Source organism: Heterocephalus glaber, unplaced genomic scaffold (genome assembly GCF_053883595.1).
Source record: "Heterocephalus glaber isolate CG9 unplaced genomic scaffold, H.glaber_assembly_v1.0 deba00000546, whole genome shotgun sequence".
Lineage (NCBI taxonomy): Eukaryota > Metazoa > Chordata > Mammalia > Rodentia > Bathyergidae > Heterocephalus > Heterocephalus glaber.
In genome coordinates this window covers 4,412,581-4,484,669 of record NW_028258147.1, presented here as the reverse complement: position 1 = coordinate 4,484,669, position 72,089 = coordinate 4,412,581, and the positions used below count along the sequence as shown (strand labels likewise).

The following is a 72,089-nucleotide window of genomic DNA, read 5'->3' as shown; positions in this document are numbered from 1 at the left end:
TCTGAGCAGGGAAGGGCAAAGGAACTCATAAGGATTGATACTTCTTCAGTGCCCAGGGTGGGATTGGCTCTATCTGGGTCACTCGTCATGTAACCCTGTTCATTATTCTGTCCAGAACAAACTTAGGCTTAGGGACAAGATTCCAATCAGAGTCAGGTTTGCTAGAATTATTTTCAAATGAAGGTACAGTGGCCCATGCACAGGCCCGGAACATAAGCAACTTGCCCCCAGAGACAAGGTTGTCATCTCCAAGAGGATGAGGCGGAGGTCAGGGAGAGAGGAGAAATTGAGGTGTCAACAGGAGCTGTGAAGGAGGGGTCTCCTTACAGTCACCTCCTGGGCAGACCAGGTGCTGCAAGCTCCATGCAGTGAGCTGGTAACTTTCTGCGGTGGCCACAGTGATTCTGGGCTACTCTGCTGTACCAGTGGCTGTTTGTGCCTTGTTTGCCTCCTTGGGATGGATCTGTGTCTTCCACATCTGCAAATCTCCAGTGTTTGGAGCCCAGTAGATGCTTGTTAAGTCAAATTTAATAAATTATGGTACAACCTCAGAAATAATTTATCAGTCAATTGCAAACTGGGTACTGTGGGGAGGGATGCAGATGATGAGTAAAATGTGCCTCACTCTCTTCTCAAGCCTTCAGTCTCACAGGGAGATAAAATTAACCCAGAAAGACCCACAGTGCATCAATGGTAAATGGTGCAGCCAGACCATTGACACCTGGAGCTTTCAAAAGTAAGGCAGATTCATAACAGCTGGAGCCATTAGACAAGTTGGGCCATGTTGGGATTGTTTGGGTTTGGTTAGGAGGTGAGGAAAAGGGAGGGAGGGAGTGATGGTTTCCCAGGGGAGGGGCAGGCTGGAACAAATGGCTAGTGAGCAGAAACAGTGGACTCATGCTAGGAAAAGGCAAAGGTTTACAAACCGCAAGAGATTCTGGTGCTGTGAGACATGGGAAGCCATGGAAGTTTTCTCAAGCAGGGGAAGCAGATTGAAGTGGTGCTGTGGATATAAGAATGCTGGAAAGTGGTAAGCAGAGAAGACTAAGCCCTGAGAAGGAAAGGGAGAGGCTAGTGTTGGGCTGGGCAGCTGAGAGGCTAACTTCCCTGTTGCTTTTCTCCATATTTGCTCCGTCTCTGAATTTAAGTGGCCAGCAGCTTAGACGTAGCTCATATATGTACTACAGGGACTTCTTTCTTTTGTACATTCACTCACTCTTTCAAAGATATTTCTACTGTTACCTACTGTATTCCAGTTCCTGGGTTAGGTAGAGACTGCAGAGGGGCCCAAGATCTCTAGGGGCCCCCAGAGATCTCTATGATTGAGACCAGACTCCTCGTAGATGGAGAACAACCACCTGGTGATGTCTTTCACATGTGCCACTCCATTTAAAGAAATTGTTTTGTTGTGTGCATGAGCTCTGGTTCTCTGTGGCCACCTGCACCCTCTCCTCTCCCCACCCACATCATGCCCTGTGCCATGGAAGGTGAGGGTTCTAGAGACAGTGTGGGCTTTGACATGCTGATCAGGCCAAATCCCTTCCCTTGGTCTCTTCCCCTCACCTCAGGGCCCACTCCATCTCCTCCAGCTGGGTCTGACTGCCCAATGCTGGCTGGGGTGAGAGAACAATCCCCCAGCAGCCTCAGAGCACATGCTTGGCACTAATCCCTGGTGTTTCTGGACCTCAGCAGCTGGACTCTATCTATTCCTAACACTGCTTTTCCATTTCCATTCTTCCTTCTGGCCTCATTCTTGAGATAGGGAAAGAGCCAAAGGAAAAATGCTCAGGATGTCCAGGGTTTAGTGCCCTCATGCTCATGGTACAGCTCTCCTCTGTGGGAGGAGTATCTCTGAGGTACATCTCTCTCCCTCGAAAGCGTTTCTGCCTCCTTCAAATTCACCTATCAGCTGCTGTTCAGAGACCACTTCCAACCAAACTCAGTGGTCTGGCCAGGGATAGGTAACAGTCCCATGAAGGACTGACCATCTTTTTCCGACTAAGTTATGGCATCTACACCATTCTACTCAAACATCCAGAATTCAGCAACTGTTTTCTTTGGCCCAGAGGAAAGCTGGGATCAGGATTAGGATTAGGAGGAGGTTTGCTATATCAATATAATCAATCAAACAATAGAGGCTCAGAGAGGTTGGGCTGTTGTTCCAAGTTCATTCAGTCCTGGCGTCTGAGATTTGAGCCAGGTCCTCCCCCTCTGGAGCTCACATTCTTTGTAGCATTGCTGTTCTGCTGAAGTGCTTGGGATGGTCCAGAAACACGACCTCAGATCTAACAGTTTCTCCAAGTCTCCCCCATGTCTAACAGACTCTCCTGTATCACATGGTCTCTGAGCACCCTTCTCTTGTGTGGCCCATCTCTGTCCCCAGTGCTTACTCCCAGAAACTTGTGCTAGTGATGTGCTGCAACACACTATTTTCTATAAATAGCAACAGGAAATACTGCAGAGCAAACACAGACCCCTGCAGAGCCACAAACAGGGCTCCTTTAAGTTGGCATCAATTCTGCTAACCTCCTGCTGAAATTTTTGCCAATCTGGCCACGGTTTTGAGCTGCCCAGGGTCTAGGAACACCTCTTAGGTTTAACCCATCCTTGAATGAAGTCGCGTTTCCAGAGGTTGTAGAGAGTCTACTACGTGGTTTCGGTGACCTTGACTTTGGGGTCAAAACAAACTGATGTTCCAGTCACTCCATTCTTTGTTTGCTGGTTAGAATCTCTCTTCTGTGTTTCTAGTTGAAAGCTGAGAGGAAGTTGGGCTCTACAAGGCACTTGGGATGGAGCCTCCTTCTTGGGTAGCACCTTCACTGTTTCCTGGATTCTGTGTACAAAGCACATTGTCTCCATGGTTTCTTCCTACCTTTTGAGGTGAGATAGGCAAAGGGATTGTTATTTCGAGCTGTGGTGGGGAAATGCTAGTCAGCGGGGCATCTGATTTTCTGAGACCATTTACAACTCTGACCAAGCATGCGCTCTTTGCAACTTGACTTCCTCAGCTTCTTGCAATCACCTTTACATACCTGACCCTGGTCTCACTGTCTGCCACCTCTTGTGAATGCAATCAAGGAAACTGTGCCCCTTACATCCAGCAGACAGGAGATCCAGAAGTGGATAGAGCCTGTCTCCATTCCTTATTCTACACACCATTGTCCCCGACCCATCTCATTTCGCACTGGCCTTCTCCAGCCTGAGGAGCCCTCCTGCTCCCTGCTCACCAGCAAGCCTTGGATTAGGCCACTGGGTGGCTGTCCATGTGCTCAAACCTTCCCTCCTCTGTTTGCCTTTAGCATCAAGTCTTACCAGTCCTATTTCTTTATCCCCTGGATCCTGCTGGAGACTGGACAAAGTGATCTAAGAATTAGAGGTGCTTTGTCCTGAATGATGTCTCTTTCTTGGCACTTTGATGGTAGACTAATGTGGTGAGTAGCCTTGGGCTTCTGTGCAGTGATTCCCCAGCCTCATCCTAACCACTTTTATCTCATGAACCAACGACACTATTCCTACCCCTCTCCTTGCCTTATTCTCCATCTTGGGAACCTTTGGTTAAAAATGGCCAGTTTCATATCTGTCACTGCATGGGAACATCTTTATGATGCTCTAAAGGGATATCTGATCCCATGATTGAAAAACAAAGCTGATGTGTTCAGGCCTTTGGGCTAGTTGTCATCCCCACTAGCCCAGGCAGGCAGTAGTATACAGCACAATACAGATAAGATATTCTACGTCCAGAATATCTAGACTTGGAAATGGGCTTTGCCATTCACTGGCTTCATGATCTTGGGCAGGCTGGTCAACCTCTCTGTTGCTCATGGGTAAAATAGAGAACTATGATCCTTACTTCAAAGAGTTATTGTGAGGATTGAATGAGTTAATAGACGCAAAGCAGCAAAGCACTTTATAACAGTGCCAGACATGTGAGAAATCCCAAGACTTCCTATAATTATGAACTGTTATGGTAATTCTTATTATGTGTCTTTCTTGCTGTTGATATTCTTGAATATCTCGAAGGTAATACAGATGTGTATACACTTTTCAGTCTAAAAATTGCTAAAGTACTGTCTCATTTACCTCTGCACTGTGGGTGCAGGTTGTGGGATATGTCCATGACAGTTAATTTTAGGTGCCAACTTGACTGGGTCATGAGGTGTCCACATATTTGGTTAAACCCTATTTGGGGTGTGTTAGTGAGGATGTTTCTAGATGATATCAACATTGAAATTGGCAGATGTAGTATAGCAGGCTCCCTTCCTCAATATGGGTGGGCTTCATCCAATCAGCTGGAGACCAAGATGGAGAAAAAATGCCTGAGAATTACCTCTGACTATCTCTCTGACTGCCTTTGAGCAGGGACATCAGTCTTCTGCCTTCAGACACAGGTTCAGACTGGAACCTACTCCATCAACTCTCCTTGTCTCCAGCTTGGACCTATAGACTTCAGGACTTCTCAGTTTCCCCACCTCTGTAAGCCAACACACCTTATGATAAATATAAATATCCCAAATGCTGCATTCCACTACAGAACATTGGTTAATACAATACTAAAGGTTACGAAGTCAGTGAAATTTCAGGACTTGATTCCAAGTTTTTTTTTAATATCATGATTTTAATGCTTCTTCCTATAAAGTGAAAGGAAAATCTGTGAATGACTCAGTACAACCATTCCTAATTACTGGGGGAAGAAAAACACCTTTCAAGATATCTCATTTTGAGAATAGTGTGTTTGAAAAAAAAAATTACAAATGAAATCCAAAGCCCATCCCAGAGCCAGCTGCAATTCTTTGCCAGCCACTGGAGTTCAAAGAGGGAGACTTAAGGAAGGTCTTGAGGAGAATTACTTAATTTAGAACACTGGAAACCCAACAATTATTTGCTTAAAAATAGAATTTGCTGAAACAACTCCAGCTTCTTATTCTTCTCACTCCATAATAAAGTAATTAGTAATTTGTGTCATTCTGGTAATTTTTCTCCTTCCAATAATCACCAGCAGTGACACTGTTGCCATGATGGGACTCCAACACGCGCGTGCGTGCGCGTGCACACACACACACACACACACACAAATTCATATCTGATCCCTGGAAGAAAGTGGATATCATAGTTTTTGTTGTTCTCTTGTAGCTGCTTAAAAGAAAAGTTCTGTGACCCTTACTATTTATCTGTTTTCATATGTTTAAGATAGTCTGTGTGTGACTGCCATAAGAAGTAGAAATTAGGACAGAGAGCTGACAAAATATCCCAAGATATCTGACAGAAGCTCTAATGAGAGTGGTGGGTAACTATATGTTGCCAACTATAAATTAAGACCTCTATCTGACAGGATTTATTCTGCTGTGTGGGTTGTGTTGTTGTTTAACATAATGGATATTACTTACAAAGGTGTAAAAAGCAAATCACATATATTTATACATTTGTTAGATTTTAAATGATGCTACTATATAAATATGTGGACTGTCTAAGAAAATCCAGAGAATAATTATAAAGGAAACTTCTATGTATTTCAATACCCACCAGGTGGTAGATTTATAAATAGTTATTATATACCAAGCAAATGCTTCACTATTTCAAACAAATTAATGATATTGGAAATGTTATTCTGAAATTAATCAAATTCTATCCAAGTTTATTGAATAAGGCAATTCATAAGAGGCATCTGGTAACTATGGGAAACTCGAGAAAAGAAATCCAACATTGGTGCCACTGTTAAGAAATGATAAATATTTAAGGAGACAGATATGTTTAACCTGATTTAAACATGTACACAATGTATGCACATATCAAAACATAATGGAGTACTCCATATATACAATCTTTATGTCTTTTTTTCTTTCTTGTGGTACTAGGGACTGACCCAGGACATTGCATATTCTAGGCAAGCCCTCTACCACTCATCTATATAACTTAGTGCTTTTTCACTTTTTACTTTGAGACAAGGTCTCACTAAGTTGCCCAGGTTGACCTTGAACTTATGATTCTCCTGCCTCAGCCTCCCAAGTAGCTGGGATGATAGTGATGTGCCACCATCACTCCCAGCCAGTTTTTATGTTTATGTATTAGTTAAAAAATAAATTTACTTTTAAAAGATTGGTTCCTTTCCCTGTTCATCATATAATAGTCTATTATTTTCAAATTAGTATAGTACAGTAAATATTTGTATATCAGTATATTTGTATATTAATACAGTACAATAAATATGCTAACATTTGTTGACTCTTCACCATATGGCAAGGTACTATGTTCAGAGAATTACATTATTTCTTTTAATCCTCACATAAACTTTGTAAGTTAGGAATTAATATTATTTCCACTTTATATTTGAGGAATATTGCAGAGACTGTTGTTTACCCAATACTTATATCTTATTTTTTCAAAGTAGTAAAACCAGGTATTATTTTGGGCAATATTACATTGTGCTAAAAGTCTACATTTTATGATCTGTAAAGCCAGTTATGGGCATGGGGCTAAATTTTGGCTAATGAGATTTGGGCAAAACTGCTGTATGGACCATCTAAGCAGCCCACCCAAAGTCCTTGGCTTAGCCGGGATGCATACCTCTTCTTATCATCTCTCTTGCTTTGTGTTTCTTCTAGATGTAACCCCTGGCTGGCTGCTGCTTCTAGTTGTAGCTGAGCAATTCAAATTGCTTCTCCAACTAAGAACAACTAGAAAAGACAAAGTGTATTTAAAAAAAAATCTATTTGAAAATATCAGAGAAATTACAAGTCAATAAGGAATATTGGGTCAAGTTCTGGAAGCAAAGGGAAATCATTGATGTGAATCTGCATTTTCTGGCTAGTTTTCTTGTAAAAGTATCTGCCAGTTCCAGATGTGGCTGGAGAATTAAGATGCTGAGCAGAACTCTCAACGGAGCAAGGAGCCAGTCAAAGATGAAGGCCCTGTTAATACCTGATGATTTGCATAAGGACCATGAATGGCCACCTCACTAGATTAAGGGTGAATCTGATATTATAGGTGGGGCCTAGTGGATGATGTAGTCCCCTGAAGGAACTGAAGCCTCTCCTGAAATCTCCTTGACTCCAGCTTGGATTATGGGCCTGCATGATTGGTACTGGCTCCCATCTCCTGCCAGAAGCAAACATAAACATATACTCTCTGAAAAAAGACAGCATCATTTCTTCTTGGCCTTTGGGCTAAGATCAGTTGAAAAAGACAGCATTATCAGAAGCCTCAAATTATCTCTTCAATTTTTCAATTAAGGGTATAGGCCTCAATCAAATAGAAAAGGGGAAAACTATCACTTGGTAATTCTGCTTTTAATAATCTAACCTAATAAAAATTTTCTGAGGTGCACATGAAGTTTTATGAAGAGGAAATGTTCATCATAAAGATGTATATAATATTGTTTCTAAAATTTCCAAAAATTAAAATTCATTAAATGAATGGCTTTTATTAGAACACTATTCAGCCATTGCAGTTATGAAGAATTTTTAATAACACGTAGCATATTGTGTTTTCCATAGATGAAAATATCTTTCATCCTACATGTTCTTCTGCAGTGTGACCTTGCTGCTCCCTTTTAGGGAGTAGAATCTATTTCTTTATTTCCTTTAACATTATTGGGTGCCCCAAGCCATAAAATGATAAGCAAAATAAAGTTATTGTCTTAAACCAATAAGTTTTGCTGTAGTGTGTTATACACCAATGGATAAGTGGGAAAATGTATAGCGATGTTTTAGAAATATTAAATGAAACATGTTGCAAAAGAAAGTGTACTGTGTAATTCCATTGAAGGAAATGTAGATGCATCCCAGAATAAAGATCAGAAGGATTTAAGCCAAAATGTAGCACAGATTATTTTGGACGGCAGGATTATCATGCTTCTTATTTCCTTCTTTTAGTTTGCCTTATTTCTCAGATTCCTACCGTGACTATGGTTTTGGGTGGGGTTTTTTTGGTATTAAGGAAAGAATAAAATAAAATCTTGTTCTTGAAGATATTTTGATGACAGATAGATATATGTTCATGATACTGCATCATCTAAAAAGAGCAAATACAGTTTCTGTGAGGGGCCTTCCTATTCCTCGGACCTCATGTTTCTAAGAAGAGATGTTGGCAAGACAACCCATTCAGTTTGTCTTTTTATTTTTTCTTACTTACTACTCTGTAAAAAAGAAGGAATGATTTTCTTTGCTGCTGGGATATTGGGATTGGACTCCATAGCTGCTCATCCCTCCTTTTAGGGGAGCTGAAGTGTCCCTTGGTTGGGCAGGTCTGTGAGTAGACAGGTCTGTGTGCAGAGAGAGGCCTCCAGGTAGGCAGTGTGGGGCTGCTCTCCCCAGCCCTGAGCTCACCAAATGGGACCACACTTGCCTTCTGCTCTGGCCCTGCCCCAGGTGACTAGGAAGGACACAGAAGTCAGTCATCCCACTTGCAGCTGGCTGGAGCAGTGTGAAAACCTTCAGGCCTGGAAATGGAATGACAGTTAAGAAGTCTATTTGGCCATAGGCTCCAGCCATACTTTCTAAGTTTCTTCTTGCAAGCATTAAGGCTCATATATCCATCCTTCCCTGAAAATCTATGTTTGTTTATCCATTAATTTGAACATTTCCAACAGGGGAATTCAAACAATTTAAATAGAAAGATTAATGATTGGTGATTATCTTCAAAATGTAGCTGGCAGGAGGATTTCCAGTGTAAGACTAGCCTGGGCTACTTAGTGAGACACTATCTCAAAATAAAGTTTTAAAAAGGGCTGAGGATACAGCTCAGTGGTTGAACATTTGGCTAGCATGCATGAGGCCCTAAGCCAATACAAAGCAGTATCTATAAATATAGCTTAAATTTACATATGCAAAAGCATGCCTATGTAAAAATGAATTATTGGTATCATGTGTCCCGCAAGTCAGGGAAGACAACACATCGAAATATCCAAAAGTGATATTAGTCCACATGTAAGGATTATGTGTCTACTTGTTTACACTCTTTATCGTGTACTACACAATCATGGATTACTTTTGTAATCAACAAAGAAATCACTATTTTTAAAAAATTAAGTGCTATTCTCTGAGATTGCTCTATAATAATCAATCTGGGATCTATAGATATTTATTGTTTATGCTATTTTTAGGATCAATATAAGTCCTGTATCCTTTTTCTTAGAGGAGGAAGGATGTCAATTTTCAAAGCTAAAATCCTGGGATAATCAGAAGAGGCTTGTAAGTCTGGTCCTGGAGTAGTCTGGGGAGAGGAAGGTGCTCAACCTCCTTCCATCCCAGGAGCCCATGCAGAATTTGGAGACATCTTGTGTTGACCGGTTATATCCATTAGGGCCTGGTCAGGGGAACAGAAACACAATTCACAGAGAGAATTTAGTAGAAGAACTTACTTAGACAACTGTTGGAGAACTGAATAAGCATAAAGAGAACAATGGCACCACACAGAGGTCAGAACTGTAGGTGACAGCTGCCATCCCTAGGGCTGGGGAAGCCAAGGAAGGAGTCAGAAGCTTTGAAGAGGAGGAGAGGTCTTAGAGATCCCTGATAGGCACCTCGATGATATAGTAAAATGTAAAATAGTTAGGAAGTCATGTGTTTTGGGTATTTACTACCTTTGCTGTTTTTTTTTTTTTATGGCCTCATGCCTGCTAAGCACACACTTTACAACTAAGCTATATTGCCAGCCCAGCTCTTTTGTTGATTTTAAAAAATATTTTTATTTTGAAATACTCATAGACTTAAGAGTTGTAAAGACAGCATTCCTGTACCTATCATTCAGCTTGCTCCAATGGTGACATCTCTCTATACATTATCAAAGCCAGGAAATAGATAGGAACAATTCAATTAATTTGATTGATTACAGACTTGGATTTTACTCATTTGTTCATGTACTCCATTTTTCATGTCATAATTCAATGACATTTTATTACATATATAGATTTTTAAAACCACATCTATAATCCAAATTGCAAACCCTTCCATTGTCACCAAGGAGCCCCTTGGTCCTTCTCCCTTGCTCTATCCTTCCCTAGCCCCTAGTAACTAGCCTTTGTTCTTGCTCTCTATGATTTTAAAACACAATTTGTCTAGTTGTGTGTTATGGGTTGAATTTGTCTCCCAAAAAATGTATGTTGGAGTGACCTTCTTGGGAGATATTGACCTTCTTTGGAGCTAGTTTCTGTACTATAGATGTGATCAGGTTAAAGTACAGTCATTAGGATGGACTCTTATGAAGAGGAGAAATGTGGGGATAGAAGGACAGAGAGACAAACCAAGGCCATAGGTGGATGAGGCGGAGGTCAGGGTGGTACTTTTATGAAGCAAAGAGTGCTAAAGATGGCCCACAACAAACAAAATCTAGGAGAGAGTCATGGAACAGATTCTGATAGACTCAGAAAGAACCAATCCCAGAGACACCTTGATCTTGAACTTCTAGCCTGCTGAGCCATGAGGTTATTGTCTCATCACAAGGACACAATACCGACATCTAGAACTTAAAGGAGGTGAGGTTTATGTTGGCTCATGTCTCAGAAGTTTCAGTCCATGTTCGGCAGGTTTAAACACAGAAACACTATGGTGGAAGGGCATAGGCATAGAAAAGGTGCCCATGTCATGATGGCCAGGAAGCAGAGAGTGAAGGGAAGAGCCAGGGACTGGATGGAGACATAACCTTCCAGGTCACAAGCCTGTGACCAACCTCATTCAACCAGACGCCACCTCCTAACGTTACATTTAGCTATCATGCCATTATAATTCATTCACCTTCCAAAAAGACCCACCTATGAGTGCCTAAAGCTCTTGGGGAACATCTAGATATAAACCATAACAGTGAGAGAGTTCGTCTCTTGTTTAAAGCATGTTGCTTTTAGTCTTTTTTTTTTTTTGTAGCAACCCCAGCAAATCAATAAAGTATATTTATATAATTTAATTTTTTAATAATAGCTGTACTTAAAATTAGTTCACAAAATTGCTGAAATTCTCTCGAGCTGGTATAAGCTTGCTCCAACCCACTTGGCAAGTAAGGATCATAACAAGGGTACTTCCAGGAACATGGCAAAAACTAGAAATTGGAACCAGTTGCAGCTTATGGAATGAGGAACCATTGCTGTGATGACTCTGAAAGGAACAGGAAGTGAAGAGAAAAGAGCAAGTCCCACTTCTTCCTCCAGTCATCCACCCTCTCTTGAATGCTCCCTATTTTCTGAGGCAATAGGGATCCATCTGGCAAAGTGGAATGGGGGTTTGGAGGGCCCTGAGAAGCGAATAAAGGTTAGATGAGAAGCTGAGAAACAGCAGCTTAATATCCAAGCACACTGGAATTTCAGACTCCATTCTAGAGACCTTTTAGTCTATTGTATGCAGTGCAGGTATTGTGGGGCTTCCTGTGTGGGGCTTCCTTTGGACCAGGAAGCTATTTAGCCAAGGAGACATATTTCTGGCTACTTATATTTTGAAACTTATTTTGAGAGACTTATTGTGTGCACCTTATCTTGACAGTCTTATCTTTTTAATTTTTTTTAAAAAATGCATATTATTAAAAGAAACGGTGTGTTACATTTTGCTTGTGCTATATTCCCACAAGTGGATTGACTGTATATTCTCAAGATGTCTCAATTTGATAATAAAAAAGTATGAGGAAGTAGGATTTGGCATATGAACATTTAATTTGCAGAAAACAACTTTTTCAGGAACATATATGTTCTTTAAATACAGCAAGTTTCCCTTGTGATAATCTGGAAATCCACCATTCCCCTTCAAAGGAAAAGCAACTTCTTAAATAGGCTTCGCATGCCAGGGAAGGATTAATTCACTCAATCATAGGCTGCTCCCTGGGTGGGTTAATTCTCATCTTGCTAAGTAGCTCAAGATGAGTAAAATTGCTCTTCCTAGCTCCCAGAACCAGCCCAATATCTTTCCTGCAACCTCTGAGCATGATGCAGTCCCCAACACATTCCCACTAATGATCCAAACCGCTACTGAAGCATCTGTGCTTATGACTTCTGGACTCACCAGCAAGAGGAATCTCAGCCTGGGCAAGGCATTTCTGCTAGAGCTGACATCTTTCTTACTGCACACTGACCATATTCCATTGCCATCTTGGGCGACTTATTTCTAGCTTGTTTCTTTAAAAGCAAATGAAAGTGGAATTTCATCCCTACCTGTTACAAATATAATACATGCTTATTGCAGAGATTTTCAGAAATAAAAAATATAATTTGAAATCAGGAAGCTTAAGCTTATCAGGAAAAGGAATCAAATATATGTGTTTACTTAAAAGATATTTTTCATGGAAATGTATATTGGGGGAAAGTAAACAAATTTGGTTTCAATAACCCCTTTATTCACTCACTACCTGAGTCACTGAACTGCCTCAATGGTACCCCAAGAGGATTCTCCAAGCTTATGTCTCCTCCCTCATGTTCTAACAGTGTCCTGGTCTTTGATAATTTAGTTTTTGAATGGTGCCTATTCAGTGACGAACCATCAAGCACTGGTAAGATCACTTAGAAATGGAGTGCCTTGTCATAAGCAAAATCCCAGCCAGGCTGCAGGCAATAGGTAAATCATTACCCTGGGTAGCCAATACACATTTAGGGAAATATGCAGAGTGTTGGCAGTCCTTGGAGGAAGAGATTGGGAATGTCCCACCTGTTTCAGGGATTCCAATTCTGTTTTTTTCCTGCTCTCTCACATGGTCCTGGACCACAGCGTCTGGATCCTAGTCAAGTGAATACCCTGGACTTCTTCACATCCCTCCACTCCTACTGAGTAGCAAGCACATTAATGTTTGAATTGGTTATCTCCAGCCAGGACCTGCCATTCATATGCAGATCTTTCCTTCTCCAGTCAAACTGGATTGAGATGTCCCTTTAGAGAAAGCTCACTACCTGATTTCAGTGAGGGGCAGACATGGCAATTAATATAAATTTTTTGACCTGTCAGTTGCTCCTGTTTTGTTCTTCAGCAAGAAATTAAGAAATGGTAAAAGAGCAGTTAATGCAAAGACTTTGGATTTAGCCCTGGGTTTCAATCTCAGCCCCACCAGTTACTTGTCGTGTGACCTTGGACAAGTTATAATCTCCCATGCATGAGTTTCTTCATAGGTAAGATGGGAGTAAAAATACTCTTTTTAAACAGTGTTTTCATTGGAAAAGAATAAAGCTAATAGTAGACCCAACAATTGCTCTGTGCTCCCCTGGTCCACTGTTCTCCCCTATCTTTGGTGACCATCTTCTCTTTGAGGAATGCCAGAAAGTCTCCCTGGATTCACAGGTCTGCAGCTTTGGACTGAGCCTTACGCCATTGTCTTCCCTGCTTCCGGGCCTTTGGACTTGGCTCTAGCATAGCATTCTAGGGTCTCCAGCTTGTAGATGGTCGGTTGTGGGCCTTCTCAGCCTCCATAATCACATGAGCCAGTTCCCCTAAGAAATTCCCTCTCATATATCTTATAGATCTGTATATCTAGTTGGCTGTTTCTCAGGGGAATCCTGACGAAGACACTTGCCTTTTTTATTTTTCCTGGTTAGCAGTAATCACTGATGCAATCCACCTTTTACTTTTTCCAACTCCTACAAACTAGAATTGAAGTTCCCTGAAGGGAGCCGTATTTTTCTTCTTTGTTCTTTGTTACATTTTCAATACTTAGAATGTGACCTGATATATGGTAAGCACTCAGTGCATATTTCAAGAATGTCCCCTAGTGTCTCCTCATCTCTTTCCTGCTTATCATTCAACATATTTTTTTAAAATTTAACTTCATTTTTTTGGTACCGGGGATTGAATTCCGGTCCTTGTGCTTGCAAGGCAGGTGGCAGAACCACTGAGCTAAATCCCTGGCCCTCAACTTCTAAGTATTAGTTTAATTTAGTTCATGGTTTCAGGAGATTCAGTATATGGTTGGCAGGGCCCAAAGTAGAACCTTCTCAGTGGAAGGGCTTGGCAGAGAAAAGCTGCTTAGTTTATGGAAGCAGAGTAGGGGAATAGTCCCGGACAAGAATGGGCCAAGGACCATAATAATATCCAAGGCCATGCTTCCATGACCTACCTAGACACATCCAGAAATATGTTTTATTAATCTGCTAGGCATCCCTTAATCCAGTGAAGTTGACATATCAGGATTAATGGTCACATTTTCATCTTCATCAGGGCCACTAACTGCTTATTCTTACCTCATCAGGCTTCCTAATTCTTATTTGCTTATTTGATTTTGGTTCCAGGTCTATGCTTTCAAAAATACTCTTATCAATTCCCTAGATTTCCTTCACCTTCTGTCTTTCATTATCCCAACTAAAAAAAAAAACAAACTCTGCATGAAATCTTTTGTTCCTTTTTCCTGCATTTGTAACAGAAAATTAATGCTTCCAGAGAAAGTTACACCATGGAGTGGGTTGAAATCACCATAAATTTTTCACCAGTCTTTAAAAGGAGGCTCAACTTTCCCTTGAAAGTCTCCTATGTGTCTTGCTTTCACTCTCTGGGATGACTGTTTCACATCTTTTCTATTCTCCCCTGATTGTGCCCTGCCCTACCCCAGCAATATGGAAGACATAACCACATGTGCCTATTTATATTCAATCTCATTAAAATAAGAGAAAATTGAAACTTCAATCCTCATCCCATTAGCCACACTGCAAGTGCTCAGTAGGCACAGGTGGCTGGGGGATGCTATTGGTCAGTACAGAAATGGAACATTTCCGTCATGACAGAGAGTTCTGTTGGAAGGCTTTGATCTAGAATCATGATCCATGGGGAAAATTAGAGCTATCAAAAAGGAACTTGTTCAACTTTTTATCATAGGGGCTCCCATTTCTATCTCCGGCTACATAAGAGATGGTGTCTCTCACCTAACCAAGGTCAAGTAATCCACTTGTGCTCTGCAACCTTCCTTCCCATTTTCTCCTCCTTCCTCAGAAATTGTGACTGCATAATCTCCTGTCCACTTAACAAACTTTTCCCAATTAGGTTATACATCAGAATATCAAAACATTAACAAATATTTCCAATGGAAGCCAATAAAAGACACACAGCAACAAAAAATAAAATACCCAGCAAATACAAAATTAATGTGAGCCAGGAAAAGGCTCCCAGAAGGGGATTATGAGTTTAGTCTTAGCCATGTTGCTTTTGAGGTAACTTTTAGAAATGTAAGGGGAAATAAAGTAGGGTTTGAAAAGCAGCCAATCAAGAACCCACATGGAACAATCTTGCCCCCACATGCTCCTGTGGCTACTACCTTAGCCACTCCTTTTCCATCAGGTTCTTATAAAGAAGTTGTCTGTGTTCTTGGCCTCAGTGTCCTTACCTTCTATCTCTCTACTCACACCATTCTTTTAACTCCGCTAAATTACTTTTTACCAAGCTATCTAGCAAGCTGGTAGACAGTTTTCAGTTTTTGTCGTCACCACCTTGTTGCTACTATTAATTATCATAGCCTCTGTGTGGAACACTCTCTTCCTCTGGTGCAGGGATAATGCACTCTTCATCCCCATCTTGAGCATCAGTCTCTGTCTCTCTCACTAACATTCACATTGTGTTTCTTTTACTGTAACTTACTGTAAAAACTGATTATTATATAGAGACCCAGTGAATGCATATATAAGATACCAAAAGTAAATAACATTTACCCTTACTACTCTTCACTTGATCTTAGCCAAAAGGCTGAGAAGAGATACCCTTACTACTCTTATCTATTCTGTTTCACTTTTTTTCTTAGAAAAGTTTGGCCAGAACTTGTTAAATTGATTTAATAACTTCCCCATGCATTGCCCTACACAATTAAAAGAGCCTTGATATAAACTAATGATCTCCTGTCTCATCTCATATCTTCTGTGTGGGTTCTTGATCAGTTGCTTTTTGAATCTTAGTTTATTTCCCCTTACATTTCTAAAAGTTACCTGAAACTCCACATGGCTAAGACCAAACTCATAATCCCCTTTTGGGAGTCTTTTCTTGGCTCACATTAATTTCCTATTTTTCCTTTTTAGTTTTCTCTATATCAGTGAACAGCAGCACAATCAATTAAGTCTCTTAAATCAGAAAAATAGGAGTTACCCTTGACACTTCTGTTTCCTTCACTATCTATATCTAATCCATCACAGATTTCTATTGATCTGATTTCTAAATACCCTTCCTATCTGTCTACTTCTTCATATCTCTACAGCCACCCCTCCAACCCAAGCTCTCCAAGACCATTATAAAAGCCAACTTATTGGTCTCTCAGCTTTTCTATTGTCTGTGCAAACACTGAATTTAGAATAGCCTTCTAAAAAAAGCACATTGGATTGTGTGATTCCCGACTGCTAACACATCTTTAACTTACATCTCTCAGAACAGATTCCTTACCTCCTGACGGTAAACCAAGTTCATTATCATGGTGCATAAGGCCTGGCATGGTGCTTTCAGCTCAGTTCCCTATCTCTTTATATACTGTCCTCCACTTTATTCTCTGTTCAGAAGCCAACCTGATTTGCAGGCATTTTGCTTCATTTTTCTGAAGGGTCTTCACATATGTCCTTCCTTTTTTCTGCAAAGCTACCCTCCACCCTTTGCCTGACTCCTACTAGTCTCATATGCCAGCTAAAGCATCAGTGCTTCAGAAAGTCCACCCATATTCCAGTCAGGTGCTACCTTCTTAGTAAAGTTGTAAAATAGAAATGTCTTCATAGTGCTCACGTCACTTTGCATTATTCATCCACGCTTGTGATCTTTTAAAAAATTAATATATACATTCTGCATTACATTCTCTCAGAGTGTGGGCTGATTATATCAGATATTCTTCACTATTGTGTCCCCTGAGCCTAGCACAGTGTCTGACACTAACAAAGTGTAAGACATATTTTTAAATGATGAACGGACTACAAATTGTAATACATGTCATGAAAGAACCAGAGTTCAGAAACAGAATAGATGGCTAATTAGGGTGGGCAGAGAAGCCTCCCTAAAGAGGAAGACTTAAATAGAATTCTGAAGCATGGCAAGGAGCCAGCCATGGGAGAGTGGGGAAATGTATCTCTAAACCACAGGGTGAGTATGAGCAAGAGCTACAAAATGGAAAGGGTTTTGCATGCTCAGTGAGAAAGGAAGGAGCTAGCTGGAGGATATGGGAGTGGGATTGAGGAAGAGAGCAACCAAGATGAGCTTGGAGCTTTAGCAAAGATCATATAATTCAAAATTTATTGTCCATAAGAAGACATTTGTATTTTATTTAAAGTGAAAACAAAACACATGAAAGGGGTTTAAGGAGGAATCCTGATATCTGATTTCTGCAGGAAATCAGATTGGAAAGTACAGGAGCCCAAGCTTGGTCACCCAGTGAGGGAGCCTGTGGATGGTCCAGAAGAAGGAGGCTGATAGAGGAGCTCACAATATTTGGACAGGAAAAGAAGAGGAATATTTTGGAGATAGAAACAACAGGCCTTGCTAAAGACTACATTAGAAGCAGAGAGATTAGAATTAAAGAAGTGGATAATTTTCTTGTTTAAGCAGTTGTGCAGATAGCAGTTCCTTTTCTGGAGGTGAAGAAGACCAGTACTGGCTTTATTAACTAGGAGGTGCCTGCAAGATATCCACATGGGACATTTCAAGACGCCAGCTGCATATGAAAGCTGGAACTCTAAGGAGTGGTATGGATCATAGGTGTAAATTTGGGGCCATCAAATTATGGGTAGTAAATAAAGCAGTGGGGGAGCTTAAAGTCACTGAAGAGGGGAGTATACCAGGAAGAGTAGAAAGCTGAGTCCTGGGAGAGGCTACCATTTGGAGGTCAGGTAAAGAAGAGATTCTTCAAAGAAGACTGAGGAGTGACCAGGGTGGAAAAAGAAAACCCAAGCGAAGGCATATTTTTGTCCATGAAGAAGACATTGTCATGTGAGCCTAATGAGGCCAAATGACCTGGTAGATATTGGTTCTGACCACAAGGCAAAACCAACTGGATGTGAGCAGATGGGATAGGAGCAGTCAACAAGACTGAACTGGTTTAAGGAGTGGAAATGAGACGTGAGGAAGTGGGGGTTTGGGGTTATGTTATGGAAACCACAAAGGAAGTGACTACCAAATTTGGTGTGGAAAAGCTGCGTGTGGTGTGCTAAAAGGTTAGGTTTCCTGGGTAACCTACTATAAAGGTCCTTTCAGGTTAGAAGGAGGGACGTTTGTGAAGCAAAGACAATAAAACTAAGCTGGATGTGTTGAATGGAGCCAAGTTAAACTGGAACTCTTCTGCATTTCTGTAAGTTGTTAGATTGCAAACAATTTTGTATGTATAATTTTAATTATAAGACTAATGTAACAATTTGTATGGCAAACAAGCACATGAAAAGAAAGATGTCCAACATCAATAATCATTAGGAAAATGTAAATCAAAATCATAATGAGGTACCAACGCAAATCCATTAAGATGGCTACTATAAACCAAAACCCAAAAGCAAACAAGAACAAACCAGAAAATAAGTGTTGTCAAGAATGTAGGGAGACAGAGGACTTATTCAATGCTGGTAGGAAGGTAAGACTATGAAGCTACTGTAGAAAACAGTAAATGGAAGCATCAAAAAATTGAACATAGGATTATCATACAGTACAGCAATTTTACTTCTGGCATATACTCCAAAAATAGGAACTAAAAGATTTGAATAGGTATTTGTACACTCCTGGTAATAGCAGATTCAGTGATGATAGCCAAAAGGTGGAAACAATTGGAGTGTCTATTAATGAGTGGATGGACAAGCAAAATGTGTGTGTGTGTGTGTACAATCATATATTATTCAGCCTTAAAGAGGAAAAACATGCTGACACATGCTAAAACATGGATGAACTTGTAAGATATTATGCTAAGTGAAATAAGAAAGTTGACAAAAGAAGGAATATTGTTCGATTACACTCTTATGAGGTAGTTAGAGCAGTCAAATTCATAGAGACAGAAAGTAGAATAGTGGTTGCCAAGGTCTGGAAGAGGGGAGAATAGGGAGTTAACATGTGAGGGTACAGAGTTTTTGTTTGAGATGATGAAGTAGCTCTGGAGATGAATGGCGCTGATTGCACAACAGTGTGATACAGTTAATGCCAATGAACTGTACTTAAAATGGCTAAAATGGTAAATTGTATGTTACGCATCTTTTACCATATACATAGAAAATGACAATACGTGTGACTTAAAATAATAGCGGATAGATCAACATGCAGAAGATAATGGCCATATTGTGTACTTTGGTTTTTTTTCTTCAGAGTTTGCATCTTTTTTATTTTTATTTTTTTCCCTTAAATTCTTGTATTGGTACATTTTAGGTATACAACGTGTTTACATTTATCACTGGGTGCTTGTACCTGAACATGATGTATCTTGGTTCTTATTTTTTCCCCCATTAACTGTGCGCCCTTCACCCTCTTCACCCTTCCCTATTTACATAGATTTTATTTCTATTTTTTTTCTTTTCTCATAATTTTTCCTTTCCCTTCTTTTCTTTCCCCTTTCCCTCCTACCACTCTTACACCTTTGGACCTGTTCCTATTTCAAATGATCAATTATTCATTTTAATCATTTTCATCCTTATTTACACTTTCAGTTTCTCACACTAGAGATACTATTCGGTATTTACACATGTGTGTCCTATTTACTTCACTTAAGAGTATGGCCTCAATATGCATCCATTTAGCTATAAATGTCTCTAGTTTCTCATTCTTTATGGCTGAGTAGTACTCCATTTTATAAAAAACCCACATCTTCTTTATCCAGTCTCCAGTTGATGGGCACTTGGACTGTTTCCAAGCTTTAGCTATTACAAACTGTGCCGCTATAAAAATGGGTGCACATATACTGCTTTTAATTCTTTTGGGAAGATACCCAGCAGGGGAATAGCTGGGTCAAATGGGACCTTTAGCCCTAGTTCTTTGAGGAATCTCCATACTGATTTCCACAGTGCTTGCACCAGTCTGCACTCCCACCAACAATAGAAAAGTGTTCCTTTCTCCCCACACCCCCACCAGCATTTGTTATTGGTTGATTTCTTGATAGCAGCCATTCTTTCTTGGGTGAGACGGAATCTCAGTCTTGTTTTCATCTGCATCTCTCAAATGACCAGTGATGTTGAACATTTTTCCATGCTTTTATTTGCTGCTTTTACTTCTTTGTCTGAGAAATGTCTGTTCATTTCAGATGCCCATTTTTGAACTGGGTCTTTGAATTTGGGGGGGGGTGTCTGATTTTTTTCAATTCATTACGTATTCTAGATAGTAGTCCTTTGTCTGAGGTATAGCTGCTAAAATTTTTTTCCCACATTGTAGGTTGTCTGTTAACTCTGTTGGTGGTTTCTCTTACAGTGCAGAAGCTTTTTAATAAGATGAGATCCCAGTTGTTGATTCTTTGTGCTAGTTTCCATGCTACTGAGGTTTTGTTCATAAAGTCTTTTCCTATGTCAGTGTCATCAAGAGTTCTACCTAATTTGTCTTCCAGCAAGTTTAGTGTTTCTGTCTTAATATTGAGATCTTTAATCCACTTCGATCTTAGTTTAGTGCATGGTGATAGGTATGAGTCTAGTTTTAATCTTTGGCAGGTTGAAATCCAGTTTCTCCAACACCATTTATTAAATAGGCTATCTTTCCTCCAATGAGGGTGGTTGGCTCCTTTGTCAAAGATGAGGTGGCTGAGTATGTCTGGAGTTGTTTCTGCATCTTCCAGTCTATTCCACTGATCCTCAGGTCTGTTTCTTTACCAGTACCATGCTGTTTTTATCACAGTAGTTTGTAGTATAGTTTCAAGTTGGGGATTGTGATACTCCCAGCCATGTCTCTGTTGCCTAGAATTGCTTTTGCTATTCTAGGTCTCTTCTGGTTCCAAATGATTTTTTGGATTGTTTTCTCTAGTTCTGTGAAGTATATTGTTGGAATTTTCATTGGCATTGCAATAAATATATATAGTAGATTGGGAAGTATGGCCATTTTCATTATATTGGTTCTTCCTACCCAGGAGCAAGGGATGTCTTTCCATTTTCTTATATCCTCCTAGATCTCCTGTTCAGAGTGCTGTAGTTTTCAGTGTAGAGGTCTTTTTTTTTCCTTTGTTAGATTGATTCCTAGATATTTCATTTTTTTGCATGCTATTGTAAAAGGAAATGTTTCCCTAATTTCTTTCTCAGTGAGTCTGCTATTTGTTTATAAGAAGGCTATTCTTTTTTGAGTGTTGACCTTATATCCAGCTACTCTACTGAATCTGTCAATTAAGTCTAGAAGTCTTTTCGCAGAGTTTTTTTGGATCATCAGCAAATAATGACAGTTTCTCTTCTTCCTTTCCTATCTTTATTCATTTTATTTCTTTCTCTTTTCTAATTGCTGTGGCTAATGTTTCCAGAATTATATTAAACAAGCGTGGTGATAGTGGGCATCCTTGTCTTGTTCCTGTTTTTAGCAAGAAAGTTTTCAGATTTTGACCATTTAGTATGATGTTGGCTGTTGGTTTTTCATAGATAGGCTTAATCAACTTGAGAATAAAGACCTTCTATCCCAGTTTTCTTTAGGGTTTTTATCATGAATGGGTGTTGGATTTTGTCAAATGCCTTTTCTGCATCTATTGAGATGATCATATGGCTTTTGTCCTTGACTCTGTTAGTATAGTGTCTTACATTTTTTGATTTACGAATGTTGAACCATCCTTGAATCCCTGGGATAAATCTGACTTGGTCAGGGTGTATGATCTTCTTGATGACTCTCTGTATTCTGTTTGCCAGTGTCTTATTGAGGATTTTTGCATCTATGTTCATCAGGGAGATTGGCCTGTAGTTCTCTTTTTGTGTCGGGTCTTTCCCTGGTTTTGGAATCGAAGTAACACTTGCTTCCAGGAATGAATTTGGAAGTATTGCTTCCCTTTCAATTTCCTTGATGAGTTTAAAGAGTAATGATGATAGTTTTTCTTTAAATGTCTTGTAGAGTTCAGCAGTGAAGCCATCAGGATCTGGGATTTTCTTTGTTGGTAAATTTTTTATTACATTTTCAATTTCACTCATTGCATTTGGGGTGTTTATATCTCCTTCATTTAACTTTGGCAATTCATATTTATCTTGGAATCTGTCCATTTCTTCTGTGTTTTCCATTTTATTAGAGTACAGGTTCTCGAAGTAGGTATTGATGATCCTCTGGATTTCTGCTGGATCTGTTATGACTTCACCTCTTTAGTTCCCAATTGCATGAACTTGAGCCTTTCCTTTTTTTGATAAGGTTGGCTAAGGGTTTATCAATTTTATTTATTATTTCAGTAACCCAACTCTTCAATTCATTGAATTTTTTGTATTGTTCTTAGTCTCCATTGCATTGATTTCTGCTCTTATCTTTATAATTTCCTCTCTTGTATGAGCTTTGGGTTTGTTATGCTCTTCTTTTTCTAGGAGCTTGAAGTTCTGCATTAGGTTATTTATCTGAGTTCTCTCAGTTTTCCTAATATGGGCATTCACTGCTATGAATTTCCCGTGTAGAACTGCTTTCATTGTGTCCCACAGATTCCTGTATGTTGTCCTGGCATTATCATTTACTTGTAGAAGCTGTCTAATTTCTTCTTTAATTTCCTCTGTGACCCATTAGTTGTTCAGGAGAGTATTATTCTATTTCCATGTGTTTGTGGGAGTTTTGCCGTTTCTTATGTTATTCACCTCCAATTTTATTGCATTGTGCTCTGATAATATACAGGGGTAACTTCAATTCTTTTACATTTACTTAGACATTTCCTATGAGCTAACATGTGGTCTGTTTTGGAGAATGACCTGTGTGCAGCCGAAAAGAATGTGTATTCTGATGTTGTGGGGTGGAACACTCTGTAAACATCTATTAAGTCCATTTATTCAATAGCTTGGTTCAGTTCTAGAATTTCGTTGTTAATTTTTTGTCTAGATGATCTATTTGTAATCGTGGGGTATTGAGGCCCTCCACTACAATTGTATTAGTGCTTATTTGTTTTTTCATGCCCATTAATATTTGTTTTGTATGGTTGGTGCATATATATTTAGGATTGTCGTCTCTTCCTCTTGGATTGTTACCTTCACAGGGATGTAGTGGCCATCTTTGTCTCTCTTAATTAGTTTTGGTTTGAAATCTACTTTGTCTGCAAATAAGATTACTACCTCTGCTTTTTCCTGGGTTCCTTTTGCATGGAGAACTGTTTTCCATCCTTTTACTTTCAGTCTATGAATTTCTTTTTGACTTAGGTGTGTTTCTTGTATACAGCATATTGCTGGATTTTGCTTCTTAATCCATTTTGTCAGTCTATATCTTTTATTTCTTTTGATTGGTGAATTGAGGCCATTAACATTGATAGTTATAATTAATAGATATTCACTTGTCCTGGTCATGATGTTTTACCGTTGTTGTTTTTTTTTACTTAAATTCTTTTATTGGTACATTTTAGGTATACAAAACATTTACATTTCTCATTGGGAACTTGTACCTTTACATGATGCATCTTGGTTCTTATTTTTTCCCCATTCCTAGCCCTCCCTGCACTCCCTCCACCCTTCCCTATTTACAAAGACTTTATTTCCATTTTTTCATTTTCTCATCATTTTTCCTTTCCCTTCTTTCCTTTCCCTGACCTTCCCACTACTCCTACCCCTTTGGACCTTTTCTTCCTATTTTGCATTATCAATTATGCATTCTAATCATTGGTACATTTTAGGTATACAATATAATGACATTCATCATTGGAAATTTGCACCTTTACCTAATCTCTCATGGTTCTTATTTTTCACCCTTGCCCAGCCCTCCATTCAACTCCATCCCTCCCTATTTACAAAGATTTTGCTTCCATTTTTCCATTTTCTCATATTAATTCCATTCTCTTCTTTCTTTCTTCTACTCCTCCCACTTTCCCTTCCCCTTTGCTCCTTTTCTTCCTATTTCTCATTATCTATTATACGTTTTAGTCCTTATTTATACTTTCAGTTCCTCACACTAGAGAAACTATTTGGTATTTATACATGTGTGTTCTATTTATTTCACTTAAGAGTATCGCCTCAATGTGCATCCATTTAGCTATAAATGTCTCTAATTTCTCATTTTTTATGGCTGAGTAGTACTCCATTTTATAAAAAAAAACCCCACATTTTCTTTATCCAGTCTCCAGTTGATGGGCATTTGGGCTGTTTCCAAGTTTTAGCTATTACAAACTGTGCTGCTATGAACATGGGTGCACATATATCACTGTGGTATGATTCTTTTAATTCTTTGGGGAAGATACCCAGCAGGGGAATAGCTGGGTCAAATGGGACTTGCAGTCCTAGTTCTTTGAGGTATCTCCATACTGATGTCCACAGTGCTTGCACCAGTCTGCACTCCCACCAGCAATGGAGCAGGGTTCCTCTTTCCCCACATCCCCACCAGCATTTGTTATTGGTTGATTTCATAATAGCAGCCATTCTTTCTGGGGTGAGGTGGAATCTCAGCATTGTTTTCATTTGCATCTCGTGAATGACCAGTGATGTTGAACATTTTTTCATGTGTTTATTTGCTATTTCTACTTCTTTGTCTGAGAAATGTCTGTTCATTTCAGATGCCCATTTTTGGATTGGGTCTTTAAATTTGGGAGGTGTGATCTTTTTAAGTTCGTTATAGATTCGAGATAGTAGACCTTTGTCTGAGGAACAGCAGGTGAAGATCTTTCCCTCATTTTGGGTTGTCTCTTCACATTGCTGGTGGTTTTGCTTGGTGTGCAGAAGCTTTTTAATAAGAGATCCCATTTGTTGATTGTTTGTGCTAGTACGTGGGCAACTGAGGTTTTGTTCATAAAATCTTTTCCTATACTAATGTCTTCAAGAGTTCTACCTAACCTCTGTTCCAGCCAGTTCAGCATTTCTATTTTAATATTTAGATCTTTAATCCATTTCGATTTTAGCTTAGTGCATAGTGAGAGATATAGGTCTAGTTTTATTTTTTGGCAAGTTAAAACCCAATATTTCCAGCACGATGTATTAAAGAGGCTATCTTTCCTCCAGTGAGGGTGTTTGGCTCCTTTATTGAAGATGAGATGGCTGATTGTGTCTGGTGTTGTTTCTGCATCTTTTAATTTGTGCCACTGGTCCTCAGGTCTGTTTCTTTGCCAGTACCATGCTGTTTTTATCACAGTAGCTTTGTAGTATAGTTGCAGGTTGGGGATTGTGATACCCCCTGCCATATCTCTCTCTGTTACCTAGAATTGCTTTTGCTATTCTGGGTCTCTTCTTGTTCCAAATGAATTTTTGGAATGTTTTCGCAAGGTCCATGAAATATGCTGCTGGGATCTCAATTGGAATTGCTTGAATCTATATAGCAATTTGGAAGTATGGTCATTTTCACTATATTGATCCTTCCTACCCAGGAGCAGGGGATGTCTATCCGTTTTCTGATATCATCTTCAATCTCTCTTTTCAAAGTGCTATAGTTTTCAGAGAAGAGGTCTTTGATTTCTTTTGTTAGGTTGATTCCTAGGTATTTCAGTTTTTTGGATGCTATTGTGAAAGGAATTATTTGCCCTATTTCTCTCTCAGTGAGTCTGTTATTCATGTAGAGGAAAGCTATTGATTTTTGTGTGTTGACCTTGTAACCAACGACTTTTCTGAATTTGGTTATTAAATGTAGAGGTCTTTTTGTGGAGTTCTTGGGGGTCTTCTATACAGAGTATCATGTCATCTGCAAATAATGACAATTTAACTTCTTCATTTCCTATCTTTATTCCTTTTATTTCTTTCTCTTGTCTAATTTCTGTGGCTAATGTTTCCAAAATTATATTGAACAAGAGTGGTGATAGTGGACATCCTTATCTTGTTCCTGATTTTAGTGTGAAGGATTTCAGTTTTTGACCATTTAGTATGCTATTGGCTGTTGGTTTTTCATAGATGGCTTCTATCAGTTTGAGGTAGAGACCATCTATTCCAATTTTTTGTAGGGTTTTTATCATAAATGCATGTTGGATTTTGTCAAATGCTTTTTCTGCATCTATGGAGATAATATGATTTTTTCCCTTGGCTCTATTGATATAGTGTATTACATTGATTGATTTGCATATGTTGAACCATCCCTGCATCCCTGGGATAAATCCTATTTGATCAGGGTGTATGATCTTCTTGATGATCTTCTGCATTCTATTTGCCAGTATCTTTGTAAGGATTTTTGCATCTATGTTCATTTTTGAGACTGGCCTATAATTCTCCTTTTCGATTGGGTCTTTCTCTGCTTTGGGGATCAAGGTGATACTTGCTTCCAGGAATGAATTTGGGAGTATTACTTCCCTTTCAATTTCATTGAAGTGTTTAAACAGTAGTGGCATCAGTTCCTCTCTAAATGACTTGTAGAATTCAGCCGTGAAGCCATCAGGGCCCAGGCTTTTCTTAGTTGATAAGTTTTTAATTATGTTTTCAATTTCATTGGTTGATATTGGTTTACAATTTTTAGGTCTTCTTCGTTCAACTTTGGTAATTTATATGTATCTAGAAATCTGTCTATTTCTTCTGTTTTCCATCTTATTGATGTATAGGTTCTGGAAGTAGGTATTCATGATCCTCTGGATTTTTGCTGAGTCTGTTGTAATTTCCCCCTTTTAATTCCTAATTGCATGGATTTGGGCCTTTTCTTCCCTTTTTCTGATAAGGTTAGCTAAGGGTTTGTCAATTTTGTTGATTCTTTAGAAGAACCAACTCTTGGCTTCATTGATTTTTTTGTATCATTCTCTTAGTCTCCATTGCATTGATTTCTCCTCTGATCTTTATAATTTCCTCCCTTGTATGAGCTTTGTGTTTGTCCTGCTCTTCTTTTTCTAGAAGCTTGAGGTTCAGTGTCAGATTGTTTAATTGGGCTCGTTCTGTTTTCCCAATATGTCTATTCATTGCTATGAATTTCCCTTGTAAGACTGCTTTCATTGTGTCCTATAGATTCCTATATGTTGTATTGTCATTGTCATTGAATTGAAGGAACTGTCTGATTTCTTCTTTAATTTCCTCTGTGACCCATTGGTTATTCAGAAGTGTGTTGTTCAATTTCCACATGTTTTTGAAATTTTTCCAGGTTCTTTTGCTATGGATCTCCAATTTCATTGCACTATGGTCTGATAATATACAGGGGATAACTTCAGTTCCTTTTCACTTACTTAAACACATTCTGTGAGTGAGTATGTGGTCTATTTTGGAGAATGACCCATGTGCAGCTGAGAAGAATGTTTATTCTGATTTTGTGGGGTGGAACACTCTGTAAACATCTGTTAAGTTCATTTGTTCAAGAGTTCGATTGAGTTCTAGTGCTTCATTACTTAGTTTTGACTAATTGATCTATTTGTGACAGTGAGGTATTGAAGTCCTCCACTACAATTGTATTAGTGCATATATGACTTTTCTTGTCCTTTAGTATTTGTTTTATATAGTTAGGTGCACTAGTGTTTGGTGCATAGATATTTATGATTGTCATCTCTTCCTCTTGGATTGTTCCCTTTACAAGGATGGAGTGTCCTTCTTAGTCTCTCTTAATCAATGTTGTTTTGAAATTTCCTTGATCTGCAAAGAGTATAGCTATTCCTGCTTTTTTTTCAGGTTCCTTTCGCATGGAGTATTGTTTTCCACCTTTTAACTTTCAGTCTATGAGTTTCCTTTTGAATTAAGTGTGTTTCTTGTATGCAGCATATTGTTGGATTTTGCTTCTTGACCCATTCTGCCAGTCTATTTCTTTTGATTGGTGAGTTGAGACCATTAACATTGATGGTTATAACTGAAATGTATTGACTTATCATTGCTATGATTTTTTCTTTTTGTTGGGTTCTCCGCCTTTACATTTAATTTCTTGTCATGCCAGATGAGTTCATTCTGCTTGGCTTCCTGCGGTTGTGGTCCTCATTGTCTGTTCCTAGGATATTGTCTAAAATTTTTTGGAGTGCTGGTTTGGTATTCATGAAGTTCCTAAGGTGCTCTTTGTCATGAAAGTATCTTATTTCTCCATCAATTTTGAAAGAGTTTTGCAGGGTACATCAATCTGGGTTGGAGGCTGTTTTCTCTTGGGGCTTAGAATACATCACTCTAAGCTCTTCTTGCCTTGATTGTTTGTGTTGAGAAGTCTTCTGTGATTCTGATGGGCTTTCCTTTGTATGTGATTTATTTCTTTTCTCTAACTGCTTTTAGAACTTTGTTCTTCTGTTGAGTTTCTGGAATCTTAACAATTATATGCCTATGTGTAGATTTTTTTTTTTTGATTAAGGCTGTTTGGAGCCCTATATGCCTCACTTATCTGTATGTCAAGTTCTCTTCTCCTGCTTGGGAAGTTTTCTGCCATTACTTCTGTGAAGAGTTTTTTTTATGTCATCTGCACTCTGTCCTGTTTCTTCTTTGACTCCAATCAGTCTTATGTTATTCTTCTTTGCATCATCTAGCAGCTGCTGGATTGATTTCTCATGTTCCCTTATAATTTTGAAGCAATTTTTCTTTTTCTGGTCACTAATTGCAATCTTATCTTCTATATCTGAAATTCTTTCCTCATATTGGATCATTCTGCTGTGTAGACTTTCAGTGGAGCTTTTCATCTCCTGGAAATATATTTGCATCTGTTTTATGGATTCTATTTGTTTCCTATGTTGGGATTCCATCATGTTCTTCAGCTCCTCTCTAGATTTATTAATCATGTCTTGCACTATGAACACAATCTCTGGTGTTATCTGAGAAATTATTTCTTATTTCATTTTTCCCACATCCTCTTTTGTTGCCAGTTCAGTGGGTCCAGGTGGTTGAGTATCAAAGTGTTCCATCTCATTTCCCTTTGGGGCTGCTGTAGGTGATCTGAAAGTCTGGTTTTGAGACTTATTCATGTGTCTTCTCATTTCGACCCAGGGTCAGGGGTGCTTTTGGTGCCTTCATGGCTCACCTCCTGTGAGCTGGGAGAGGTGGGACAGTGGCTCAAATGCCCCTTCCTCTCGGCTGGGATCAGTGGGATGGACAGTGGTCCAGAAGCCCCTTCCTCTAAACCAGGAGCAGTGGGACATCGGCTCAGAAGACCCTTCCTTTGGGCCAGGATCAGCAGGACAGGACAGTGGCCCAGAAGACCCTTCCTGTAAGCTGGGAGCAGTGGGATGGTAGCTCAGAAGCCTCTTCCTCTGGGCCAGGAGTGGTGGTATGGACAGTGGCCCAGAAGTCCCTTCCACTGGGTTGGGAGTTGTGGGATGGATGGTGGCTCAGAAGGCCCTCCTCTGGGCCGGGAGCAGCAGGATGGCTGGCAGCCTGGAAGCCCCTTCTTTTACTGTTGTTGGCTCTTTTATTTCTTATTTTTCCCCCTTTCTCTTTAGTTTCTTACCTTGCCTGGTGGCTTTCCTCTCTTGGGGCTCATGGAGTTGTGACCTTTATTGTCTTTTTCTAGGATATTGCTTAGGATTGTTTGGAGTTCTAGTTTAGTAGTCATGAAATTTCTCAGGTGTTTTTTGTTGTGGAAGTATCTAATTTCCCCATTGATTTTGAAAGATAATTTTGCAGGATACAACAGTCTAGGTTGGAATCTATTTTCTTTTAGGGCTTGAAATACTTCACTCCAGGTTCTCCTTGATTTGAGGGTTTGTGTTGAGAAGTCTGCCATGATTCAGATGGGCTTTCCTTTGTAGGTGATTTGTTTCTTTTCTCTAACTGCCTGTAGGATTTTGTTCTTCTGATGGGTTTCTGAGATCTTGACTATTATATGTCTAGGAGTAGATTTTTTTTTGATCATAGCTAGTTGGAGTTCTATATGCCTCACAAATCTGTATGTCCAATTCTCCACCTCTGGCTGGGAAGTTTTCTACTATTACTTCTGTGAACATTTTTTTTTATGTCAATTGTACTTTCTTCTGTTTTCCCATGTTCTCCTATTAGTCTTAAGTTATTCTTCTTTGCATCATCTAGCAGCTGCTAGATTGTTTTCTTGTGATCCCTATTTTGAAGAGATCTCTCTTTTCATGGTCCTTCACTGCAATCCTGTCTTCTATATCTGATATTCTATCTTCAGATTCCCTTAATCTGCTTTTCATGCTTTTGATGGAGTTTTTAATCTCCCGAATATCTGTTTGAATCTGTTTCATGGATTCCATTTCTTTCTTATGTTGGATAATCATGGTTTCCACTGCTTTCTTTTGCTGGGCATTCATGACTTCTAGCATGTTTCTGGGCTCATCTATTTTTTTATCTGTTTCTGTTTTAGAGCCTTGAATCATGTCTTTCACTCTGCTCACCATCTCTGTGGTTATCTGGGAGATTATTTCTGTTTTGAATTTTTCTACAGCCTCATTCGTCTGTTTTGTTACTTCCTGTGCTATCAGTTCAGAGTGTCCAGGTGGTTGATTATCAGACTTTTCCACCTTGTTTCCCACAGAATTTGCCTTTTGTGTGGTGGAAGTCTGAGTTTGTGCCTTGCTCAAATGTCTTCTCATATTTTTTTTTTTGGTACTGTCCTTGGATTAGTTCCTGGGCTGATACTTTGAAGTTGCTTATTGCAAATATCTTTGTTGATGTATTTAGAAACCTTAGGAATGATTGCTTCTCAGAGGTGTCTTCCAGATATTGTTGGTATTTAGGTTTTGAATCTCTAATGGCACTGAGGCTGACTTGTTTTCATTATACCAGGAAGGACAACTGATTAGATCAATCATAACACCTTAGCCCAAGTGATACAATCAGCAACACGATAGCATCAAGTACCTCTTAGAAAATGACAATTTGTTGTCGTTATTAATCTATCTCTTTTAACTGTGTGAATTAAATCAAAATCGAGGACCAACCCAACATGTGTTTATAGTGAATAAACTCTTCAATATAGTAACTTTACCCTTTGGGATGGGGAGTTAGAAGGAGTTGGGGAGGGAGGAATAGGTCAACAGAAGTATAGGGCAAGGTTAGCAGTGAGGCCAGAGAGCACAGGCAAGAGAAGGAAAGAGAATAAAATAAAGATAAAGAAGAAATACAAATTAGGGCCAGAACAGGAACACAAAGGGAGATGAAGAACAATGTGGGACAGCAAGGAAACAAGGCAGAGAGAGACAGAGAAAGAAAAGAGAAAAGGAAGAAAAAATAAAAGTAAAAATTTTAAGAGAGTAGCAAAGAAGAAAAAAATTAAAAATAAGAGCCAAAAAATAGTGGTAGTTTTGAAAATAACAAATAAAACATAAAAATGAAGGGCCTCCTTCAGGGTATGTCTCTGTTGTCACAATAGACAACGTGGGCAGCAGTGTGCAATTATAAGTCAATGAGTCTCAGTAAGCTAGTCACAGACCCATGAGATTCAGGCAGATTTCTGGCTGCAAGTCCCAAGCTGAGCTCCCTGTCCTCCTGCAGGTTTGAACTCTGCAAGGTCATATTGTGTACTTTGAAGAGAAGAACCTCTGCCAAGTCCATGAACAGTATCAGGACAGAGCAAGTGTGCCTGGCTGTTTGGCCTGAGCCAGAGAGGTAACAGAAAGCCTTATTGTGACACCTGCTGTCTGGCCCAGTGGACTCTCCTGACTTCAGGGAAAGGTCCTCTGGCCCAAGGCTGCTGTCTGCTCCAGCTTCCCCAGAGCAGAGGCTGCAGGAGAAGCTCTGGTGGAGTCCTACCTTCGGGACAAACTGCTGTCTTCATTAATGGCCTCTGGTGACCACAACTATGGTCTGTGAACTCAGAGTACTGAACAAGTAATGAATTTTCTTAGCAGCTGCTCCGTAATGGCTCTTGGTGACTTTAAATGAACATGTACTCCTGGTGCCCAGAGATTAGGGGGCCTTTCTGGAAGTAGTGTTTAATGGGTACAGAGTTTCAGTTTGGGATGATGGGAAGATTCTGGAGATGAATGGAGGTGATGGTTGCACAGTATGAGTATACTTAGTGCTGCTGAACTGTACACTTAAAAATGCTTAAGGTGGTAAATCAGCCCCAGTGGGAAGTTGGGGAAAATAGAGGGAGGGTGGGGAGAAGGGTAAAGGGCAGGCAAGGGCCATGGTGAGCAGCATGGCTCTATTCTAATGTGCTGGGATTTTCAAGTGGGGGATAGTAATAGTCGGATTTACATTTGAAGAGCTCATTCTGTCTGCACTGTGCAAGTTAGGCAGGTAGGAACAAAGCAAGGAGGAGACTTAATCTGAGATATTAATAGTGAAAGTGCGGAAACTGGTCAGATTTAGGCCTGCTGCAACTGTCTGGGAGGCAAAATGTAAGGTGAGGTAACACCGGTGGTTGCTATTGTAAATGTGTTCTTTGTGTCACCTCTTTTAATTTTCACAATGACTGCAAAGAAGGGATTCTCCCCCCAGTTCACATTGGGGAAATGGAGGCTTATGAAGTTCATCCACTTAACTGAGTTCCCACAGTTTGTAAGTGGGGCGGAGGTCCTCAACCCTGGGTTGTTTATCTCTAGAACTTGAGATATTACTTTTGCATGGCCTGTGATATTCTTGCTTGCGGGTCAGGAAGAAACAGATGCTAAGCTGTCTCCCTATATCCCCTCTCCCTCCTGCTCTGATTCCTCCCTGCCACCCACCTCTTCTGCTCTGCTAACTTGGCCCTTGAGCTGAATCTTCCTGATCCAAAGGCCAGGGTGTGTGTCCTGAAATAGGGGTATGTGCAGTAGCTCATGGGGCAGTTATCCCAAATAGCTCTTGAGGTCAGGGGCACATTCAGCCCTGATTGGCCCCAGCTATGCAGAATGAAAGAGAAAGACATTCTCCTGCCTTTAATGCAATCAGATCACCCTGATGGACCTGGGCCATAGATCTTCGTGGGATGACCCATCTCTGGATATCTACCTTCAGGGACACTTTCTTGAGGACATTTGGCAGGCGTTGAGCTTCTGGATGAGACCTCACCAGTGAAATATGAATTCATATTATTACTATGACTTCACAATCTAGAATACAAAGTTCTTATTAGTGCACGTAGGCAGAGTGTTGGATTGGTAATGGTGGGTTCAGGCATCTATCACAAGGTCAAATGCACACACAGGTGTGTGCCTGGAAAAAATGTGAGATCTTTTTCTGACTCAACTCCATTCTGTCGCATCAATGCAGCAACCAAGGGGATAGATAAGACCTGCATAAATGGGTGAAAACACTAGTTAGAGGGTGCCACCAACATTCCTGCTCTCAGTGACAGAAACTGTCAAGCAACCAGGGCTGTCCAGGGAAAGCAAAACGTCTTTCATTTCTTACCACCTTTCTTCATTGTATAGGTGTGCTCTTGTCCAAAAGCATCCAGACCCTGGAGCCCGAGATGGGCATCAGTGCCTCCTATGGAACCACCAGCTGATCTGTAACTTGCATGCAGTGCTACAGTCGGCTCATGTCCTTGTGTCCACATTTCTTACCTCTATATTTTAGATGAAAAAATAGTAGGCTCAGAAAAGATGCTCAGTATCATTCATTATCAGGGAAATGCAAGTCAAAATCACAGTGAGATACTGCTTTGCTCCTACTAGGATGACTATAAAAGCAACAATAAAATCCAGAGAATAACAAGTGCTGACAAGAATATGGAGAAATTGGAGCCCTCTTTCAGTGTAGTGGAACTAAAAAGTGCTCCAGCCACTATTAATGACATTCTAGCAGCTTCTCAAAAGGTTAAACACAAAGCTACTATAGAACCCATCAAATCCATGCCTAAGGATATATCTAAATGAATTGAAAGCAGAAGCTGAAATAAATATTGGATAACAATGTTTATAGCAATATTTTTCTGATTCTAAGCATTATTTATAGCCCAAGTGACCACTGACAAATAAATGGATAAAAATGTGCTGTATAATTACAATGGGATATTATTCAGCCATAAAAAGTGATAAAAATTGGATATATGCTACAACATGGATAGATTTTGAAAACGTTAGCTGGAATAGACCAGAGACAAAAGGAGAAATGTTGTATGATCACACTTCTATAAGGAGCCTGCCATGTGAGAATGTATAGAGGGCCAGTGACATGGGCAATAAAAGAATTTACCAACAGTCAAGGAATATAGGAAAGACAAGAGTTTATTCAGATCAGAGCACTCTGTCAAGAGGGTAAGCAGGTAAGTTTCCAAGAGAGGAATTGCACAGTCAAGATGAGAGGTTGGTTTTTTCATACAGGATTGAAGATATGGGAAAGGGTCTCAGCAAATCTAGATATCTTAAGGATGTTTCTTTGTGATGCCTGGTTTATGCCAGCCCTTTTGGAACACATTTATTGTTTTTACAGTTGTACACTGAAGTTGGAAACTGTCAAGGCTTGTTGCTTAGGCCTCACAAAAAGCCCGTCAAATTTAGATAATGATGAAAAAGTCTAAGTATAGGTAGTAGTGATGGTTACACAATTTGTAAATGTATTTAAAGCCATTGAATTGTACACTTATAAATGGTTAGTGAAAACTGTTGTGATGCATATTTTATCACAATAAAAAAAATCCAGAAAAATCCCCTGAGGCTCTGGGAATTGAGTATGGGTCAAAGGCAAAGCAAACCATGATTGTGGAGGTTGGCTTCAGGCTATTGTGGGCCCAGCAGTGTATACAATGCACCCAAAACTCATCAGCTGTAATGGAACCCCCTTGGCACCAAACTGTGTGACCACAGAGAGAGATGGAATCTCAGAAAATGACCTCAGCTGTTAATGCTGTAGTCAGAGGTATCCAGGGTGATATGATCGATCTTACCCGGAAATCTATGTCATGATGAGATTTCAACTTATAAGTTAATTCTACATACAAGCTCAGAAGGTACAATTTGAAAACTATTCCATTTACTTTAAACTGTTTAGCATTCTTATTTTAAAAAGAAAGCAAGATCACTAGTTAGAAATAAGAATAAGATCAAGTACTTGGATCCACACTCTCCACTCCACTTTTAAAAAACTGCTGTCTTGATTATTCTTCTTTTACAAGCCCTGCCCAGAAATACAAAGCATAAGTCATTTAAAGGTTAGCAGCTTTTGTATGATGCCAAATTTATATATTGATGGTAAGTTTGGAAGGCTGCAAAATTAATCAGAGACAGACAGCCTCCTAATTAAAACAATTGCAAAGACTAATTTGTAATTAGTAGCTTTGTTTCCTGGAATCTGGAGAGGACTCTGAGGTGTCAGAGATGGTGGCTTGGGGTGAGACTTGGGACACCTGCTCTCTGAATCAACAGTGCAATGTAGGGGTCCCCAGTGGCTCTGCCTTAGGTAAATTATGTCCTTACATCCATCGAGGGGCCCTTTCACCTCTTTCCTCTCTTTGAACCCCTTCTCATGTGTTTGCTCTGCCAAAGTCCCCTCCAGTTGTATTTGATGTCCTTATGCTGTAGTAGGACCAACCACTGGATCAGGACACCAAATCTTATATTGATGATACCTCAGTTTCCAAATTATTATTCCCAGATCTCCACTTCCTCCCACTTAATAGAAAAATGCAATGGATAAGGAACAATTTCAGCTGCCGTTAAAAGTATCCAAGGAAACTAATTTATACTTGGGTGTTTAGGGAGGTTTTGCATCTGTAGCTTGGTAACTCACACGAGTGAATAATATGGAGGGATATCAAGGGAGGATTTTCTCCAACTCTTGAATTTTTTGTATTTACTCAACAGACCTTTTAAACGTTCTTTCCCTGGGTCAGAGGCTATTGCAGGTGCTGGGGTTATAAATATTTTGCCTTTAAGGAAGATCACCTCAGTGTAGGCTAGAGATAAGTAGGCAGTGGCAATGAATTTTGATTAAGGCTATAATAATGGCATAACTGTGAACATTCATCTGAACTTTCATTTTATGAGATATTTAATGTCCTCTTTTCAGACCCAGTTGGTCTATGGATTCTTAATTACCTCACCAGCTTTCTCCACTAGAACATAACCTACAAGAGAGCAGAGAATGGGCTTGTTTCTTGGGTGTGCCTAGAACAGAACCAGGCACACGGAGGGCACAGAGTAAGAAACAAGGGACTGAATAAATACAGGAACATGTTTGAATGTGTGACATGGATGGGTATTTGGATTACAGGGGAATGATCTTTCCATGGTCTATACATGGATGTGCCAGATCCTTCGAGCTACCCCCAATTCTGTTTTGCCTTGTACTAGATCATTCCCATCCTCCTGAATTTCCTCTCTGGTTATTGTTCCATTTCTTTGCAGCAAATGTCCCAAAAGAGTTGTCCAGACCTACCTTGTCCAAGTCCTCTTTCTCCCCCTCACTCAAATTCATTCCAATCAGCTCTTACCTCGGTCTCACTCCAAACCTCTTGCTGGCACACTGTCCATTATCTGTGTTTCTAGGTGCAGTGGTTAACTCTCAGCCCTCGTGTGACTTACATAGCAGCAGCACTGGGTTCAAGTGGTTACTGTATCTCCTCATACAGCTTCCCCACCTCTGTGGACCCAGCTGATATGATACAGCATTTGTACCCAGCTTCCAGACACCTCTCTGGCCTTGTTCTACCCACTTCATGGACCCTGTGTTAGTCTCCTCTGTACCTTCCTCCCCCTTTCCTCTGGTTTCTTAACATTGTACTGTCCAGGGCTCAATGCTTGGTTTTCTTCTTTTCCTCTTTCCATATGCACTTGCTTTGAGGCCTAAATACTACCTATATGTTGACAGATCCCATATCCATATCTCTGCTTGGCTCTTTCTTCCTTCCAGGCTCATGTCCAACTGCCACTCAGTGCCACCGCAGGCTGGTACATTAGAGACTTCTAACCTAGAGTGGTTGAAAAGGAATTGTGCACTTGTTCTACTTTTCAATTCCTCACCCCTAAGCCTAGGATCTCTGTTTTATTCTTAAATTCCATATCCAATTCATGAGGATATCCTATAGGCTCCAGGTCCAAAACATATCCAAAATCAGAGGATGCATGTCACCTACACTGGCTGCTACCACCTGGGCCTAAGCTACTCTTTTTTCTCCTCTGAACAATGACAATAGCTCCTTAACAGTTTGTTTTCAAAAGAGCAGCCAAAGACATCTCTTAAAATGTAAGTCCAATAATGTGACTCCTCTAATAAGAAACCTGCAGTGGCTCCCTATTTTCTGAGTTAAAATCAGATGGCCTGAAAGACCTCACATGAGCTGCATGCCCTCTCCAGCCTCTCCCCACTGTGACCTCTTTCCATTCATTGCCTGCTTCACTCCCACCATGTTTGTCTCCTCTCTCTTCCTGTTCCTGCCCTAGGAACTTTTTCTGTAAAGAGCCAGATAGCAAATATTTCAGCTCTGGAGGTGTACAGTTTCTGTCACGGTAACTCAACTCTGCAGTTGTACTGTGAAAGCAGTCACAGACACTACATAAACAAACATGGCTGAGTTCCAGTACAATTTTATTGATGGAAATTAACATTTTGAATTTCATGTATCATAAAATACTATTCTTCTTTTGATGCCCGCCCCCCCCCCACTTAAAAATGTAAAAAACACCCTTAGCTGGTGGGTCACTGTACTTACCAGCTTTCTGTTACTGTAACAAAATATCTGAGGTAATCAACTTATAAAGAAGGTTTATTTTGGCTCATAGTTTTGGAGGTTTATCCCAGGATAGCTTGGTCCTGTTGCTTTTGGGCCTGTTGAAAGGCAGGGGCACAAAGTGGAGCAAAATCACTCACTTCATAGCAGGAAGAAAAAAAGCAAGAGGAAGGAGCCAGGTCCCACTATCCCCTTCAGCACACCCCCAGTGACCTAAAGACTTCCATTAGGCCTACTCTGAAGTGTTCTATCACCTCCCAATAGCCACAAAGTAGGGATCAAGTCTTTAACACATGGGCCTTTGAGGGCCATTCAGCATGCACATTATAGCAGCCACCTAAGAATAGGTAGCAAGTTGGATCTGGCTCCTAGGCACAGTTTTCTGCTGCCTGCTCTGATTGTTCTATGCAGAAAACGTTCTTCCTACACACATCTACCTGACTACTATGCTATCTCTTCCAGCCTTTGGCCAAACCTCACCTCTTGATGCAGCCTGTCCTAACCTCCCTATGGACCCCTGTTCCACTCTCTCCCTTTCCTCTCTTTCATATTCTCCATCCTCTTTTCCTTGGTCTATGTTTTTTTTCTTTTGCACTGTTTTTCAACTTTTACCATGTTGTATAATTTACTCACTATTCCATTTATTGAATATCAATGTCTTTCTCCCTATGCTTTTTGGAATGTAAGCTCTGCGAGGGAAGGGATATTTATCTGGTTTCTTGTGCAGAGACCAGAGGCTGGTGCAAATGAGCAGTATGCATCCCAGGGTGTCTGACCAAGGTATGCTGGATGGCACCATTTCCTGGAAAGCCCTTGGGATGACAATTGTACCCTGCGATCCTCAGCAACTAACTCCTTGTGTAGACAACCACCTGGTGAGGTTCAGATCTGCAGAAAACTTCCAGCAGAGGCCTCCAAGGCCCTTCTTCCTAGGTAAATGGCAGGGATGGGAGGAGCAGAAAGGTGTTTCTACTTCCCCAGGCTCAGACTTTTATGAGGGCTGAGAGATCATGTAGTGAGAAGCCTCAGGCTTGAAGGAGAAAAGGCAGAGGCAGGGAGAGCTCTGCATCAAGTGATGAGACCTTCATAGAGAAGCAAGAGTCTGGAGGAAAGATGGTTGCTTCTGGGTGGAGAGATCAGAGATGATTTCTTGGCATTTTGTGACCTTCTTAGTTAGCAATGGTAGGAGATAGGGAAGGAAACCCCACAACAGAAACGTGTGGACATTTGTGTGCAAATCAGAGCTACATTACCATCAAGGTGAATACCCTACTAATTGCAAGAATGATGATGGTTTCACAACCAGCCAAAAAACTGCACCCTAGCAGATGTCAGATGTATCCATTTTGTCCCTTAATCTTTAAATAATCTTTTCATAAAGTGCCATCTGAAGAGAAGACCTAATCCATCCTCCCCAGTAGGAGGGAAATTATCTTTCTAATGGTATAAAATAATCCTTTTAGGTGACATGAAACCAACTCTCAGGATAAATCCCCTTTCCCTCCCTCACAGGTGCCATCATTATTGTTAAGAACTGCATTTAAGAAAAATGTAGGAAGGCTGGAGGGTTTGTTCTGAGCCTCAAATAGCATTAGTTGGAACCTGATTTTCCTAAACTGACGGCGTGGGTTTCTGCCTGGGGGGCTGTTGATCTTAGGAGGAAAAGCAGTTAAGAAAGCCCAGGTGGAGAGAGCCTTGGAATTGAGGACATTTTACGTGGGGGAGCAGGTGACTCTCCTTCCTAACACAGTCATTTGAGGGAAACCCAGCCTGTCAGTGAGAGGCTAAGCTCAGAAACACACTCTGTGTTCAAGCTCTTACTTGGCCATTTACTAATTGTATGGTTTTGGGATCTCACTTATTTCTCGTTTGGAATGTGGAAAGTGGGAATAACGTGAATAAAATCCTTTCCTGTAAGATACGTATGGGACAAAGTTCTACACAGAGCGGGCAAGAAAGCCTGGGCCAACAAGTTCAAGATAGAAGAGCCGGTGAGGACGAGTTAGATGAGCACCCGAGACTTCTGAAACCCCAGATCCTCTTCCCGTTGTGCCAGGTGAGTGTCTGCTCTATAAGGTCACCTTTGTAGGACAGAATTGTCCATGAGGCTATCATCTGCATTGTTTTTCCTGGTTGAATCATGCAAACCTGTGCCCTAGCTTGGAGTACATTACCCTGTCCATTATGTTCTCTTTATATGTAGCACTGTTTGTTTTATCTATTTCTCAGAGCAAGACTTTTTGAGGACATACTGTCTGTCAGGCACTGTGGGACATGCTGGGGACTCAAACAGGAAAAGTTGAGGAAGCCTTTATTTGTGGAGGAGATAACCCCATAGGCCAGAAGCAGCCAAAAAGTCTTAGGATGGATATTTGGGGTGAAAGAAGGCTGGTGATTAGAATTAGAACTATTTTTAAGAGGGAAAAGGGGAGTCAAAAGAGCTTCTCAGGGGGAGTGAGACAGATATCCAGGAGCATGTAGCAGAGAAAGCTTGCAGTAGGAGGGAGCTGATAGAAGTGTGTGTGTTTCGAGTGGGGCAGGGGGTGCACAGGAAGAGCATTTGAGGGTCCAGGAGGCAATGTGTGCAAACGCGTGTTGGAGCTGCTGTCCTGATTCTGTGTGGCTGGATGGGATGAGAGCTCAGAGTGTGAAGAGAAATGCTGGGGAGTTAGCAGGAGCCAGAATGCAAAGGTACCACATGGCCTCAAAGGAGTTAAGTTTTTTTCTGTAGCTCCCTTGAAATCCTTCTAAAAAGGAGAGTGACATGATCAGATTTTAGAGATAATTCTGGTGGCAGTCTGCAGGACAGATGGGACCTGGAGTTGGAAACAGGGAGTTCTGTTCTGCGGAGATTGTGATAATCCAGGCAGGGGATGATGAGGGTCTGGGTAAGGGCAGGTGTGTGGAATGAGGATGAGGTAGATTAGAAAGAGATTTAAAGAAGACAATCAGCCTGGAGACTGATTGAGGGTGAAGGGAGGGAGAGAGGAAATGAGTGATGGAAAACTACCCCCAGGCTTCTGGTTTGGGTGTTGAGGAACATGATGGTACTAATCAGGAACTGGAGGAGGAGGAGGTGGTGGGGGTAAGGGAAGAGAGGACAGAATTAGGAATTCTGGATTGGATCTGTTGAGTTTGAGGAGTTCTGGGAAAATGTGTCTGATTGGAGGTTGAAACTGGCTTTAAAGCTTCGGGCTGAGATTCATTATACATCCACAAATACTTAATAAGTCTCAATGTGTCAAGTGATTTTCTAGTGTCCAGAGACACAGTGGTGAATATGATGGATAAGATTTTCACTCTCATGGAATATTCTTTCTAATGGGGAAACCAGTGGATAAATCAGGGAACAGAAGCAAAATAAAACAGGATTATGTGATAGAGAGCTCCCTTAGAGAGGGATACAGGGAAAGCATTTCTTAAGACGTAACACTTGAGCCAAGATCCAAATAATGGAAAAGAACCATCCATGTGAAAACCACAGGGAAAATTTTTCTAGGCAGAAGGAACAGCATATGCAAAGGTTTTTAGTTGAGAACAAGCTTGGATGTTCAAAATTAGAAAAAAGGTCAGAGTGTATAGTGTGTAATGAGTGTAGACGGGGGAGGGGGGATGGAAGGTAGAACATGCCATTGAAGAAGTGGTCAGAGATTAGATCACACTGTAGAATTATCACTCAGACTGGGCTAAAAAGTACATGGTAATAAATGGGCCTGAAATCAAAGTGGCATATAATAAAGAAGTCTATGTGTCACATATCTCTCTTGCACCCATTCGCATCTCCACTCCAGGATTAAGGTAGATGGAATACCTCCTATCTGGGATAATTCTTGCATCCTTGAAAAGGGAAAAAAGAAAGTGGGGCACTGTACAATGACCTTAAAGATTCTGTGTGGAATTGGATGTGTCACTTCCATTGGCCAAAGGCAAATTGTATAGCCAAGTGTGACATCATTGGGGTGGGGAAGTGTAAGGCTTTCCTAGAGAGAAGCAGTACCTGTTGAGATCAGCAATGCAATCTACCATGCAGGTTATGCTGAGACTAGAATTTTTCTAAGTGCTATAGGAAGCTGTTAGGAGTTGTTTGTTTTTAACAGAGGGGTATTAACGCTGGCTGCCAAAATACATTACAAAAGAGATCAATAATAAAAATAGGAGATAAGAAAATTTAGGTAATGTAGAAAAGTATGTCTTGGATACTGAGCCCATGGAAGAGTTCCATTAGGTGGAGACTTGAAATACTCTCAGGTAATGGCCTTGTGCTGGGCAAACTGGGTAGATGACTTGGCCCTAGCCTGACCTTGCTGGCTCCTTCATTTTAAAAATATGTTTATTGGTACATTCTAGGAATACCTTTTGATCACATTCAGCATTGGGGATTTGTACCTATACATGATATATCTTGGTTCTTATTTTTTTCCCATTCCCCCGCTCTCCCACTCTCCCTTCGACCCCTCCCCCCTCCCTATATACATGTTTTATTTCTTTTTTTCCTTCTTTTCTTCAATTTTTTTCTTTCTCTTTTATTTCCCCCCACCCCATAACCCTTCCCCTTTGAACATTTTGTTCCTATTTCACAATATCTATTATACATTTTGGTTCTCATTTACACTTTCAGTGTCTCACACCAGAGACAATTTGGTATTTACATGTGTGTCCTATTTATTTCACTTAAGAATATGGACTCAAGGTGCATCCATTTAGCTATAACTGTCTCAAGTTTATCTTTATTTATGGCTGAGTAGTACTCCATTTTATTTTTTTAAAAACCACATCTTCTTTATCCAATCACCAGTTGATGGGCCTTTGGGCTCTTTCCAAGATTTAGCTATTACAAACTATGTCACTATAAACACGGGTGTGCATATATTGCTATAGTATGATGCTTTTAATTCTTTTGGAAACATACCCAGCAGGAGAATAACTGGGTCAAACGGAACCTCTAATGCTAGTTTTTTGAGAAATCTCCATACTGTTTTCCACAGTGGTTTCTTTCTTCCCACAGCCCGCCAGCATTTGTTGTTGGTTGCTTTCCTGAAAGCAGCCATTCTTTATGGAGTGAGGTGGAATCTCAGTGTTGTTTTCACCTGCATCTCTCTAATGACCAGTGATGTTGAACATTTTTTCATTCTACTTCTTCATCTGAGAAATTTCTATTCATTTCAGATGCCCATTTCTGGATTGGGTCTTTAAATTTGGGGGGGTCTGACTCTTTTTAAAGTTCTTTATATATTCTAGATAGGAGACCTTTGTCTGAGGAACAGCTGGTAAAATTTTTTCCCACACTGTGGGTTGTCTCTTCACTCTGTTGGTAATTTCTCTTGCTTATTTCTAATAAGATGAGATTTCAGTTGTTGATTCTTTGTGCTAGTCCCTGTGTGACCAAGGTTTTGTTCATAAAGTCTTTTCCTATGCCAATATCTTCAAGAGTTCTATTCTACCTAACCTATCTTCTAGCGGGGTTAGTGTTTCTGTTTTAATAGATCTTAGATACATTTCAATTTTAGTTCAGTGCTGGATGAAAGATATGGGTCTAGTTTTAATCCTTGGCAAGTTGAAATCCAGTTTTTCCAGCACCATTTATTAAAGAGGCTATCTTTCATCTGGTGAGGGTGTTTGGCTCCTTTGTCAAAGATGAGGTGGCTGAGTATGTCTGGAGTTGTTTCTGCATCTTCTAATCTGTTCCACTGATCCTCGCTCGGGTCTATTTCTTTGGTTGGCTCCTTCATTTTAAAGGGAACTCTTGGATGGTCTTTGGACAGGAAACTATATAAGTGTTTTAGAGATAGATGTATAAAATAAAAATGAAAAAAGAAAATAAAATAGCACCTGGTTACTAAGAGGGTGGATCCCAAGGCCTAATTCAGAGAGATTAGGCTGGAGGAAGCAAAAACAATGGTGGCTTATGTTTTTCTCCCTTTTTCCATACCAACAATTGTAAGGGGGAAAAAAATCCAAGTCAATCACAGGCCATGAATGTTCTTTTTTTTCTACATGGGAAGAAGAGAGAGAAGAAAAGATGGTAGGACTTGTTTAAGGACAGTGGGTTCCTGGGGAAGTACACCATTCTGCCACATGATCTGAAGGGAGAAGGGAAATTAAACACACTATGCCTGACAGTCCCCAGTGCAGTGTAGACCAGAGAGCAGATCTAGGTCCAAGTTTGGCTCTACATATATGTGGCCCAGTCCAAACTACCAAACCAACCAATCTAGATGGATGTACCTCCTCCATGGGATGGAGGTGAAATGGGAGCTTCTCTTCCTTTATCTACCTTCTGCTGTTACCTTATCTACACATTCCAGGAGAAGAAATAGAGAAAGGCAGAGGAAGAGACTTGGACTTTTGATTTTCTCCTGCCAAAGCTCTGCCTGGTGGTGGGTCCATGTCATTCAATGTATGTTTGAAATCAACCAGAAAGTTCCAGAAGTGAAGAAGGAAACACATGTCCCTGATAACCAGAACAATCGACTTTCTTTGCCTGGAGACTTTGTTTGGAACATCAAATTTTGGCTCTTGTTTTTATAAGAGATGTCACATGTTTTCAACTAAAATCATAAATGTATTAAAAGTAGGACCTTTAATTTATACTACATTAGATCATGTCCTTTTCTCCCTAAGGAGTCTAGTGTAGTCTGGTGAAAAACAAGTAAAATACTTGTGTGACTAAATGAGTGACTGAACAATTAATTTCCCAGGAGGCTCACCCAGAAATAGAACTGTTGATCCATCTCTTCCCCTGTATAGCTGTGTCCATGAAGAACTTCCTATACATATGGGAATGTAGTAGAAGGGAATTTATTATCCTGTCAGAGAAGAGCAACAATCTAGGTGTTTGGATTCTTTCTGCTGACTGGGCCATATGTCCCACGATAAGAGAATTACAATGTGTCCTAGTGTACCCTCAGGGGACCAAGATGGGCTCAGGCCATTATCCATGGAGCTGGCCATGGGCAGGCTACCTGTCAAACTGGCTGGAACCCAGAGACATAAATTCCTAGTGAGTCCTTCTGTGGTACCTTGGGGCTTTAGTGACAGAGTTAATTAATCAAGACACCATTGTCAAAATTAAAGTGAGGAGGGAAAGTCAATTAGTGATTGAATAGCTACCAAGGAGATGTATTTTAATGAGATTCCCTCTAACTTGAGCTATACTTGCCCCTCCTCTTGCCCCTATGTACTGCTGTGATTAGGAGGAGGGAAGGAACAGGAACCCATCTTTTTCCTTCATTTTTACTCTTGCATAGATGGGGAGAAAGAAACCTCTACTGTCTGCAATATGCCAGGGCCCCATAAAGCTATTTATCATCCTTCTGAATCCTTTCCAGTAGCATGTTCATTTTAATTTACAGTCACCTCTTTAGCTCCCCTTTGATGGGCTTGGCCAGGCTCCTGAGAGATCTGAGCAGAAAGAGGGAGACACAGACAGAGGAGAAAGGCTGCCTGGAGCTGGGCTCTCCAGGGATTTATCTGCCACCTCTCTACCCTCCACAGCCTCTTCTAACTCTATTTGCTTCTATGGGGATACAGGAGAGATTATGATGTTTCCACACGCTTTCCAAACCTGTGTCATGGTTAATAAAAGTCTGGCAGGAACAGGAGCAATGATAGCTCAGCAGGCTCTTGGTGCTGGGGACTAGGGAAGGGAAGGAGGTATAGCTACAGTCCAACTGCATGTGTGACCCTCAGGGGCCAATAGAGAGAAACCAGTGTAAGGGTCCTTGTTCCTGCACATGCTAAAAGGCATAATCATCCACAATGACTGTAGACAGTGAGTCTGGTAGCAGCAAAGTTCAGGGCTAGAAAAGGAAGCCCCAGAGCACTGAGCTATAGGTCAAGGTCTGGAGACCTAAAGTGGAACATGAAGTTGGAGGAACAACGACAAGAAGTAAGGCATGGTGGGGGTGTCTGGTCTAGAGCCTCCGATTTCCTGAGGCCAGGTAGTGTCAGGGTTAGCTCAGGGTTTTGGGATGTCTCCAGTGTTAAGTGGAATTTTATTTTAACATTTTTCTTTACCACAAAATAATAGATGTTCACCAAAGGAAAAGCAGACAAGGAAAAATGTCAACCTTATCTCACTAAGCAGACTAACCACTGCTGATATTTTCAGACATTTTCCAAGTAGATATATTTATCTTTTACATTACTGATATACTGTTTCATTATATAACATGACTTCCTGGTAGGCATAAATATTTGAGTTATTGAAAAGCCCTATTCCATTTGTAATATTCATAAGTTAATGCTTAGCTTAAATTTTTATTTTCTAGAAAATAAGTACTATTGGGTAAAACTGAGTTTCTTTTATATACATGAAAATTAATAAAAATTTGGCCATATATTTCTTATGGGATAAAAACATTTTAAAGGAGAAAATGACTGAAAAGTATAAATGATGTGCGAAAAATTGGAGAGGAATGATTTGTTCTTAGAAAATACAGAACTACAAAAAATCGTAAAGAAGAAAAGCTAATATTATTAAATGAAAGAAAAATAGAAGTTTAAAAGAATAACCCCATAACTCAAGAAGAAATTATTGTTGTCACTTCTTTCCTTCTAGCATTTTTTCATACATATTTTCATAAGAATTTAAAAGGTTTTAGCATAATTGTGTCATCAGCTCATTATATAGTCTCCATGCATATATTTTTTTTTATTCTTTAAATTTATTGGTACATTTTAGGTATACAATATGATGACATTCACCATTGGGAATTTGTACCTTTACATGACGTATCTTGGTTCTTATTTTTTTCCCATTCCCCTGCCTTCCCTTCAACCCCTCCACCCTTCCCTATTTACAAAGACTTTGTTTCCATTTTTTCCTTTTCTCATATTTTTTTCCTTTCCCTTCTTTCCTTTCCCGTAACCCTTCCACTTTCCCTTCCCCTTCAGACTTTTTCTTCCAATTTCACATTATCTATTATACATTTTGATCCTTATTTACACTTTCAGTTTCTCACACCAGAGAAAGTATTCAATATACACATGTGCATCCTATTTTTTTCACTTAAGAATATATCCTCAATGTGCATCCATTTAGCCAGAAATGTCTCTAGTTTCTCATTCTTTATGGCTGAGTAGTACTCCATTTTATATTTTAAAAAAATCATATCTTCTTTATCCAGCCTCCAGTTGATGGGCAATAGGGTGTTTCCAAGTTTTAGCTATTACAAACTGTGCCTCTATGAACATGGGTGTGCATATATCACTGTGGTATGATTCTTTTAATTCTTTTAGGAAGATACCCAGAAGAGGAATAGCTGGATCAAATGGGACCTCTAATCCTAGTTTGTTGAGGTATCTCCATACTGACTTCCACAGTGGTTGCGCCAGTCTGTACTCCCACCAACAATGGAGAAGGGTTTCTTTCTCCCCACACCCCTGCCAGCATTTGTTATTGGTTGATTTCTTGATAGCACCTATTCTTTTTGGAGTGAGGTAGAATCTCAGTGTTGTTTTCATCTGCATCTCTCGAAAGACCAGTGATGTTGAACATTTTTTCATATGTTTATTTGCTGCTTTTACTTCTTTGTCTAAGAAATGTCTGTTCATTTCAGATGCCCACTTTTGAATTGGGTCTTTAAATTTGGGGAGTCTGATTTTTTTAAAGTTCTTTATATATTCCAAATAATAGACTTTGGTAAAATTTTTTTAGCTGGTACACAGCTGGTAACAGCTGCTAAAAATTTTAGCTGGTACACAGCTGGTAAAAATTTTTTCCCACATTGTAGGTTGTCTCTTAGCTCTGTTGGTGGTTTCTCTTGCAGTGCAGAAGCCTTTTAATAAGATAAGATCTCAGTTTTTGATTCTTTGTGCTAGTTCCCATGCTAATGAGGTTTTGTTCATAAAGTCTTTTCCTATGCCAATGTCTTCAAGAGTTCTACCTAACTTATCTTCCAGCAAGTTTAGTGTTTGTTTTAATATTTAGATCTTTGATCCACTTTAGCACCACTTATTAAAGAGGCTATCTTTCCTCCAGTGAGTGTGATTGGCTCCTTTGTCAAAGATGAGGTGGCTGAGTTTGGCGTTGTTTCTGCATCTTCTAATCTGTTCCACTGATCCTCAGGTCTGTTTCTTTGCCAGTACCATGCTGTTTTTATCACAGTGGCTTTGTAGTATAGTTTGAAATTGGGGATTGTGATACCCCCGTCATGTCTCCTCTCTGAGGGTGAGTAGTTTTCCCTTGTATATAAACATTCATTTCTTTGCCCATTGTCCTACTGGTGAACATTAGAGTTGTTTCAAATTTGAGTCTACTATGAATAAAGCTGTTGCACACATCCATGTACAATTAAAAAATAGTTTCCATTTTTCATGATGTGCATTTTCATTTTTTTCAGATAAATCTCTAGGAGTAGAATTGCTCAGATGAGGCCATCTCTATGTTAATTTTACAGGGATATCCAAGGTGGTTATGCACTTTATGTGTCAATCAGAAATGTGCAAGTTTCATTAGTCTACATCCTTCCTAAAATTTGAAATTGCCACTCTCTTTTCTTTTAGCCATTCTCATTGGAGGGAAAGTATATTTCATATATATTTTTCTCATGACCTATGGTTTTGAGTACCTTTTCAACTTAGTAACAATTCCTTTTTTTGTATTTTGAAGTGTAGTTTTATATTGAGTTTGTCTTTTTGTTAATAATTCACAAGAGTCTATGTTCTGGATACAGTTCCTTTATGAGATATATGGACAATACTATTTCCAAGTCTGTGCTTGTTTGTTCATTTTATTAATAGTGTCTTTTACTGAGTAGAAATGTTTAACTTTTCTGAATTCCAATTTACCAACTTTTCAATCTTAAGATTAATCCTTTTTGTGTCCTAAGAAATCTTTGCTGTCCTAAAGCTAGGAAGATGTTTTTCTTTGTCTTCTACAGGCTTCCTCTTTCTAACTTTTATATTTAGATTTTTGACACATCTCAAATTGATTTTTGTGTGAGGAGTAAGGCAGGGATTGACATTCTTTTTCTCTTTAGGAATATGCACTTATTTCAGACAATTTATTAAAGATAATTTTTACCCTTCCATATTGTCTTAACAACTTGCTTTACGATTAAATGACCATATATGTCTGGGCCTAGTTTTGAACATTTTATTCTTTTCAGTTGATCTATTTGTCTACCTTTATGCCAATACCACATGATGTTACTCTAGGTTTATAATAAATCTTGAAATAAGATGGTATATTTTCTTCTAATTTATTTATCTTTGTCAATATTGTTTGGCTATTCTAAATAGACTCCTTGCTTATGTATTTACATACTAAAATAAACTTGTCAATTTCTGCAAAAGCCTGTATGCCGCAAATTTAATGTGTTTTCATTATCATTCAGTTTAGTAATTTGATTAGGATCATTGTGAATTTATAGCTCAATTTTTGGGAGAATGAACATTTTAATAATATTGAGTCATTTAGTCAATGAATGTGATGTATCTTTCCATTTAATTAGATCTTTAATTTCTCTTAGCAATATTTTATAGTTACAATGTAGAGGTCAGGTCTATCTCACTCGACATTTGATGCTATTATAGTAATATTTTTAAATTATACTTACTGATTATGTTCTGGGAATATAGAGGTACAACTATTTGTATAATGATATTTTGTCCTGTAACTTTAATATTATTTGTTTCTTGTAATAATTTTGTTGATTTCTGAAAGTTTACTATATACAAATCATATGGTCTGTAAATAAAAATGGCTTTACTTCCTCTTTCCCAATGTATCTTACTTTTCTTTCTTTGTCTTCAGTGCATTAGAAGAATTTAATAGAAGTGGAGAAAGTTGACATTGTTGCCTGTTCTTAATTTTATTTCATCATTGTAGGCTGATAGTTCTTAACATTTTTATGCCTTTTATCAAATTGAGAAAGAGTTGTTCCTGGCTTGAAAAATCCTAAAGATTTTTTTAAAAAATTAAAGGATGTTGCATTTTGTCAAATGCACCCATTGATCAGGCTTTTATTGTTTTTGTTTTTGTTTTCTCCTGGTACTGGGGATCAAACTTAGGACCTTGCACTTGCCAGGCAGGCACCAGCCGCTGAACTATATCCCCAGCCCTGATCAGTTCTTCTTATATTCTGTTAATTTAGTGAATTTAATTGATTATATATTATTATATATTATTCATTATTGTTTATATCACAAACCTTGCATTTCCTTGCATTTCAGTTATTCATGGTATATTTTCAAATATATCTATGGGTTTGATTCACAAATATTTTGTTAAGAATTTTTGGGTTTATTGTTTATGAGGGACATTGTTCTCTGTTGTTTCATTCAATTATCCTTTTTGGGATTCATTATCAGGGTTCTGATTGCTTTATTAAACACATGGGGGAATGTTCCTTCCTCCTCTGTTTTTTAAGAGTTTATGTAAAATTGGTATTATCATTTTTTACATTCTTGACATAATTCACCAATGAAAGTATCTGGGAGTTAACTTTTATTCCATGTAAATTTCAAAAATCACATATTCAGTTTAAAAAATAGATTTAAGACTATTCAGGTTTTTTTATGTTGTCTTGTGTTAGTTTGGAAAATTTGTGATTTTAAAGAATTTTCAAATTTATCTACAGTAAGATGTTTTTAATTGTTCCTTATTTTCCTTTTAATATTGAAATGATCTGCAGTGACAGAACTTTTTAATACCTGGCAATTTGTGGTCTCTCTTTTTACATGCTGATCAGATTTGCTACAAGTTTATTAATTTGATTAAATGTTTTCAAAGCCTAATTATGATTGTGAATTTTCTCTGTTCAGTTTTTAAAAATTTTCACTCATTTTCTTTTACCTACTTTGGATTTATGTTGTTCTCTCAATCTTCTCAATGTGGAAGCTTAGCTAATTGACTCTTCCTTTTAATATAGGTATCAAAAGGTACACATTTCCATTTAAATGTTATTTTACCTCTATCCTACAAATTATAATCTATTATATTTTCATTATTGTTCTAATGTTCTTTGTGAGATCTCTTATCTGCCTATGACTTTTAAAAAATTAACTTCAAAACATTTGGAGAGCTGCTAAATATCCTACTGTGTCTTAGTCTGTATTGTGCTGCTAGAACAGAACACCTGTTAATGGGTAATTTATAATGAACAGAAATTTATTGGCTCAGAGTTCCAGAGGTTGGGAAATCCAATGTCAAGGGGCTGGAAATGACCTTCTTGCTGTGTTAACACATAGTACAGGTGAGAAGGCAAGAAAGGGCCAAATTTACTCTTTTTATTTTTTAAAATTTTTTAATTTTTTTGGTACCAGGGATTGAACTCAGGATCTTGTGCTTGCGAGGCAGGCGTGGTGCCACTGAGCTAAATCCCTGGCCCAAATTTACTCTTTTTAAAGGCACCAATCACACTTGGGGAGATGGGTGAATCCCTCCTGGCCTACCTACCTCTCAAGGTCCCACCTTTTAACACTTTACAATGGCAATTAAATTTCAACCTGAGTTACTGAGGGCACACACATTCAACTATAGCATAGTGTTACTCTTTTAAATTTTATGTTGTGGGCACATAACTTACTTCGTGTAATTTCATTTATTTCATGCATAGTTAGGGTTGTTTTATGACTCAGAATATGGTCTATCTATGTGTCTATCTCATATGCATTTGAGAAGCTTTCTCAAATGTTTGGGTGTAGTGTTCTATAAACTTCAAATTGTCTTTAAAATATAAACTCTTGCTGTCTTAGTTATTTTTCTCATTGCTGAGATAAAATACCTGAAACCCACAAGTTAAAAGAGGAAAGGTTATTTCATCTCAGGGTTTGTAGAGGTTTCAGTCCATAGTTGGCTGTTTCTAAGGCAGGGCAAGGGATGTGATGAAGGAGAAACAGTTCACAGGAAGGCAGGCAGGAGGCAGCAAGGAGCAACAGAAGCAGCAGAGGCAAACATTTTCCCTTTTATCCCATCTAGGATACAAAACTTTTGTGTGGTTCCACCCACACTCAGGGTGGGCCTTCCCATTATCCACACCCAGAACTATGCTAATTCCAATCTGTGGACTAATTTAGTATCACACACCCTTAATCCCTGCATCACATGCCTTAGAACCATCCAGCTTTGAAAAGCTCAGTCTATGAGCACATGAAGTTTTAGGGGGATATCTGGCTGCAAGCCATAACACTTACCAATTTTGTTTTATAAATTATGTTAAACTCTCTAACTATGGCTGCAGATTTCTTTGTTTCTCCCCTTATTTCTGTCACTTTTGTGTCATTTATTTTGATGCTCCGTTATTACACCTATAGACATTCATGTTTGGTATATTATATTGATGAATTAAACCTTTTATCATTATAAAATGTCCCACTTTCTTTCAGTAATATTTTTTGTCTTGAGACTGTTTTTGCTGCTATTGATACAGCCATTTTATATTTAGCATTTACATGGTATTTTTTTTCCACCTTTTTAAAATTGTAACCAACCTGTGTCTATGTTTAAAGTGTCTTTCTCAGAAGGTCTTCTTTTCTTATAAAGTCTGACAATCTCTGCTTTTAAATTAGAGCCATTAACTCATTTAAATTTAGTATAATTATTCTTATGGTTGAGTTTAGGTCTACCATCTTGGTATTTGTCCCATCTATTTATCCCATCTGTATGTTTTTCCTCAGTTGCTTCTTTTCTGTATTCCTTTAGGTGACTTGAGTATTCTAAGACATCATTTTATATCCTCTACTGACTTTAAAAAAAATTTTTATTTTATTTTTTTCCATTAACTTTATTGGTACATTTTAGGTATACAGTACAGTTACATTCTTCACTGGGATCTTGTACCTTTAAATGATGTATCTTGGTTCTTATTTTTTCCCCATTCCCCTGCCCTCCCTTTTCAAACTAGCCCTACTTCTGTTAGGTATAGTTTCTCTGTAGATTATTCTGAGTCATTTGATAATCATATGTATTTTCAAATCACAACTACTCTGTGAACAATTTAAGAACACACCAGTATTATTTCATGTGCTCTCTCCTGCTCCCCATGTTTCTTTCCTCATTATTTTTTCTGTTATATATGCTATAAACCCCAGAATTCATTGTTGGAATTGTTGTTCTAAACAGTGGTCTTTTAAACAATAACATACCCACTTGATTTTTAAAAATATTTTTCATCTCTCTGCTCAAACTTCCCATTTTTTATATTGTATATATTTTCCTGAGTTTTCATTATTTTACCATGGACAAAAATTACATATATGTACAGTGTATAACATGAGTTTTTGAAATATATATGCATTGCAAAGTAGCTAAATCAAGTGTGTGAGGATTACCTCACACACTTCTTGTGATGGGAACACTGAAATCTATGTTAGCAATCTTCAACTGTGAGATACGTTGTTATTAACTATTAGTCACCATGGTGTATAGTAGATCAGGAAATTATTCCTCTTGTCTAAATGAAATTTTGTATGCTTTGACCAACATCTCCCCAATCATCCTTAACTCTATCCTAGCCCCTAGTAACCACCATTCTACCCTATGCTTGTACAAGTATGACTTTTTTTGAATTCCACATGTATATAAGTTCTTTAATTTAACATATTTATCCTATTTATTTTATACCGTCTACATAAATGTAACATCTGGACCTCCTTCTGTTTACTGTTACTCTATTGACCCTAAATGACATTTTCTTGCATCCTGATGGTCTCTTAATTCTCATTTATGTTGGACATTATGTGTAAAGGAGAGTCCAGATTAAAGATTAGAATAAGTGATGTTTATCCACAGAGAAGGCTCTGCCCCTTCCCTTTGACTGCTGGTTGCAGACTGAGTCCATGAAAGTTATCTGATGTACCCTACACCAAGTTTTCTTTGAAACCTTGGTCTGATCCAACTCTGCGCTGGCTTCAGATGTCCTGAGCATGGTTTCAGACCTCTCTTTCATCAGGGCTTAGATCTGAGTGCTAGTGAAACTTGGAAAATCATTCATGCTTCACAGCTCTGCTACCAGCTTGGGTTAGGATTATAATTAGGGAGACCTCCCTCCACCCATTTCCTGTCCCAGACTTAGGTGGGCCACTGCTGCACTTAGCAGAGACCCTGTGTCCCTTAAATGACTTCCCTCAGCTGTCCTGTCCTGAATACAGCCTTGGACAAACCCTATCTTGTACATGCAGAAGGTCTTGAAGTCTCCAGGGTGTTCTCTTTGTTTTCCTGTGTTGACCTTAACCTTTGGTCTATTACTCCTTTGGCAGTAGCATGAGTGTGTGGGTATAGACTAGGTCTGTGGCTAAGGCTTTTTGAGATTCTAATCTGTCACATTGGTTCATAGTCAGCCATTAAAATGCTGTTATGGATTTGAAGGGTATCTCTTCATATGTGTTTATGGCTGATTCCTCCTCTTCCTGCCACTTCTTCATGGATAGAAGAGCTATCACCAGAAGAGCTTATTAGTTTCTGGAATTTAGTTCATTTTCATTTCCCTGCATCCTCAGAATTCTGATGATTTTAAAACTATGATTTTGTGGCTTTCCAACTAGTTTATATTTGCCAGAGCAGGTACAATAATCATTTGTGACATTTTGCATCTTAACCTGAAACAGAGACCCCAGAGGAATTATTTTTAGATGTGTGCTCATTTAACAGTGGAAAATGATACATGGTATCTTAGTGTTAAATTTATAAATTTTATTCTCTAAGAATTCAACATCTTAATTATTTGTTGGCTACTTACATTGCTTCTTTTATGAATATATTTTGCCCTTCGATATTTTAAAACCTTAGCTTTTGTCTGATCAATATAAGAGCTTAAATATTGAATACAGTGCCTCTTTGTTACATTTGCAGCAATGTTTTTTGTTTGCTGCTTGCTTCTGTACTTTACATTTTTTGTAGCTAAACTTATAGATCTTATTCTTTTTTTATTCCTCACATTGCTTTTAAGCTTGTAAAATTCTTTCTCCTCTGGAGGCTTGAAGAGTATTTGATTTTGTGTCTTTCAGAGATTTTGAGGTTTGAAAAGAGAACATTTAACTCTTCCACCCAACTGGAATTTATTTCCGTGCATAACACAAAGTGAGATTCTAAAATTACTGTTTCTCCAAATTGCTGGTTAATTGTCCCAACACTATTCATTGGGTAATCCTTTCCTTCCCTCATTGAGCGGTAATGAATCTTACATCGTTGTACATAATCAGGTCCATTTCGGTGCCATCTGTTCTGTTGCAGTCATTGCTCTGTCTGGTTTTTGGGCAGATACAGATGCATTTTTGAAACTGCAAAGCTGAGAGCTGACTGTAGACTGGACAGGGATTCTTCCTGGAGTCAACTTCTTTTTGAAAGCAACTAAAGGCAGTTATTTAACTTACATTTATCTATTATTAGATGATTAAATTTAAAATCATTAAGAATTAAGAGTCCTTGAGAACCGTGACTATCCTTGACAGTGGGAAGCTCTACCTCAGCCTGTCCTCAGCAGTGTCCAGGAATTTCCCGCCCCTTTGTGCTCTTGGAAATGGCTTTAGTGCAACAAGCCACCCATCCCGGTGGCCCTGATGAGATTCCTGGGTCACCCCCTTATTTGCTCATGCCACCACCTGGCACGTATTTTCATTTTATACGTGATAAGCTGAACTACTTTTTCTCTCCAGTGAATCTGGGAAAAACACCAACTCTTCTTGGCCAAACTTTTGATGAGCTTCTCTCCTCTTCACCTGCCCCTGAGGTTTCACCCAGGCTCAGCTGTTCACCCAGTAGTCCCCTCCTTCATAACCCTTTCTCTTTTTTTCCATTTAGTTTATTGGTGCATTTTAGGTGTACAACATAGTTACATTCCTTATTAGGATCTTGTACCTGTACATGCTGTATCTTGGTTCTTATTTTTTCCCCATTCCCCTGCCCTCCCTTCACCCCCTCCACCTTTCCCTATTTACAAAGACTTTGTTTCCATGTTTTTCCTTTTCTCATATTTTTCCTTTTTCCTTCTTTCCTTTCCCCTTCATGACACTTTCTGTGATAACACGCTGACCAACAGAAAAACAGTTCATCATCAACTGTCTGCTCAACCCTGCTGCTCACCCAGCCCTCTATGCTCGGTTCTTGTTCTTAGCTAAGGCTCTTTTCTGCTGGATGCTTAAGATGCTTAGAGGTCTTAAGGCTGCTAGCCCTCTTACCATGGTCTCTGCTGTGGTTGGAATGCAGTCCGTGCCCTCTGAAACTCATGTAGCAACAATTGCCAAAGTAAGGGTGGTGGAAACTTTAGGGGGCGATTATGTCATTAAGGGGTTTTAATGCAGTCACACATGCCTGCTTTAGCTACTATAGCAGGGGGTTGTCATAAAGCAGGGCCCCTTCTGTTTGTCTCTCTTAGATACCCAGTTGCTGGACCTTCCACTTTTTGTCATGTGTTGAAGCAGCCTGAGACCCTTAGTACAAGCTGAGCAGATACCAGCACCATGTTCTTGGGCTCCACAGCCTCCAGAACCATGGTCCAAAATAAACCTCTCTTCTTTATAAATGACCCAGTGTCAGATATTCAGCCACAGAGAAAGGACTAAGAGAGGCTCCTTCCCTCTGTTGTTTTAATCTTCTCATTTCATGCTATTATCGACTATATCAGAAAAGATGTCTACCTGCATGTGTACCATTGTATCCTCAGTGTTTAAACAATTGCTCTCATAGAAGAGGTAACTCATAATGTCTCAATTAATGGTTCTTATAAGAAACAAAATTATTGAAAGAAAAAAATTAAATAGTTCAGAATGATATGAAATAAAAGGTAAGTCTCCCTACACTCCAGATTTATCATTTGTAATTTCCTTTGTTCACGTGAAAAAAATATGTGTTTTAAAAATGGGATTATTTGTGCTCAATATCCTTCAGCTTTCTGTTTTTGCTTAGCAATCAATACATCAGTATATTTTGGGCATTGTTTTCCATATCAGTATGTATAAAATTACACCATTCTGCCTAACAACATACACAATGTTTCATTGTGTAGATGCACCATAAATTATTTAAGTTAATTTGTTCCAGGTTTTTGATATTATAAACAATATTGTTGTAAATATCCTTATGCATGTATTTTTGTGCATCTGTACAAGTATATATATATAAGTATAAATTCCTGTAGTAGAAATATTTAAGGATTTTAATTAGTAGATTATCAAAATTTCCTTCAAATTGTCTTTCAAAAAGGTGCATCAATTTATTCACTCATCAAAAATAAATGAACAATTTTTTCTCTAAGTCCTGGTCATTGCTAGATACTAACTTACTTACATGTGAAAAGTTAAATCTAGCTACTGCAGTTTCCATTTCTTTAATTGTGTGTTAGATTGAGTGCCTTTTCCACACAATCATTGGTTATTTATACTGATTTTTTTCTTATTATTTTAAAAGATTTCTTTTGTATCAAATATATTAGCTTGGCTGTCATATATTTTGCAGATAATTCACTCATTTGTCTTTTGATATTGCAAATATATCTTTACTATAAAACTTTTTATAGTTTTGGGTAGTCAAATCAATTAACTTTTATTGTGTGGCTTCTATATCTCCTTCAGTTCGATGTATTGGCATGCTCTACGTAAAGCCAAAATTTATGAATATTTCAGTTGTTTTCAATTTTTGAATGATCTCAAGCAAGACTTGTTCATATTTATTGTTGATTACTTCCTTTGGACAAATTCCTAAAACTATTATTGAGGAGTCAAAAGGAATGAAAAATTTAAACATTTAGTAGATACTACCAAGTAAAAGCCACCAGTCCTCATCAAATTTTGGGTCCACTGATCTATCACATCAGAAGAAATGGCTCTTTTCTCCAAGAAGGGTGAGGTACTGCAGACGAAAACAATTGGGCAACAGGAGTGTGGGGGTCCATGGTCAAAGAGCACTCAGAGGACATTGTAAGGGACTGATAATAGGTGCAAATTCATGTTATTTTTATCACTTAGCTTGTATTCCTCATGGCATAGCTTGCTGGAGAGGTTTTTCTGGTATCCATGGTCTGTAGGGCTGAGTGGGGGACTAATGAGAATTTTGTTTTATAGTTGGGTTTATATGTAATGATGGTGATTTTTTAAAATCAGCAAATAAGGAAGAACAATTTTCCTGCTGTAGTTTAGCACATGCTGGCATATTTATGTATACACTCGAATTTCCTAAAATCTCTTAAAGTAGGTTAAAATAAGGGACAGACTTGAGGATCAGTTGGATTTCTTCCTACGGAATATAAACAAAGGAGAATTTATAAATCCCGTGCATTGCTGCTAATTCTACCAATGTTAAATCACTTTCTGCCTTGCATACTTATTGATAAGCATGAAGCTAGAATTTCTCCAGAACCAAAACTAGTTTAGACACTTTAGTTGAAATGACAGGGTAGCTGATTTGTCTGATGATTTCTTTTTATAAACTTTAAAGGCTTATATAATCTTACACCCAGAAACTGATTTTAACAGATCAATCTTTCCATTTATGTCAACACACACACTCCTATTTATGTTCTTGCCATCTTCTCAACAAGATTGAATCCTGGAGAGCAGGCTGGCCTTGTAATTGATCCTAGTATGCACACAGAGCTGAGCATGTGCATTGCTCAAATAGGTGCTAACCAAACATTTGCCGAATCACTAAGTATAGATAGCCACGCCATTTTTTCTGGAAGTCTTACAACTGTTTATTGCTCAAAGTGGGAAATTCTAATCATATCTAACATTGCAAACCTTATGACCAAATAAAAATAGTTATTTCATAGCAACTTATTGCAGGGTGGTGTACTAGAGACCACAGACTTTATAGCTAAAACCACTTTGTGTTAATGTAGAGAGGAACAGGATTTCTTCCCTTCATTTCTGTGTGCCTTTCTATAAATCCGTTAACTTCTCAGATTCTCATTTATAAAATGGGCATGAGAATTACCGCTACCTCATGTGACTGTTTCTCTCATATAAGAGAAAAGTGCTTGGGGAATTATTTGGAATCTTATTTAAATATTACTCATGAGGGCCTAATTTTGGAACCTGGGTTAATTTGCTTTTTAAAAAAGGATTCTTTTAAAAAATCCTTTTGAAGTGTGACTCTTCCCATTTCTCTCCTCACCATTACAGAAGGAATGGTTTGTACTTCCCAATCTGCTCCATATCTTTTTAAGATCATCTATCAAGGAGAAATGTGTGAAAGCCTTGTTGCACAAGGACTCCCAGGGTTGCTCCCTAGACCTGTCAGAGCCACTGGCATAAATCAGTCTCAGAGCCAAGTAGAAGGGAGGCTGACTATTCAATCTTTGAAGAGTCTAAACCCACACATTTTTGTCCAAGTCAAAATGATATTCTACATATACAGCAGCTTTGAATTTATAAATTGCATTGGCAATGACTCCCTGGGTATATACCAGGCAAGAATGAAGCTACAGTGTGTGTCCCAGGCACTGGGTGCAGGGACAGATGAGACAAGAATCCTATTACAACTAAGGCAGGAGAGTTTGGAGAGATTCCTGTAGATCCTCATATATTCAACAAATGTTTGTTTGCTGAAGGCACTGGAGCTTAAAGCAGAAGTCTCTCTCTACCTGGAAATGACTTTTTTGTATGTGAGGATGGAAGATATTGGGCTAGGAGTTGGATGGTTGGCTCAACTTTACAACAGATCTGAAGGAAGCCTCAGTGTTAGCCAGGAGACAAGCTTGCTGGAAGGTAATGGAAAAGGAAATCTAAGTAGAGAAAACACATAGAATTATCTAGATAAACATGTCAGTTCCATCTGTGAAAAGTACCCTAAAAAACAAAAGCCAGAAATGTAAGGAAATTTTTGGAAGATAGAAGACAAAAAATGAAGGTATTGAATATGTAGAGAATTCTTATAAATCAATAAGGAAAAATAACCCTCCAGTACAAAAAGGGCAAATAAGGAAAATTCATTAACAAATACAAATGGGAAAAAAGATTACATGTAGAATATACCACCTTACCATCACCTTACCATCAATCAAATCCAAGAAAAAAAAGTTTAAACTGAAATCATTTTTTACCCTGTCAAATGCCTTTGGACTCTGAAAAAAGAGATCAAAGAGGATACAAGAAAATTGAAAGACATCCCTTGCTCCTGGGTAGAAAGAACCAATATAGTGAAAATGGCCATACTTCCAAAACTACTATATAGATTTAATTCAATGCCAATTAAAATTCCAACAATATACTTCACAGAACTAGAGAAAACAATCCAAAAAATCATTTGGAACCAGAAGAGACCTAGAATAGCAAAAGCAATTCTAGGCAACAGAGACATGGCTGGGGGTATCACAATCCCCAACTTGAAACTATACTACAAAGCTACTATGATAAAAACAGCATGGTACTGGCAAAGAAACAGACCCGAGGATCAGTGGAATAGACTGGAAGATGCAGAAAGAACTTCAGACATACTCAGCCACCTCATCTTTGACAAAGGAGCCAACCACCCTCATTGGAGGAAAGATAGCCTATTTAATAAATGGTGTTGGACAAACTGGATTTCAACCTGCCAAAGATTAAAACTAGATCCATACCTATCACCATGCACTAAACTAAGACTGAAGTGGATTAAAGATCTAAATATTAAAACAAACACTAAACTTGCTGGAAGATAAGTTAGGTAGAACTTTTGAAGATATTGGTATAGGAAAAGACTTTATGAACAAAACCTCAGTAGCATGGGAATTAGCACAAATAATCAACAACTGGGATCTCATCTTATTAAAAAGCTTCTGTACTGCAAAAAAAAAAAAAAAAAAAAAAAAACAACCACCAACAGAGCTAACAGACAACCTACAATGTGGAAAAAAATTTTTAGCAGCTGTACCTCAGACGAAGGTCTATTATCTAGAATATATAAAGAACTGAAAAAAATCAGACCCCCCAAATTCAAAGACCCAGTTCAAAAATGGGCATCTGAAATGAACAGACATTTCTCAGAACAAGAAGTAAAAACAGCAAATAAATATATGAAAAAATGTTCAACATCACTGGTCATTTGAGAGATGCAGATGAAAACAGCACTGAGATTCCACCTCACCCCAGAAAGAATGGCTGCTATCAAGAAATCAATGAATAACAAATGTTGGTGGGGGTGTGAGGAGAAAGGAGCCTTTCTCCATTGCTGGTGGGAGTGCAGGCTGGTGCAAACACTGTGGAAATCAGTATGGAGATACCTCAAAGAACTAGGACTAGAGGTCCCATTTGACCCAGCTATTCCCCTGCTGGGTATCTTCCCAAAATAATTACAAGAATCATATCACAGTGATATACGTGCACCCATATTCATAGTGGTACAGTTTGTAATAGCTAAAGCTTGGAAGCAGCCCAAGTGCCCATCAACTGGAAACTGGGTAAAGAAAATGGGTTTTTTAAAAATAAAATGGAGTACTGCTCTGCCATAATGAAAAACTAGAGTCATTTATAGCTAAATGGATGCATATCGAGGCCATACTCTTAAATGAAATAAATAGGAAACACGTGTAAATACCGAATAGTTTCTCTAATGTGAGAAACTGATAGTGTAAATAAGGGTTAAAATGATTTAAATGAATAATTGATAATTTGAAATAGGAAAAAAGGTCCAAAGACATAGGGGTGAAGCGAGGGGAAGGGGAAAGGAAAGAAGGGAAAGGAAAAATTATGGGAAAAGAAAAAAAATGGAAATGATGTCTATGTAAATAGGGAAGGGTGGAGGGGGTAAAGGGCACACAGGTAATGGGGAAAAAATAAGAATCAAGATACATCATGTATAGGTACAAGTACCCAATGAAAAATGTAAACATATTGTATACCTAAAATGTACCAATAAAAGAACTAAGAAAAAAATGCCTTTGGAATTACTTCCAGTTGTCTCATACTGAAATCTTGCATTGACTGTGGAATGCATCACTCCAAGTCCTCTGCACATGCTTGTTTGGAGTTGGCATCTGCTGGTCATCTCTGGGGTTGGTTAACCCAGCTCCTAAACCAAATGGTCAGGTTGGATCACTATATGCTTCCACAGCCCTTGGTTTGGGGCTATTCCTTTGGCTTAACTGACCCAGCTTGCACCCTAATTTTCATTGCAGAGTTTTCCCCAACCTTGCTTTTAGAAATAGCCAAGATGAGCTGGTTCCATTGAATCTGGCAACTGTCAAGAACTGAATGGATACAAAAAAATATAACAATAAAAGCTTTGATGCAATACTTATGATACTCCCTATTGCTGGCTATATCGAAACCTTAAAGAAATAGAGGGTAATGTACAATAACTTGAGGAAATGTGTTCATAATTTAATGTTAAGAAACAAAACTGGGGAACTAAACCTATCAACTATTAGATCCATTCATCCATTCAGCCAGCCCTTCCATCTTTCTATCCCTTCAAGGTACGTAAAAGACTGGAAGAGTGACACAAATGAATGTATTGTGGTAGAACTTATTTGGATGATAAGAGATTTTTATTAACAAATACTCTAGCATATTTTCTAAATTTCAATAGTAAATTATTGTTACTTTCATTATAAAACAATTACTTTAAAAAGTCCAAAAGGTTAGAATAAAGAATATAAACCAAGATGTGGAAATTCAAAACTTCATCAAGTATTCTAAGAAAATTATGGTCTATAGAACTGACTCAGTTCCACACAAGTTTACTCTGAGTCAAGTTTGTGAAGTGAATGATTTTAAAGTCTTTGCTAGATGCACTCATGGATTATAGGGTTCATATTAGAACTGGTAAAATTTCTGCAAAATTAAAGTCAGTGGCTAGAAATTTCAAGGATAGCAGACTCTGGTTTGCATGATAAGAAAAATCACAGATATTTAAAGCAGTCTTAAAAAAAAACCAATGGGTTGGAGGGAGGGGAGGGGAATGGGAAAAAAAAGAATTAAGATATATTAGGTACAGGCAGAGATTCCCTATGATGAATGTGATCATTATGTATGGGAAATATGTAGTAATAAAAAATAAACTGAAAAAATTGAAAAAAAATCAGATTCACCCAGAAAAAATAAATTTAAATAAATTTTAAATTTAAAAAGCAATGGGTTTCTCAGTGAGTCCTGGGGTTCCCAATTATCCTTTCTAGTACCCTGACAATTCAGTAGATATTTTCTCTTTGGTTTTTCTAAAGATCCTAGCAGGTTCTAAGTCCTATATGGAACCCTTAACCTAGGCTCCTTTAGGTCCTGCGAACTTTCTCAATGCAGGCATGCCAGTCTTGGTTTGGGAGCCTGTATGGGGTCTGAGGAGAGTTGGCTAGAGAAGAGCAGGACAGGAAGTGGATGGGGTGAGGAAGTAGATGGAGGCACTGTTGACCAGAGTGAACTGTTTCACTCTCACTCTGTGGGGCTTGAAGCAGGGTTCCCAGAACAGCTGTGGAGTGGAAGCATTCCCTAATTCTCACAAGCCAGGTGGAGGCCCCAGGGACCTCAGAAGAAAGTGGCCACAATCTATTCAAGAGAATTTTGTGGGTATCAGTTCTGTGCTTGTCCCCCTGCCTTGCCATGCTCTGTGGTCTGCTGGATGATGGTCAGAACTTTGGGTCCCAGAGTTGGCCTTTAACATCCTTGACCTCTGTAAGTGTTGTGGTGTGATATGGGCTGAAATGGCAGCCAGATGGGACTGAGGATTCCTTACTTCTGATTTCCATTGTCAGAGCTGCCTGGACTTCCTGGGTGACATAAGCTGAGTTCCTTGGCAAGGCTGGCCTCGGTTTCTCTCAGATGAGAAGGTGAAGATCTGAGGTAAGTCAATATCTGTGAGGAGTCAGATGGGGCAGATTAAAAATGGGCATTGGTGGGGAGAAAGCTAGAAAGCACAAAATTAGAGTTGGCACATGAGAGAAAGAGATTAAACAGAAAAAGAAAAATCACCAGCAGTTTTGGATTTGCCCAGCTGGAGTTTCTCCGCTGGGCAAGGAAAGCTTAAGTAATCCAAATTAATTTCTAGTTAAAGGCAGAGCTCAGAGAGCAATCAAACAGGTGACCACAGCTGGCACCAAATTTCACTGGGAGATAAACCACTAATGCTAAAAATAAGCCATCTATGCCGAGGAAAGCACTGCTTGAAGTCATTCAACCTGGGTGTGGGGTTAGAATACTTTAATCATTCATTCAACATCCTTATACCTAGTAGCAGCTTTGTGCTAGGCACTGGGCTTCCAGTCCAAGTCAGAGATGTGGTCCTTGTCTTCACGTTGCTCACAGTCTGGTGTGTGCATACAAGTAGGGAGGTGTACAGAGGAATTGGATAATACCCAGGAGGGTGATGAAGAAAGCAATGGCTGGGAGTGAAAAAGGACACTGCAGAATCCGACCCTTTGCCTGAGCCTGAGGGGCATACTGAAGTTATCAGACTAAAAGAGAGTGGAGAAAAAGGCTTTGAGGGCAGCTGGAATAGCAGCTGGAATGACTCATTGTCAAAAATGAGCTTGCATGTGCTCTAGGGAAATGCCAGCTGTCCTTTAGGGCTGTAGCATTGGGCAAAAGCCCTAGGTGAGACCCCTGGCACAGGGTGGGGTCAAAGAAGGCTGAGGAGTTTGAATTATATTGTTTAAGATAATGGGGAATCACTGGAGGATTCCAAGCTGGAGAGTGACATGGTCAGACTTCAGTTCAGGGAAGACTGCTCAGATAGCACTGAAGGGAACATATTGGGACCCCAGCTGGAGGAAGTAAGATCCTCCATCAGACTCCACTGCCATCTAAGTAAAGGGGTTGTGACTTGAACTCAGGCTCTGTCTGGAAGAATGTAGCAAAGGAGATGGATTTGGAAGAGAAGTGATGGAATCTGAGACTTGGTGATTGAGTGGCTACTTCAATGTGATGTGTCAAAAGAGCCAAACATGGTGACCAGGTGTTCCCATCCTGAGAGATGGAGGGTAAAGGAAGAAGAGAGATCTTGGGAGGTATGGAGAGGATAAATTGCCGACCTATTGGGTTTGAGGTGCCTGTAGAACATCCAGGGGTCAGGCAGGTTGGAGCCTCTCCCCTTTTTCTGTCTTATTAACTCCCATCTTAGTAATTGGGGGAGCACTTAGTCCTGCCTAAGACTCCCATTTGGGCTATGCCCACTCCCATGCTCAGCAGTAGCCCTCTTACTGGGTGTAGAAAGTGATCTAGATAGTGATCTTTAAAGACATTTGATTTCATGCTATAAGGGGGTGGCCTTTGATGGCTATTTTCCAGGGCTGCCCTTGGAGGATACACAGGGCAGCACTTCTCAAAGTGTGTTTCTCAGAGCTCTCCACATCTGCGCCCAGAATGTTCTATGGAGGACTGAGAACAAAGAAGGGTGGGAGTGGAGGGGAGAGGGGGAGGCAAAGGGGATGCTCAGGGCACCCCCCTACTAAGGCTCTTTCAAGAAATTATTTTAAAGAAAAAACACTCATGGATAAATGTATGACCTGTTCTCCAGAGATCATCTCCTGGTGAGGAGGCTAGTGTGCAACTTGGGAGGCAGTGGGCTGGAAAAGAAAGGTCAAGTCAGGAAGTGTCCTGAAGAATGAGAGTTAAGGAGTTTAAAGCAGCTCTAACTAGCAGCCTGAGGATATTTAGTCTATGTGCAGTCCTTGGAGGGGTGGGAGAGGAATGGATTATGAGGCTGTGTAGATTCCTTGCAATTTGGTAGATGAGAAAGTGTGCGAGACATAAAGATAAGAGGGTTGCAGACAGAGGGAAAAACAAGATGGAGTGATGCCATAGCAATGCAGAAGGATACAGATAGACATGTTGGGAGGCAAAACTATTAGGGCAGAAGAGAGATGGTAATTAGAGCAATGGCAGGGGGTGAATTTGAGGGAATTTAGGAAGTAAGTAGGTACAATAATGAGTGGATTGGTGGTGAGTGAGAAGAGAGCAGTAAATTATGTGTCCTTGGTTTGTGATTTCTGCAACTGAACCAAGTGGTGGCATTCTCTGAGATGCACACCCATAGAGAAGTGTGTACAAGGACAGACCACAAGTCCATTCCTTCCAAGTTCCAGGTAACTTCAAGAACCTAAGAGTTGTTGACAAATAGACAATTGGATACAAAGGGGTAGAGCCCAAATAATTCTATACTCCTTAAAAAGAATGTTTGTTAGCAATCCATTGGTCTGATGGCTGGCTACATACTGGACACTTCGTATTTTCCCATCCAAACAATTTCATTCTCAATTCTTCCATTGATTCATTAATTCAATGAATATTTATTAGCTAACGATGATTGTGCAGGTGCTCTGCCAGGTGCTGGTTATTCAGTGGTGAATAAACAGATGCTATTTCTTTACTCAAGGAACCAGGATGGTGAGTTTTACAGTAAATGTGAACCTGATTTTGTTCTTTTGTTTCTACTTTGTTGCAGTACGGGAGTTATTAAAGGTGGTGTCTTAGTCACTTTCCCATGATGGGAATAAAATACTCAACACTCACAACTTAAAACAGAAGAGATTTGTTTTGTTTCATAGTTTTAGTCCATGGTCTGGCAGTTGACTCCAAGACAGAAACAAGATGGCAAAGGGGTGTGGTGGTGGAAAAGATGCTCACCCCATGGCAGCCAGGAAGCAGATAGCAAAGATAAGAGCCAGGGAGGGAGAGATACCCTGCTAGGTCCCACACAGTGACCTGCCTCTTTCAACCAGGCCCCACTGCCCAACAGTACATTCAACTCTGAATTGTTCAGTGGATTAATCCACTGATAAGTATAATGCTTCCATGATCCAACCCATTTCCTAAAGCCCCACCTCCAAATACCTGAGCCCTTTATGGACCATTCCAGATCTAAACCTTAACAGTGGGTTAGGTCTTTTCTATAGTTCCCCTTCCCCTTAGATTATAGCTAACAATTTAGAATAGATTTACTTATGCTTTCAGACTTCACAGCTCCCTTTAGACAAGAATTTCAAAACTGTCTGCCAGTACTACTTTGATAGTGATCTACTTAGTATATTTATCTTTAGACTTTGAGTTTGAAACTCTGAATGCCCTGAGATGGGGAATCAGACCTTGAAACACCTTCTTGCTTAAAGTATTAGAGCCAACCTCTTAGGCCTTGAATGAAGCATTTCAAACACTGTGAAATGTATCCTTTTTCAATACTCATAGCCAGAAGAAAGTAAATTAATCATGAACATTGATTTGCTCATCTGTCTCCTTCTCTGGATTTTAAATATCTCGAGGGAGGGACCTTTTATCCAACCTTGGATATTTGGTTTCTAGTACATTCATGGCCCCAAATAGACAATTAATGAACATACATACATTGAATGAATAAGTGAACATGGGCATCTTTTGATAATTGTATTTTTCTTGAATTTTTGATGTACATATTTAAGTTTATTTGCTTTTTCCTTATCTCCTCCACTATAAATTAAGTTGCTATAGGCAAGACTTTGGTTATTCAGTGATTCTGGGCTCAGAGTGGCTGCTCAGGGCTTATGTGTTAGGCGATTGCTTAGAATTAGAAATATAGTGGACCCTAGAGATACAACTGACCTGACATATGAACAACTTGGGCTATGACTGGAATTTTAGTTTTAACTTATGACCAAAGTCTTAAGTTATGACCTGAATGCTGGTTACTTGTGTTTCCAAATGGTCTTAGATTCAGATTTAACCCTTAAAGTATCCTGGAAGGAACACGACAACATCATTTCCTTTGTGGGGTTAATTGAGAAATCCTGGGCCAGTGTCTCTCTAAGGACACTGAGATCTGCTTCTATACAGGAGAGAGACTTTGAAGGCTGTGTAGAGGAACCTGAACCTTCAATTGACCAACTGGAGTCACAACCAGCCCTTGCAAACAAATTGAATTTGTAAGTCAGGGGTCCACTGTAGTTCAGTCCCCTAAACACTTGCCTTCACCTATGAGAACACTATCAGTAAATTACCCCCATTTCTTGAATTTTTACCATGTCTACATACTTTTTTCAAATTTTGGATGGAAGTGGACCATGATGTAGGGAACCTTAGAAAAACTCTCTCTAGCTGTCATGTCTAAGCACTTTCTCAGAGTCTCCTCCCAACATTCTAGGAGGCAAGTAGTAATATCATTCTTATTTTACAGTACAAGGTAACCAAAGTACAAAGTTTACCAAGTTGAGATTTGAATAAAGATGATCCTAACTCCAAAACCCATGTTCTAAGAGATTCTACAAGGTCAAGGACTATCACAGTCACCCAGGAACCTGGGACAATTCTGGACTGCATTGCAGATGGCTTTATGATTTCGAGTGTGGTCCAGGGCCCAATAGTCTGTGTTTTAGCAAATCCCCAAGGGGCTTCGAATGCAGGTGGTACTCTTGATCATTGTGCCATCATTGAGATGGGAAAGTGATGCCCAGAGATGTTGTATCTCAAGGCCATACACCTTCCACTGACCTTTGGAGAACAAGGGATATTAATAAGTGAACATAGGAACATTTTCCACTCTGTTTCTAGAAATCTATAAACCTGGAACCACACAAATTACATTGAAAGGCCCTCAAATAGAGGTTGTGACATGAGTCCCTTCTGCAAAGTTGAGTCACTACAAGGCACCTGACAAAAGTTCCAGTCGCCCTACATCAGCCAATAAAAGAGATTCCTTTCCTGTCCACGCTACCACCTTAGAAATAAAATAAATGGGACTGAAAGAGGGACAAGTGAAGAGAGTCCATGCCTACCCCACCCACAGTGGGAGTGGAGGCTGAGTATACATACATGCTCTACAGTGTATTTTACAAAATACAGATAAGAATATCTCAAAACACCGAGTCAATCTTGAATAGAAGGAGCCTATTAACACAGTCTGAAGTTTTCAAGGGCATGGAGGGGAAAGAAGTTGGCATCCAGCATTCCCCTCATCCAGCAATGAGCAATTCTCCCTGGGAAAGCCAGTGGGAAGTTCTGGCTCAAATCCTGACTCACCAAGTGGGAATAAATATTTACTGAGAGCCAGGCAACCTCACCAAATTTCTTCCTGACCCTTTGGCCCTGCTACCCTCTTTTTATAGTTGATCACTATAGCATTCAGCAGACAGGGCCTCTGCATTTAAAAAGATGAGATGGAGGGAGTCAGGGGACCTGGTAGAACATTTTAGCTGATATGAAAAGTGCAAAACTGAAAAGCTTTAGAGCCTGAAATTGAGTAACTGCTGAGACTTGCCTCCGAGTCTTTGATTTGCCATTGGCATATTTATAGGAGACCCTGGACTGTTCAAGGATGTGCAGCTGGGCCACCTGCCAAGGAATCCCTGGCTTGGTTCCTTGCGGAGCATGCCAAGCTTTTGCTGCCCTAAGTTTGTAGCCTTGAAGCCAGGGGACATTCAGAGGTCCCAAGGTACTCCTGGGAAAATAATGTCAAAAATATTAACAGCTAATACTTAGGAAGGCACTGTGTTAAGTGTGTTATGTTATCTTCACAGCAATCCCGCGTAAGGCATTTTGTGGAATCCTACCATGATTAAACTCAACACCTCTGGGAAGAGGAGGGCATGAGACTGAGCCTTGACTTACCCACTATGAAAGAACTTGACTAGCTCTTAACCACTGCAAACTTCAATTTCGTCACCTGGAAAATGAAAGCAAATTTATCTGTCTCATAGGGTTGTTTGGATTTTCCTAGATAAAGCGTATGGCCAATATCTAGCATATCATGCAGTGCTCGGGCAATATTAGTGTTGTTATCTCCAGTTTACAAATGCAGACTGGGAGGCCTCAGCAGAGTAAGTGGCATGTTCAGAGTCACCTAGGTGGGAAGCATAGGAACCACAGCTCAAGGTCAAGTGTGATTGACAGCAGTGTCCTTGCTCTTAATCACAGGCATCCTGCCAGAAGTGGACAATTTCCTCAGGAAGCCTTGCTCAGCTGGGATGATAGGGACAGGTTGGGTCCTCAGTCTTCCTTAAGAAGCAGAAACTTCTAGGCTGGAAGTGTAGAGGAGAGGACCCTGGGACAGCCAAGTCATGCAGAATTATGGCTGGCATCAAGGACATGTGTCTTTGGTGTTGTTTGTTGCTCTGGGTGGTGAGGTACCCAAAGAGGCCACCTCATCAGTGCATTGCTTTAATCTTGACTCGCCCTGTCGTCAGTCCTTAGAAGGATGTCGGAAAGGACTGGACTTACTGTGTCACTCCATAGGATGCAGCCTGTCCAGTTACAGGTGGAATAGTCTATGCTGCAAGGATGTCCTTTCCCTCTGTCCACCAGTTCACCCTCTTTCTTATCTCCCTCTCTCTCTTTCTCTGCCTGGCTCTCACTCTTGCTCTGTCTCAGACATCTAATGGAAAGAACTAGTTGCAGTCTAGTATATTTTGTAAAATATATTTTGATTTTTAATTGATTATAGTAATTATCCATATTTATAGGGTACAGTGTGACATTATAATACATGTATACAAGATGTATTAATCAGGCCAGAGTAATTGGTGTACCTATTATCTGAGACATTTGTCCATTCTTTGCTTTAGGAACATTCAAGATCCTCTCTAATAGCTATTTTAAATTATTCAATTAATTATTGTCAACTTAATTAATCTATTGTGCTATAGAACACAAAAAGTTATTAGTCCTATACAGCTGCACCCAGTAAGCATACTGTCTCCCACATCTTTTCCAGGCTCTGGTATCCACTGTTCTTTACTTCTATGAGATCAACTTTTTAGCTTCTACTAATGAATTGGAACATGCATTATTTATCTTTCCATGTCTGACTTATTCCATTTAACCTGATGTCCTCTAGTTCCATCTGTGTTGCTCCAAATGTCCAAATTTCCTTTTTTGACTGGGTAATATTTCATTTTGTATATATGCCACATTTTCTTTATCTCCTTATCCATCACCATCAACTTAGGTTTAGTTCATTTGTTGGCTGCTGTGAATAGACCCATAGTAAACAACACAGGACAGGTTATCTCTTCCACACTCTGTTTTCAGTTACTTTGAATATATAGCAACGGGTGGGATTCCTGGATCATATGGTAATTCTATTTCTAGTTTTCTGAGGAAGCCCTATACTGTTTTCCATAATGGTTGTACTTACTTATTTTCCAACCAACAATATATGAGAGTTTCCCTTTCTCTACATCCTCTCCAGCATATTATTTTTGTCTTTTTTATATTAACCATACCAGTGAGGGTGAGATGATATTTCATTGAGGTTTTGTTTTCTATTTCCCTGATGACTAGTGATATTGAGCATTTTTTCAGATACTTGTTGACAAGTTGTTTATCCCCTTTTGATAAATGTCTATTTATCTCATCGCCCATGTTTTGGTTGTATTACTTGGAGTTTTGCTGCTGAGTTGTTTGGGTTCCTTATAATTCTGGAGCTTGCTGTGTTTGATGTCACATTTTGGAGCAGCAGATTGGAACTTGATCTGTGTTTCTCAGATTATGAGAGATGAAAGAATAGAATATTTTTCTTTTACAATTTGTGGCTGAATGATATTTTTATAAAATATCTGTTTATGTGTTGCAGAATATTTTAATAAAATATACATTTCATTAAAATATATTCCTTAGGATATATCTCCTAGAAAATAAAATTTTAAAAAATACAAATTCCTTTTTTATTATCAGGATAAACACATAAAATTATTCTGTCAAATTTTTGTAAAAGTTTCAAGAGGAAAACTCTCAAGTTCTGCACTTATCTCTCTGTGGACAGGTAATAAGTCATGTGTAGATGGGCCCTGACACTTTGAATAGCCTGGTCTACAAGACCTGGCAGGAGTGTGTGGGCTCTTCAGCTGGAAGGGTACAAGGGCCCCATCCACAGGTGCAGGCCTGTCTCCCAGCCAGCAGTATCAGCGATGGACATGGCCCTTTCCACAGCGATCCTTGTCAACAGTGAGAGTGAGGGTGAGAGGCATGATGCAGAGGGTCTGTGGAAGAGCTACCTTTCCCTTACAGAATGTAGTCCACGCTGCTGGGTAGCTTCCATGTGTTCTCCTGCAGTCCCCAGGCCTGAGCTTGATAGACACTGGAAAGCTCCTATAATTAATTGCCTTCAAAGCTTAGGCTCTGGAAGAAGGACTTCAGTCAGCTTCTTATCTTTGTCTCTGATTGGCAGGCCCATGTGAGGCACACTGTGAGGGGAGGGTACTGGAAGAGGGAAGCTGTGGCCCACTCCATGCAAGCCTGTCTGTCATGGACCTGAGAAGCATGATATCATATCAGATCTTCTCTCCCCTTAACCTTGTCAGCCTGCCTTCCAGCTCAGACAGTGCCAGCCTTTGACAATAGGAAAAGAGGATGATGGGAAATTCTTCTCCTGACAACAGGGAATCTGTTATGGGATCCCAGAGAGAGGGGACAAGCTTCTGTAAGATCTAATGGCCAACACCTTGGATTGAACTTGCCTAAGAATGAGTCCCCACCCATCCACCCATCTTGCCCTTACTCAGGGCTGCATCAGCCCATGTATATGCTATTACCATAATCAGTGTTAGAAATAGCTTCGACCTGATTTCTGAAAGATCTAACGTCAGGAAGTAGAGACCCTTGTGGCAATGGATGGGAAATATCTGCTTCCCTGGGGGCCCGTCAAGCACCTGCCATTTTGCCTGCATCTCCTCTTTCCCTCTCCTGTGTCAAAATTCTGGATCCACTTTGCTCAGCCCATTATTTGCCTGTGAAGTTGTTCCCAGCTCTGTGTATTTCTAGCACGACTGATGACTGACACGTCCCACTTCAATTAGCCAAATGCAGCTTATGACTCATTCCTGAGGTGCCACAGGTGGGGCCAGTCACAGCCCTATCATTACCATTTGGCATTCCAAAATACCTTAATCTTCCAGGAACAAAGGATGCATGTTCTACTGGGAGGAAGGAGCATTTCATTAG

The 72,089-nt window shown here is 39.4% G+C and overlaps 1 long non-coding RNA gene across 1 annotated transcript; it reads left to right on the top strand.

Annotated features, from left to right (window-relative positions):
- The first annotated feature begins 38,716 nt into the window (after nucleotides 1-38,716).
- Nucleotides 38,717-70,716, top strand: LOC110344247 (uncharacterized). Its single transcript, XR_002386689.2, has 3 exons — nucleotides 38,717-39,393; nucleotides 62,942-63,029; nucleotides 68,669-70,716. It is a non-coding gene; the product is annotated as an uncharacterized LOC110344247 (long non-coding RNA).
- The last annotated feature ends 1,373 nt before the right edge of the window (nucleotides 70,717-72,089 follow it).